The sequence below is a fragment of the Callorhinchus milii genome, unplaced genomic scaffold, assembly GCF_018977255.1.
Source record: "Callorhinchus milii isolate IMCB2004 unplaced genomic scaffold, IMCB_Cmil_1.0 Scaffold8, whole genome shotgun sequence".
NCBI classification, from domain to species: Eukaryota; Metazoa; Chordata; class Chondrichthyes; order Chimaeriformes; family Callorhinchidae; genus Callorhinchus; species Callorhinchus milii.
Genome location: NW_024704749.1, coordinates 8,303,334 through 8,372,290, shown reverse-complemented (window position 1 = coordinate 8,372,290; position 68,957 = coordinate 8,303,334). Strand labels below are relative to the sequence as shown.

The 68,957-nt window shown below is 51.9% G+C and overlaps 6 protein-coding genes and 2 non-coding genes across 9 annotated transcripts in view; 4 read left to right on the top strand and 4 right to left on the bottom strand.

Moving 5' to 3' along the window:
* The window catches only part of scarb1 (scavenger receptor class B, member 1), a 15,891-nt gene extending 12,220 nt beyond the window's left edge, over nt 1–3,671 (bottom strand). Inside the window, exon 1 of the mRNA XM_042337301.1 lies at nt 3,412–3,671. Coding sequence (XP_042193235.1) covers nt 3,412–3,531 — 120 coding nt within the window. The 5' untranslated portion in view covers nt 3,532–3,671. The remainder of the gene's footprint in view (nt 1–3,411) is intronic.
* A 5,011-nt stretch (nt 3,672–8,682) lies between these two features.
* ubc (ubiquitin C) lies at nt 8,683–11,561 on the bottom strand. The gene is made up of 2 exons (XM_007902187.2): nt 11,261–11,561; nt 8,683–10,186 (listed from the first exon to the last, which is right to left on the bottom strand). Exon 2 carries the CDS (start codon nt 10,175–10,177, stop codon nt 8,801–8,803), a length of 1,377 nt encoding a protein of 458 aa, XP_007900378.1. The 5' UTR covers nt 10,178–10,186; nt 11,261–11,561; the 3' UTR covers nt 8,683–8,800.
* Nucleotides 11,562–18,066: 6,505 nt separating this feature from the next.
* trnaa-ugc lies at nt 18,067–18,138 on the bottom strand. The gene has a single exon. It is a non-coding gene; the product is annotated as a tRNA-Ala (tRNA).
* A 180-nt stretch (nt 18,139–18,318) lies between these two features.
* Nucleotides 18,319–18,390, top strand: trnaa-ugc. The gene has a single exon. It is a non-coding gene; the product is annotated as a tRNA-Ala (tRNA).
* A 913-nt stretch (nt 18,391–19,303) lies between these two features.
* Nucleotides 19,304–32,459, bottom strand: dhx37 (DEAH (Asp-Glu-Ala-His) box polypeptide 37). Its single transcript, XM_042337371.1, has 27 exons — nt 32,336–32,459; nt 31,676–31,845; nt 31,100–31,212; nt 30,302–30,647; nt 30,047–30,195; nt 29,559–29,651; nt 29,021–29,117; nt 28,592–28,705; nt 27,795–27,896; nt 27,095–27,209; nt 26,476–26,574; nt 26,235–26,302; nt 25,956–26,103; nt 25,671–25,747; nt 25,066–25,298; nt 24,336–24,447; nt 24,104–24,210; nt 23,808–23,996; nt 23,330–23,454; nt 23,059–23,175; nt 22,402–22,574; nt 22,189–22,303; nt 21,919–22,056; nt 21,196–21,290; nt 20,659–20,732; nt 19,966–20,063; nt 19,304–19,841 (listed from the first exon to the last, which is right to left on the bottom strand). Exons 1-27 carry the CDS (start codon nt 32,457–32,459, stop codon nt 19,759–19,761), a joined length of 3,474 nt encoding a protein of 1,157 aa, XP_042193305.1. The 3' UTR covers nt 19,304–19,758.
* Nucleotides 32,460–34,601: 2,142 nt separating this feature from the next.
* On the top strand, nt 34,602–39,258 carry LOC103184275 (bri3 binding protein). The gene is made up of 3 exons (XM_007902189.2): nt 34,602–34,997; nt 35,903–36,005; nt 36,666–39,258. Exons 1-3 carry the CDS (start codon nt 34,785–34,787, stop codon nt 37,085–37,087), a joined length of 738 nt encoding a protein of 245 aa, XP_007900380.1. The 5' UTR covers nt 34,602–34,784; the 3' UTR covers nt 37,088–39,258.
* A 2,356-nt stretch (nt 39,259–41,614) lies between these two features.
* On the top strand, nt 41,615–55,262 carry aacs (acetoacetyl-CoA synthetase). Of its 2 annotated transcripts, XM_042337639.1 has the most exons (19): nt 41,615–41,632; nt 42,001–42,139; nt 43,749–43,852; nt 44,668–44,788; nt 45,334–45,447; nt 46,438–46,535; nt 47,102–47,216; nt 47,474–47,555; nt 47,926–48,073; nt 49,027–49,107; nt 49,636–49,760; nt 49,957–50,021; nt 50,450–50,572; nt 52,519–52,632; nt 53,232–53,357; nt 53,609–53,678; nt 54,115–54,173; nt 54,340–54,542; nt 54,897–55,262. In XM_042337639.1, the coding sequence occupies exons 2-19, from the start codon at nt 42,010–42,012 to the stop codon at nt 55,032–55,034; spliced, it is 2,016 nt and encodes a 671-aa protein (XP_042193573.1). In that variant the 5' UTR covers nt 41,615–41,632; nt 42,001–42,009; the 3' UTR covers nt 55,035–55,262. The 2 variants fall into 2 exon arrangements, with proteins under 2 accessions (XP_042193573.1, XP_042193574.1); XM_042337640.1 differs by lacking the exons at nt 41,615–41,632; nt 42,001–42,139 and adding an exon at nt 42,956–43,188.
* A 12,613-nt stretch (nt 55,263–67,875) lies between these two features.
* The window catches only part of si:dkeyp-14d3.1 (transmembrane protein 132C), a 76,529-nt gene continuing 75,447 nt past the window's right edge, over nt 67,876–68,957 (top strand). Inside the window, exon 1 of the mRNA XM_042337370.1 lies at nt 67,876–67,924. Within this exon, the coding sequence (XP_042193304.1) occupies nt 67,876–67,924 (49 nt within the window). The remainder of the gene's footprint in view (nt 67,925–68,957) is intronic.

Genomic DNA, 68,957 nt, shown 5'->3' with positions numbered 1-68,957 from the left:
CATATTTAACGACATAACTTCCAACACGATTGTTATAACAACAACAACAAGATTACACTTGTATAGTGCCTTTCACGTTGGTGTATGTTATTATAATAACTTGGTTTCATAACCACAAATCTTCACTCTCAGTTGGATCCCTTTTATATCTCCCCTGGATAATCTGACTCGTTCCACAATGGAATTTTATTGGCACATCAATGCTTTCTTTCAAAGCACAATGGAAGCATACAAACATGTCATTGGATTACAGTTGTCTAGCCAGTTTACCTGAAAGAATTCAGATCGTTGGTCCTTGAACCTTTGAGCACTGTGAAATTCTTATCTCATAACTCAAAAGAAAACTGCACGTATGTCACATCTTTCAATTAAAATCTATCAAGGCACTGGAAAACGAGCATGGAAATATGAGATTTAAAGGTGTCAAAGGTGTGTGTTTTTAGGATGGACAGAAGCTTCAAAGTTTCGCCCTCAAAATACACAGTCAATCCACTTTACAATATATTCGCTTTGAAGACTTATCAAATGCAAGGATTATTATTATTATTATTATAAAGTGGCTCCGAAATGTTTGAGGATGGGTTAACCAAGGCTGAAAGCTTGTCCCCCAATGGTGGTGCAAATGGAGCGAGGAGCAAGCAAAATCCAGAGCCAGAAGAGTAGAGAGGATGGGTGAAATATAGAGATTCCATAATAGGTTAGGGGCAAGACCATAGAGGGATGTAGTGATCAGAACAAAGATCTTAAACTCAATCCTCGTTCATACTGAGAATCAATGAAGATTAGAGCACATGGGGTGTGGGTGGGGGAATAGTAATTGTATGAAGCTTTATGCAGGGGAGAACTTCTATACAAGTTCCAGTTAAAGAGAAAAAAAGAACTTCTGTTTCTTTCATAAATCAGAACAAGTTTTCCTACTTGGCTTGGAGAGAATTCAGCGGAAGCCTAGATTTCATATCTCCTAGTTCATTGCCAAACCATCAACCCTCGTGAAACATTCTTTTCCCACTTCCTCAATCCATATCAAATGCCAACTAAGAGCAATGCTCTCCACAAGCTGCATAGATAGATACTCTCTAATCCCCAATATATTACAGCAAAACCTGGAGTCTATTCCTCCATTTGCCACTGCGACCAACTCTTCAATGCTAAACCCTGGTCTCCTTTCCTCCATACACCTCCACCCCCAATACTCCAACTTCACAGAAATGAGACTGTGAAGGGATTTAAAGATTTGAGGGGATTTAATTGAGGATCTTGGGAGTTGACCTGCTGGAATAGTGGAGCCAATGGATCCCAATGGTGAGGGCAGGGGAAACATCACCCCCAAAACAGTCACATGTTCTACAAGATAAATCATCCTATAAATCTTCTACATGTCAGAGTGCTCCACAGAGCCAAATACCCATGGTGTGGGTATAATGATTAATAACAGCAATAGATACAGCATGATAGTGAACAAAGAAGCTCTGATCAAATCACTGATGACTGCACTACTGGCCCTGACATGAAACAGTCAGACCCTGGAGGAACGTCTCATGAAGAAAAAAACCTGCTCCTATTTAGCTGATGTTGTTGGTTGTCATTCAGCTGGCGGCAGTTTATGATGATGTTTCTGAGCAAGTACTTTAGTAGTGAGCTGGAGTCAAGAGGGTTGGTAGTATGGGAAAATTAAAGGCGTGACCGAAAAGGAAGGTGCTGACAGATACTTTAGGGCTTCAACCTAGAGAGGGGATCTTATAGTAATGCATGAAGTACTGACGAGGGTTGAAAAAATAAACCCAGTACAATACTCTCAAATACACCCAGGACATGAGGGCATGGGCTCAGGGGATGTGAAGGGCAAGTTTAGGACAGACATGGAGGGTGGTGGGGGGGGGGTGCATTTTTTTTGACACACACTTGACATGTAATCAACTGATGGGAACAGGTTACCAGAAATGGTGGGTTTGAGTCAGGACACTGGAACTCAACACAAAACAGCTCAATGCTGGAATAGGAAGCTAGTGGGGGGCGCGGGGGATTCTGTACGAACGAGACATTTACCCCTTCCTTTGGATTCAATCGCAGGACAGCGACACACCCAAAGGATTACTGGCACATCCCTAAGCTAATGAAGGGCGTACTTACGTAGGCTTATGGGCAGAGAGAATGAGATGTCTCAGCTCTGGTTAGAAACTTCCCCGCTTGATAATAATAATAATAATAATCCTTCCACTTGATACAGCGCTTTTCACGTCTTCCAGACGTCTCAAAGCGCTTCACAGAATATACCGTAAAGTGAATTGACCGTATACTTGCGGGCGAAACGCGGCAGCCAATTGCGCACAGAGGGTCCGCAGCTTAATCTTGTTCTAAAAGCGAAGCTAAGGTGTGTGTGTGTGTGTGGGGAGGGGTGTTATTTACAGGCTACAATTACACATTAACATTTAATCAAACAATTCAAATGAAATGAAAATTGGGCCAAACAGCGACAACAACAACAACAAACAAACAAACAAACAAACAAACAAGTGTTTCAAATAAAGTCTGCTCATCAGGAAGTGAGCCTTTTGCTGAGCTCACTCAGCAGTTTTACGAGACGCAAAACGAAGGAGAGATTCTAATCCACAGGAAAACTCGCAGCAGCTTCCACACAGGAAACTTCACTGGGATTCAGATGTCCACTCACCTGCGGCCCAAAGCGGATTGTACAGCACCAGCACCAGATCAGCGGAGCAGCACCACCCCCCCCCACCCCCTCTACACACACACACAGGACCCCCACCCCACCCCTCTACACACATACAGGACCCCCCCACCCCCTCTACACACACACACAGGACCCCCCCCACCCCTCTACACACACACAGGACCCCCCAACCCTCTCCACACACACACAGGACCCCCACCCCCACCCCCTCTACACACACACACAGGACCCCCCCCCACCCCCTCTACACACACACACAGGACCCCCACCTCCACCCCCTCTACACACACACACAGGACCCCCACCCCACCCCCTCTACACACACACACAGGACCCCCCACCCCCTCTACACACACACACAGGAACCCCACCCCCACCCCCTCTACACACACACACAGGAACCCCCACCCCCACCCCCTCTACACACACACACAGGACCCCCTCTACACACACACACAGGACCCCCCACCTCCACCCCCTCTACACACACAAAGACCCCCTCTACACACACACACAGGACCCCCCCACCCCCTCTACACACACACACAAGACCCCCCCTCTACAAACACACACACAGGACCCCCCTCTACACACACACACAGACCCCCCCCCCCCCCACACACAGCACAGCGCAACGTTTTCAGACCCCTTCCGATGGGGGGGGGGTCGATGATGCCCCCCAACCCCCAAACCCCCCCCCAAAACCCGTTGCAACTCACCTGCGCAACTTGCTGCTGGATCCTACCGGGGGTGACACACGCCAGAAGGATGCCGGAGGCCGCCAGCAAGGCCCCCCCCACCCCCAGGACCACCGGGGCTTTGCTTCGCGGGACCTTCATTGAAGCAGAGAGGGAGGGAGAGAGGGAGAGAGAGAGGGAGAGAGAGAGAGAGTGTGAGAGAGAGAGAGAGTGACCAAACCAAACCCAACGCGATGATTTGGATTGCAGAGCAGAGTGGTGCTACACCCCCCCACCCCCCCCCACCAAAGGCTGGGTGCAGAGTGACCTGAGGCAGCATTGCCAGCCCTGACATTGCCCCCCCCCCCCCCCCCAGCAGCTGGCCCGGCGGCCCCGCCCCGCCCCGCCCTCTGGGGCCTGTAGTTCTCCTCGACCGCCTCCCCCACGCCACCCCTCCAGCCCACCGCAGCCACCTGCCTACAACTCCCATGCTGCCCCGCGCTCGCCCCGACCAGCCTGGAAGGGGCGGGTCAAGTCAACAACAACCACAACCACCACCACAACAACGACGACGACAACAACAAGATGACTTGTGCAGCAGCGCCTTGCGGGTCGATGGGGGGGCGTCCCAAGGCGCTGGGCAGAGTGCAGCATTTCAGACCCGACGCTGGGGTGGTCGGTCAGCGGGATTGGCAAAATTGCTGCTTGCGTCCAAACCCATCCACCATCCCAAGGCAGCAGGCGGATTGACGGCGCTCTCCGCCTCACCCCGTTGAAACGGTCCCCAATTGCAAACGTTCCGGCTAATTGCAACCGCCTGAACATCCCTTGCGAAGGACGCTTCGGGCAACTGTCATGATACGCAACCATCAGTCTGTCACAAAGCGGTTCAAGGCGTTGAAGAGAATAGGTCAATTGAATTGGGTGTCTCACTCTGTATGTATGTGTGTGTGTGTGTGTGTGTGTGTGTGTGTGTGTGTGGGGCGGTGGGATAGAGAGAGTGTAGGGGCTCCTCCATACCGGACGTACAAACATTTCTGTACACATGGGATGTGGAACTCTCCCACAAATATTCGCCCACAAATATACAGTCAATTCACTTTACAGTGTGTTCTGTGAAGCGCTTTGGGACGTCCTCCCGACGTGAAAAGCGCTATATCAAATGCAAGGATTATTAAGGATTATTATTATTAACTCTCAGTAGTTTAGTTCGGATACTCTTAAGCTTGGCAAGAAGCTTCCATGGGTGTCTGACACCCAGTTGATCAAAACAAAGATTTGCCTATGGCGGTGTGCAGCAGCGGCATTGCTTTGCATTTCTACCGTGCCTTTCAGGTAGGGGAAAATATTGAAATGGTTCAGAGACAGCGGTGGATCAAGGTGGAAAGGTGACCAAAGGCATAGTTGAAGAGGTTTAGTTGGATTTTTGAAGACAGGGAGAGAAGACGGTGTGAGGGTGGAGGGAATTCCAGAATGCAGCAACTGAAAACTGGGACGTAAATGGGGGCAATGGACGTGTAAGCAAGCACATTAATACACTCAGACATAGACAAGAAAGTGTAAATAAGAATTTAAATTCAGTTTGGAAAGTCTCCAATCTCCAACAGATGTATTATAATAATAAATAATAATAACCTTTGCATTTGATAAAGCACTTTTCACGTTGTCCAGATGTCTCGAAGCCCGTCTTTCTCTTTGGCACTGGTCAATCAAAAATGTGCACCCGAGGGATTACGAGGGATGGAGGGTAGGGAGGGTGGGTTACCTCTTCAAGAGCATCAATGCAGTTGTACAACCCTTTCTAATGCAGAACGTAGCAAAGGAGAGAATGTAGCAAGAAAGTATAAAAGTCCACTTTTATGTGTAGCAAAGTTACTGAAGTTTAAATACATTCTTTGAATAGTGAACAGACAAATTCACGTGCTCTCAAATCGTAATTTGACCACCTTTCAAGGTTCATATTTAGTTTAAACCTACAATAAGCTGGAAATTGCTTCACAAAGCACTGTTTAAATGATCGGAAATTTACCATTCAAGATGACGTACTAATGTAACACAATCTATTTATTCTCTTGGGAATGACACTGCCTTAGGGCACCTACATAAAAAAACAGTTGTCCTCTTAAAATGCATGAAAATAGCAAATGCGTTTCACGCCATAAACATTCATCTGACATCTGGCAGTAAATCTAATTTCTAGTTACAGTATATACTAGTTTGTGTGTATAGTTTCCCAGGACTTAGATGGGGTGGTGAGGGTGAGTAGGCAATATGTCCTTGTTCTAAAGTGACAAACACTATCTGTGTGTGCTCAGGGACTAAAAATACTTTTACAAGGTAATTTTAGTGGGAATAAGGTTACCTTATTTTGACTACTTTTATTGCAATGTTTGTAAGTCTCTGGCAGAATGCTACAACACAACAGAATGGTTTTCTCTACAATAGTATACTGTACACTATCTTCAATGTTCATGTACAAATAATTTTGCATCAGGTGACAGTACAAGAATTTGAATTTATATGGCACCTTTCACGCAGGGTAGCGTCCCGGAGTGCTTGACAGTATGGGAGTCTGACCCCGGGAGAGGGGGAGATGACCTTAATCACGATCAAAAATAAAGGTCTTTAGGTGAGATTTAAAAGAGAGATTGAGGGAGAGAGAGTTCCAGAGTTTTGGAGCGTAGTAGCTGAAGGGCACAGCTACTGATGGTAGAGTGGAAGGGATGAGGGACAAACAGGAGGCTGGAGCCAGCCGAGCGGAGGCAGTGGGTGGTTCGAGTCGGGGTGAAACAAATTGAATAGGTAGGGAGGTGCGAAATGACGAAGGAGTGGATGAGGATTTCGCCTGCTTTGGTTGTGAGGTACCAGCTTGACCGAGTGTCCCAATTATGTCTGGCTGCTTAAATGCTCTTACAAATCTGCCCACTTATGATCTGCAATTAAGTCCACAGCTGACAATACCTCTCTTCTGCCTCATGATGGTACTCCTCTTTCAATCATCTGTTGCTTCGCCGTTTCCAACTCACGCACTTTGGTATCAGCGCTTTGGGTCGTCCTCCCGATGTGAAAGACGCTATACAAACGTAATTTGTTGTTGTTCCACTTACTGCCGACTCCGCTCTTATTCTGCAGTTAACTCTTTGTCTGCCATTGTACTCATAGTACTGCCTCTTTGGGCTCTAATAATCCAATTTAAAGAATATTCCAATATTCAAGTCAACCTTAAATAAAAGGGAGCAGTTGCGTTTGCAGCACAGATTAGCAGATCTCTGAAAAGAATGGGTTCTGATTATGGATCTGAAATGCTTTGCTTTAAGTGTATAAATGCTAAATCAGAATAGAGTCCACCCTCTGTGGCTGTCTTGGCAGTCCAATTCCTGAGCAAGGTGGGTACACAATACTCCAGGGCACCGCTGATGACAGCCTAGCCAGCCTGGATCATCAGCAGGACTTGGAAGACCAGACCAGTCAATGGGACTAGGGACACTTCCTTCAAAAGGGTAGGGTCATCCTAGCTGGACAAGCAGCAGGAAAGCTTACTTCAATGGCAAGCTATGTGGTTTTAACTGGTTAGACTCCAGCAGTTACTCCAAAGAACACTACAGGGACCCCAAGGCTCATCTCTCGCCCACCTGCACTTTCTCATATGAAATTAGGTAAGCAGGATGCGTCCCTCCAGGGAGAAGTCATTCCATTCGATGTATAGGTGGGATGCATGAAACTATTTGGTTTGGATTCTCTTAAGCATTGTGATGGGTTTCCACACGTGTCAAGACACCCAGCTGACCCAATAAACACCATTGAAGTTGCTTCAGCCTCCACTGGCTGGAGCCACAAGGTTACCATTCACAGGCCTGCAGAGCATACCTGGCTCAATCTGTTCCAGAGCAACTCTTACATTGAATCATTTGTGAATTTAAGACTGGATTCACAAACATGACACCCATTTTGGACACAAGCCAGGAAAACCCAATGCCCACCATTCAGATTTAGTATCCACTGCTGTCCTGACAGAATATCTGTCAGACATCAAGTCCGGGATGAGAGCTAACTTGCTTCAGTTGAACGTGAAGAAGACCGAGGCTCTCCTGATTGTCTCCTGTCAGCACCTCCACGCAGCATCACCATCCAAGGATGCACATTCCACCTCACTGAGCCATTTTGAAACCTTGGTGTCTTGTTTGACCCTCAATTATCCTTTCTACCCCATATCTGTGCCATGACCCGCTCTGCCTTCCCCCACCTCCGCAACATTGCCCGGCTTCGCCACTGTCTCACACTACAGGCCGCCAAAACCCTCATACATGGCATTCATAACATCCAGGCTCGGCTACACACACTCCCTCCTTGTCAGCCTCAACTCTTCCCTTCATAGGCTGCAGATCATCCAGAACTCTGCCCGACTGCACTGCTTTCCCATCACAGAGGATACATAATTCAAAATCCTGGTCCTCACCTTCAAAGTCTTCCATCCATGGCCTTCAGCCCTGGTACCCGTGCAACCTCATACAACCCCTACCAACCTGGCCGCTCCCTCCACTCAGCAGGGTCCAGCCTGTTTCATGTCCTCCACCTTGCCCCACCACTGGCAGACAGGCCTTCAGCCACTCTGCCCCTATCCTTTGGAACTCCCATCATGGACTCCCTCTGCCTCACCCCTTCCCTCCTTAGACTCCCCTCTTCCACGATGCCTTTGATCACCCCCTTCCCCATCTTAGGTCCAAATCACTGATCCTTGAGATAGGCTCCTGACATGAGAAGTGTTATACAACTGTAATTTTATTGTTGTGAAAGGGGCTCATGTTAATGCTGATTTATATTTTACCAGATTATTGTGGTCAAGAGTTGGAATAGAAACTGCATTTCCAATATTGAGGAATACTCCCTCCACCAATACTGCATCACCATTTACAATAAAGGAGACTCTTCCAGCAACTCTCATCAATCTATACCATAGTATTGTGAAATCTCAGTACTAGTTGACTGGCACTCATTTATTTTAGTGGAATTATGCAGTAGGAACCCAGTTAGTCGATTAGATCACTTTCCAGCAGTAATAATCCCTCCCAGAATAGTAAATAATAATTTGGGAGACAGTTTGGGGAACATTGCCATGCACAATTGGCTGGCACATTTTATCCACAATATATAGTCAATTTACTTTACAGTACATTCTGTGAAGTGCTTTTAAGACATCAAAGACATGATAAGGCACTGTATCAAATGCAAGGATTATTATTAACCTCCTGCATCAACTCAGAATCATCTCAAATTGCAATCCCCCACCATAAAGACCAAACAGACAATATTTAATAAGCTTGCAACAAACAATTTTATTTTGAATGACAAAAGGGAACACACTTTAATGAATTTTTGCTTAAGAGTGCAGAACACAGCCCATCACATGGTGTAAAGTGCCACAATAGCCAGTTTAACAATTGCCCCCTCTCAGACGCAGCACCAAGTGCAGTGTGGACTCTTTCTGAATGTTGTAGTCAGACAGTGTGCGACCATCCTCCAGCTGCTTGCCAGCAAAGATCAGACGCTGCTGGTCGGGGGGAATGCCTTCTTTGTCCTGGATTTTGGCCTTCACGTTCTCAATGGTGTCACTGGGCTCTACCTCAAGTGTGATGGTCTTGCCGGTCAGGGTCTTCACAAAGATCTGCATACCCCCTCTGAGACGCAGGACCAGATGCAGAGTGGATTCTTTCTGGATGTTATAGTCTGATAGGGTACGGCCATCTTCCAGCTGCTTGCCGGCAAAGATCAGACGCTGTTGATCGGGCGGGATACCCTCTTTGTCCTGGATCTTAGCCTTGACATTTTCAATGGTGTCACTGGGTTCCACTTCCAGTGTGATGGTCTTGCCAGTCAGGGTTTTGACAAAGATCTGCATGCCGCCTCTCAGACGCAACACCAAGTGCAGTGTGGATTCCTTCTGGATGTTGTAGTCAGACAGTGTGCGACCATCTTCAAGCTGCTTGCCAGCAAAAATCAGACGCTGCTGATCTGGGGGAATGCCTTCCTTGTCCTGGATTTTGGCCTTCACGTTTTCAATGGTGTCACTGGGTTCAACCTCCAATGTGATGGTCTTGCCAGTCAAGGTCTTGACAAAAATCTGCATGCCTCCTCTCAGACGCAGCACCAGATGGAGAGTAGATTCTTTCTGGATGTTGTAGTCTGACAGTGTGCGGCCATCCTCTAGCTGTTTACCAGCAAAGATCAGACGCTGCTGGTCGGGTGGAATGCCTTCTTTGTCCTGGATCTTAGCCTTGACATTCTCAATGGTGTCACTGGGTTCCACTTCCAGTGTGATGGTCTTGCCGGTCAAGGTCTTGACAAAGATCTGCATGCCTCCTCTGAGACGCAGCACCAAATGGAGAGTGGACTCTTTCTGGATGTTGTAGTCTGAAAGTGTGCGGCCATCTTCTAGCTGCTTGCCAGCGAAGATCAGGCGCTGTTGATCTGGTGGGATACCCTCCTTGTCCTGGATTTTGGCCTTCACATTCTCAATGGTGTCACTGGGTTCTACCTCAAGTGTGATGGTTTTGCCAGTCAGGGTCTTCACAAAGATCTGCATACCCCCTCTCAGACGCAGCACCAGATGAAGAGTGGACTCTTTCTGGATATTGTAGTCTGACAGTGTGCGGCCTTCTTCCAGCTGTTTGCCAGCGAAGATCAGACGCTGTTGGTCGGGTGGAATGCCTTCTTTGTCCTGGATCTTAGCCTTGACATTTTCAATGGTGTCACTGGGTTCCACCTCCAGTGTAATAGTCTTGCCAGTCAGGGTTTTCACAAAAATCTGCATTTTGTTTTTCTGAAAGGCAATTTTTTAAGAAAAAATGCTGTTTGTAGTAATACAACCACACACACACACAATGAGAAAACACCTCAAAGAGCATTCCACAAGGACTCATGAATAACAATGGCTTGGAGTGTTCCGGTCACCAAAACATGAGCCATCATGGAAAAAAAAAACGAGAGTAAGGTTTAGGGGCTCAACCCAACAACCCTGGTAATAAGTAACCTGTTTGGTGCAGGATTAAAGCTGATCCAGAGCAAGCCTTTAAACCTAGACTTCCTGCTTGACGCCCTCTGCCCCACCTTATGAACGCGACTGTATGTAGCGAAGATGCTGTCTTTCTTAATAAAAAAACGGCGACTCACCGACTCTACCTAGAGATGAAAGCGCGTTGAGCCGGGCTCCCCCGCCGCCGCAAACAGGAAGCGGCCAACATGCGCGGCGGGTCAACAAAGCGGCGGCCTCTATGCGCTCACTCGCCCTCGTCACGTGGCGGGGGCGTGTAAGCTCACGTGACGCCCCCCCCCCTGACGACACCGCCGCCCAGGGTCAGGGGTCACGGCAGCTTCCGCCCGCTCGTCCGCCCCGAAGCAGCTGCGCCACCGCCGCCATTTTGAGTCCTCTCCCGATTCCCGGTTTAAAATCGGGTCTTACACCGACTGCCAACCGCCGCTCCGCGTTACCCACTCGACTCCTTGATCGGTTTTACATACAACAAAACGCGTATTTATTCACGCTCTTAGGGGGAAAAAAAAGCCGCGGCCGTCCGTCAAACCCGGTTACGGTCACTCTCGCTTATTTATTTTTGACGCTCTCTTACGGCATAAGGAACTAAAAGTTTTTTCAAAAAAAGTATTAAAAGTAAGCTCTACGCCCACCGTCCGCAGTAAACAGAAAACTGGCGGCATTGTAAATTCGCTTCTGAGGCCCGACCAACGTCAGTTTTTTTTACCTCAGTTTTCTTTTTTTGCCGCCCCCCCCCGAGAGAGGAAAAAAAAGCCGCTCGCCCGCCTCCCCGATGGCAGATAATGATTAAAGGGCGCGTTTTCCTTTCTCTTAAAGCGCTTTCGGGTATCACCGCGACCGTACCTTCAGGAGGACGTTTGCCGCAATGTAGTAATATTGTTGCCGATACTCGTACCGTTCACACTCCGCTTCGGCTCCAATCCCACGAATGGGCGCGACGGCGCTCGCCGCTTCTTTTATAGTCCGTCGACAGCCCGTGCGCTCACACTCCGCGCCCAGCACTACTTGCAGCGCGCACTACAACCCGCAGTTTGGCGGCGGGTGGGGTAACAAAACCACCCCACCCCTCAAAAAAAAAATCACTTGGGTGGTGAGGAGAATGGCACGAATCGTCCTCCTTCACCCCGTTCCCCCCACCCCCCTCAAGTCAGCGGTTTTTTTGTTGTTGTTGTTATTTTTGTTTTGCTGCGCGTTGACACAAAGGCGCAGACGCGCAGCGGCGCGCCGGTGGTGGGGGGGGTGTGATGAGGCGGTATGTTCTAGAAGGGCGGAGACGGCGGGCGGGCGGGACGCGGTGAGTCAGTGAAGCTCGTGCACCAGCCACGTCCTCGCGGGGCCCAGCGAGCGCCTGAGGCACTTTCTATCCCGCAACCCCGGGATTATTTCAATTAATTATTCAACTGAGCGGGGTTTACAGGCTCTGTGCCGAGGAGTTTGGGGGGGGGACGGGGGACAGAGACGGGCGTATGGGGAAGAGGTGGTGGTGGTGGGGGGGGAACCAGGATGGGAGAGGAGGGCCGCATTATCTGAGACTGCCTCCCATCTGATGAGACGTTAATAAAACATCACAATGTTTTGGTCTCTCAATCCCCGGCTGTTTGTGAGCCGCTGCCGTGCGCCATTGGCTCCTGGGTTTCTCCCACAAGAAAAGATAATAATCCCTCCAAAAACCCCAAAACAATAAAAAAAATTGGTCATTTTCAATCCACGACTGTCTGCGGGACATTGCTGTGCGCAATTGGCCGCCGCGTTCGCCCACAGATATGCAGTCAATTCACTTTGCAGTGTGTTCTGTGAAGCGCTTTGGGACGACCTCCCGACGTGAAAAGCGCTATATCAAATGCGAGGATTATTATTATTATTATTAAGATACGCAGTCAATCCACTCTACAGTATAGCCCGGGAAGCGCTTTGCGAGACGTCTCGACGCCCTGATAAGGCACTGTTGGCAAAATGGCAAAGTGGCAAGGATTATTTATTGTTATAAGAAATGATCTTCGAAGGGGTGGGGTGGGTGGGGGGGGAAACACGGGTTTAAAAATTAAACATTTAAAAAAAAAGAAACGCCTGCCCAAACCTGTTTCTTCGCGCACACTACCGTAAAAACATTTCCAATCCGGCAACGTTGTCCATCCCACCACTGTAGGGTACATCTCTGGACCACAGTCTTAAGATCCCTTTCCCCGCTCTCGTACCAAATCCCAGAATCATTCCCGAGGTGAAGGAGAACCCCCAAATATCTTCACCAAGTTTGTCTACTTTGAGGGAATTAAAATGGATATTTCCTGTAAAGCAACCCAATACAACAATAACAACAGGATTCCATTTATAGAGCGCCTTTCACGTCGGGAGGACGCTGGACAAGGCGCTGGACAGTTGGGTCAGGACCCGAGCATTGGGGGAAATGGTCAGGGTGAGGGAAGGGAGAGAGCGAGGAGGGGGTAGAGAGTCGAGAGGGGAGCTGAAGGCTCGGTCAAAGAGAAAGGTCTTCAGACCGGCCTTGAAGGAGGAAAGGGAGGAAGCGGCGAAGGCACTGGGGGATGGAGTTCCAGAGCCGAGGGGCTGAGAGGCTGAAGGCCCGGCCACCGATGGTAGGGCGGTTGGGGCGGGGGATGTGGAGCAGACCGGAGCCAGAGGAACGGAGAACTCTTGTACTGAGAACTCTTAAATTAGTAACTTCACACTGGGTAAGGCAATATGAACCTTTTGCTTTCACCCTCTTGTATCTGAGATAGAGGCTGATTTCTCCAGAATTAATGTCATCATTGCCGACTAGAATTTTTAAAAAAAAACATGTGATATTTGAACAGACTGATTGTGTAACCATCAAATCAGTTTATGTGTACAGGATGCAGCACTTTGGAGCCAAGTTGCAAGAATAGCAGCTCTGCTTTTTATTGCCTTTTTAAACAAAATAATTATCTATAGGTAGAATACATATTTACACCCTGCATCAAAAAGTGCCTGTTCACAGAAAGGAGAAACCGCAACACATTAATATTCCATTACAGTACGCAACAGACCCAATTGAGAGACTAAAAGTGTCCCGCATCGGGGTTCTGCTGCCCTAGTTTACAAGACGATGTCGTGTGAGTTTCAAGTGGTCTGGGTGGATCTCCAGATTTCAGTGTAATAAGGAACTGATTGGTATGCAGATGCAGATAAGAGGCGTCATGTTTAGGCATGTTTTCCCTTGACAATATCCTCATTCTTTGCTGTTACTAAACCCAAGCTGTTGCCAGGAAAAACACAGAACCACTGACTGTTTGTTTCTCTCTTTGCACCCCCACCCCCCGGCCCTGGAACAATGAGATCTGTTATTAATGAAGGTTCTCAATGCAAACCTCAGCAACAGCACTTGGATTGGATAGGGGAGCCAACCAATTGCCATTTTCTGTTCACAGTGCATGTCCTGACACAGATAGGTTGTGCCCTGGGCTGCTGTGACAAAACTTGGAGCAGCGTCATTAAAAAGGAAAAAGCTACATTTTTTTCCCCATCTGCCATTTTAGTTAATCTGCAAGAACCTTCCCGGCAGTGGGCTATTCTCACAACCACTTTTTAGCAGCTTAACACGTGTGTGCGAAATAAAATTGTTTTCCAGTGGTTTAACCTTCAAAATATTGTATGCCTCTGAATTATAATTGAAAGCTGCTGCTAAAACATATGAACCTAATCCACCATTTTAGGTTTCTCAAGCCAGTTTTAAATCCGCTGATCCTTTTGTCTTTTGTAATCGTGTTGAAACTCAGATGGCGGAGGCAGATTATTAATTTTAGTGTTGGTCCCCAGATGATGAATTAACTACAGCTTCTTCTCTGACTGCTGTTTCTGGGCTTTCCGGTGCAATCATTTTTGCATCTGATTTCTGGTTTGTTTATTGCTGCGTCTAGAGTTGTGGTTTTGATTTAGTTTGTAAGGTTAATGACAAAGTCTGACCGTCTGATTTTTTTTAAGTCACAACAGTTTGCCATCTAGAGCACTTATGAATATCTCAAAATACATTGTGGAGATAATCGGGAGCAGACAAGAGAGGAAGGAGAATTCAAAGATGTTGAAAGCACAGAGAAAAGGTGGCGCAGGGATTTTACAGTGCCAGAATGACTGAACTATGTCTGTCTAATAGTTGTTATTGAGAACATTGATGTAAAAGTGAAAGGAATGGCTGCTCAGCTAGTTTATCCGTTCATAGCTGGGCCGAACGGAATGTATCATGAGCGATCTCCACTTTCTGCTGAGTCACCTGACGGGCGGAGGGAGCAACCATTTCTGATCCTTCGCACCAACAGGCACAGAAGGCACGCAGACACACAGTGGGGGGTAAAAACATACCATTCATACTCGAGGCCAGCATTTTGCTTTTCAGATTTCTTGCCCAGAAGATTGTGGGTTCAAGCCCCACGTTCAACCCTTGAGTCTCGCAGTCTAGGCTGACACTCCGATGTAGCTGGAGGGCTGGAGGTGCCGTGCTTCGGATGCAAGCGCCATGGTCCCGTCTGCTTGTTCAGGTGGATGCTAAGAATCCAATAATATAATTCAAAAAGAGATGGGAGTTTCTCCCCATTTTCTGGCCAACAATCCCCCAGGTGAAATTGGTCAATCATTTCATGGCTGTTTGTGGGTTAATGCTGTCATTAAATACACAATCACTACACTTTGTGGAATGAATAACACAGTTTTCTCAAACGCCCGGGGAATATATGGGGAACCCCTATCGTATCACTGCAGTTTCATATACATCAGGGGAATAAGGGGGTGATTTCTGCTTTGATGGAGGAATTACTGTAAAAGAATTACCTAAACTAAAGTAGGCCAGTGAACATTTACAGTTTGATGCTCACAAAAAAATGTTCTCTGGTCAATTATTGATCATTTGTTGGGATACAAAAGCCTTTTAGCTAAAGGCAGCCATGGCAACGGCTTTTTGGATTGGAAGGTAAATATTTGGCTGCCGGGCTATTAGTCAGAAATGCAGTGGAGTCATACTGATGTAATCTGAACCTTTTAACTCTTAAACAACAATAAGCAGAGGAATTAAAACTTTAGACCAGGTTTAATAAAAATGCCACCAAGAAGGACTCGGTGGTCTGTCTATACTCTAGTTATACTGGAATATACTGTGTTTGTGACCAGACTATTTCACGGCTGGGCAGTTTGGTTCAAGTCCTGCCTAGGTAAAAAAAGTGTTAATCAGTAGGCCAAGATACTGTCCGATGTTCAGGGTGAGTTGGCAGTTTCTTATAGGGCATATGAAATCCGAGCTTTAAACCCTTCAACCCTTTAATCTAGATGTCCTGGTGAAAGAAAGTCAGAGCAATTAAATAATTTGACCTTTGTCATGCCATTGCCAACAGGAAGAATTTAATATTTCCTGTAAACTAGTCACGTTGGAAGCTTGTGATTATGATCAGGCTCTAACTCGGGGCTGTAGAATTTGGCTCAGCTATGCCTGGGTAAAGTTGTTATGAGTCACTGAATGTTGCAGCCCAGAAACCGGCCACGTAACCCAAATGCTAATGTTTTTCTCAACACGAGCCACCTAGTTTAGTAATACTCTCTTGCATACTCTCCTCCCACATCCTCCTCTTCAGCAATCTATTTCACTCTATTTTAAAATGATTGATGGACTGCCTCATCCATGATTTGTGGCAGAAAATTCCAGTCCTCTGTATACAGGTTTATTTTTTAATCTCTTTAAATTTAAGCCCTCTTGTACTAGAACAATTTGGAAATCATGTAACAAGTCAGCAATGACGTGGAAGGGTGGCCATATATCACTGGAAATTTCCCCCTGAGATACTGATACAAGCCAACACGCTAACCAGTTATATGCAGGTCACTTACTACAACAACAAACGTACATTTGTATAGTGCCTTTCACGTTGGGAGGACATCCCAAGGCGCTGGACAGACAGAGTTTCGGATCCGAGCTGGGCGTCGGGGAGGATGGAGGGGGGAAGCAGGAGATCTAAAGCACGGTCAAAGAGAAGGGTCTTGAAGGTGGGAAGAGAGGGGGCGAGGCGGAGGGACTGCGGGATGGACTTCCAGAGGGTAGGGCAGAGTGGCAGAAGGCCTGCCTGCCAATAGTGGGGAGAGCAAGGAGGGGGACGTGAAGCAGGCTGGAGTCTGCTAAGGAGGGGGAGCGAGCAGGATGGTAGGGGCTTCGGAGGTCGCAGAGTTAGAGGGGAGCAAGACCATGGAGGGCTTTGAAGGTGAGGACCAGGATCTTGAATGTATCCTCTGTGGGATGGGAAGCCAGTGGAGTTGGGCAAGGATGGGAGTGATAAAGTCGTGGAGCCTAGTGTAGGAGTGGACACTGGCTGCAGAGTTCTGGATGATCTGCAGCCTATGGAAGGAGGAACTGGGCAGGCCGACAAGCCTTGATGTAATGAAAGCGTGTATGAGGGTTTCGCCAGCTTGTGGTTTTAGCAATAAGGGTGGAGGCAGAGAGGTAGAGTTGGGTGTCATCCGCTTACATGTGGAGGTTGACCCCATGTCTGCGGATGATGTCACCAAGAGGGAGCGTATAGATATTGAAGAGGAGGGGACCAAGGACAGAGCCCTGAAGAACGCCACAAGAGATGGACAGAACATGTTGTACCCTATAAAGTAACTGGATGGCTATTGATTGCAACTCTCTCTGCACTTTTGTTTTGTTTGTCAATCTCATTTTCCCGCCTGTTTCCTTAACCCTTTAGTTCTTAAATATCTGTATCTCCGTCAATTCTGCTCCTACAGGCGTTTGGAGCCACATTCTCACAGCCCTCCGTGCGAGGGAACACAGCCATCCACTTTACAGTATATTTTTGTGAAGCACTTTGAGACGCCTCAATGACGTGATAAAGCACTAAATAAAAATGCAAGAATCATTATTATCATACAATCGTAGAACGTTTTGTTTGGCGTAAACCCCCTTTACGGCCAGTTGAACCTGCGGCTCATCAACCTTATTCCCTAAGCTACGTGCATTTGAGGAAATTGTCCACCATGTACCTGCTCTATGTTTCCCACTCGTCTTTTTCCTCTATTCCCTCATCTTGTGCTCTGATCTCCCTTTGAACCATCTTCTGGTGAAAGGATCTTTCGCCAGAGAGAAAAGCGGTGCATACTCCAGTTGGCTTGTACATCCCCCTTTCATTACGTTGAACGCCCCAGTGAGATCATTCCTAATCGAGGGAGCGTGACCCAAATTCACTCAGACTCTCCTCATCCCGGGGGGGTGGGGTTAGTCTGTCGGTGTGTCCATTTCGCCCACAAATATACAGTCAATTCACTTTACAGTGTGTTCTGTGAAGCGCTTTGAGACTCGAGAAGACGTGAAAAGCGCTATATCAAATGCAAGGATTATTATTATTATTATTATTATTACAACATCGGTTCCTGCTGTCCTTCCTGTACAGCATCCCTTACTCATAAACCTGCCAGCGTGCGCGCGTGCGCTCGCGCGCTCGATTGTTTCGCAAATAAATAGCTCGACGTGACTCCAAAAAAAAAATCATCCCCTCATCCCCCCCCTCCTCCTCCCAAATAAAGCGCCCCCCCCCAAAAAAAAATGCAATTTCATTCGTTGCTTTTTTTAAATAATAAAAAAAATTATTAATAAGGACACACACACACACACACACACCCACAAAAAAACACTCCCGCAGTGGAGATGCCGGGGATTGAACCCGGGGCCTCATACATGCAAAGCATGCGCTCTACCACTGAGCTACATCCCCAATGACGCTATGCAGAAGGCAATTAACTGTATATAAAAAAAAACTATACTCACAAACTCCCGCCTGGACTGGACGTAGCGCCCCCCCGCGGGCCGTGGGGGGGGTGACTGACGTTCAAGTACATTAGGAATCCTGTCGTTGAAAAAGAGGTCACTTTTTCCCACACCTCGACTTGTCATCGGGGATGTAGCTCAGTGGTAGAGCGCATGCTTTGCATGTATGAGGCCCCGGGTTCAATCCCCGGCATCTCCACTTTTTTTTTAAAAAAAGAAAAACCCTTTTAATTAATTAGATTGATGGATTGATTGATTGATTAATTAATTAGAGCTGCTGATAAAAGCAGCCAAACCCCCCCCCCCCCCCGCCACCTCCAACACACACCGGATTGAATCTCGTTGGCGTATTATTATAATAATAATAATAATAATAATAATAATTCTGGCAGGGACGCGAATGGCTTTTCTACGGCTTTGGTCGGTAAAGAAAAAGGGCGGCTCTGCGCGAAGGGAATAAACGGGCGAAGATCCTGCCCTCCTGCAAAGGGATGCAGACCAGGAGATTTATTATTCGTTGCTATTTTTTTTTTTAAAAATCGATAACAATCCCCGCAGTTGATACAGCGCCTCGTCGTGTCGTTGGGAGACGCCTCAAAGCGCCTTCACAGAATATATTGTAAAATGAATGGACTTGTGCATTTTGAGGGCAAAATTAGAATTTAACCGGTTACAGGAGTGGGATTCTCAGCATACTGTGGCCTGCAATGCCCCGCAGAGTCAGTGAGATAGATTGATAACCTGGAATTAAGAAGCACGGAGAGAAGGATCAAATAATAATCCTGGCCGTTGGCACGGCACCTTTATCACATCGTTAAGACATCTGTTTCAAAGCGCTCCACAGGATAATAATAATAATAATAATCCTTGCATTTGATATAGCGCTTTTCACGTCAGGAGGACGTCCCAAAGCGCTTCACAGAACACACTGTAAAGTGAATTGACTGTATATTTGTGGGCGAACGCGGCGGCCAATTGCGCCAGCGTTTTCAAAGCCTATCTTTGAATTGGCATAACAAGCTGAACCAGCCGATCCTCGCAACACCGGCAGCGCAGTTGTTAGTGAGGTTTCAGCGACGTGCGCAAACAAAATGATCCACACAGGTTTTGAATTGTGTTTTAAACAGAACAGTATTTTATAAAGGTTTTGCCTCCTTGTTCAGGACAGTTCTTTAACCGGTCTTATAAAGACCACCCGTCTTAACAAAGATACAGATTTTTAAAAAAAACACAACTTTCCCGATGTATTGAGATTACAATTTCAGTGAAATGCGGCGAAGCATCACTGCCTTATCAAACAGCACAGCTCTCTGCTGCAGGTTAATGAGGTATTGTTAATAATCCAATGCAACTCTCTGGGAAAAGTGTTCTCTTGCACTTCCACCTTCTCCTCCGGTCCCAATCGTCAAATGGGCTTTTCCTGTTTATCTGTGTTTCCTTTTCCGGTTTATCCTTGCACGAAGCATCACTGGGTGGTCTCCACACTGCATCGATTCACCACACAGAGAGCAAGCAACAAGTCCACACTGCAGAGCCAACGGTACAATTCCTCTGCACATAGTCCACACTAAATGTCCGTGGGAGGCCAATTCTTTGCGATATCGGCGTGCATTGCTTCAGGCAGCCACTGGCAGTAGGCGGACAACAGGTCTGTCCAAAAAGGTAGAGAGCAGGAAGAGAAAGCTTCAGACTACAGATACACTCAGTGAACTAACAGCAACTCAAACACATTTGACGTGAAGAACATCCAGATCCAGCCGCCTGTTATACTCACATTGGTTACTTTTCTTCCAGGTGGTGAGCAGGGCTTCCCGGCAGTCCACGCCCTCCGAGGCCAAAGCTTGTAGCAATATGTCCGTCCTGGGCTGAAGCCTGAGAAAGGTCAGAGCTCTAGGTCATTGGAGTCAGTGTCAACCCAAATCACAAGAACTGGATTCAGCAGATACATCACCAGCACCAACAACGAACTGCATTGATACAGCGCCTTTCATGTCGGGAGGATGTCCCAAGTAGGATGTCAGTTGTTACACCCAAATCCATGTTGTTGTAAGTAGGGTGACCACATTTTGCAAACCAGATCCAGGAACATACACCCACACAAAAATGTAACTCACCACAACATCTGATGCAGAAGCTTGTTGGATTAATGGCTGTGTTTCACTGATGAGTGTCTCTGTTTTAGAGTTTTATTGTTCTTACTCAGTTTGTCGCTAAACTCAAGACAGGGCAAATTTGGCACAATACCTTATCCAGAGACTGTCCCCGGGAATCAGGGATGTATGGTCACTCTAGTTCCAAGAAACCAGACACAGACACACACACACACTTGAATAAAGCTATTAAAATGCTGCTTCTCTCAGAAGAGAGCAAAACTGTGTTTTTATAATTAACTTTACAATATATTCAGTGACGTTACAGCGAATGCCTCCGTTACACCGACCGCAGAAGCTTCAAACCCCAAACCTACTTGGCCCAGGTCTTCAACAGGACTGCCGGGCTGGAGAGCAGACAGCTGGTGTACGAAGCAAACTTCTTAATGACCTTAATGAAAAGAGGAAAAGATACAGTCATTGATAGACATCAGCCGAGTGAGTAATCACCAAGTCCAGGAGGGAGAGATCAGGCGGGCGATGCATTGAGTTAAGTGCCTGGTCCTTTGGCACCTGAGCTCATACTGAACACAACCCACAGGGAGGGAAGCGAGGAAGAGAATGTTTGGATTCTGCCTTAGCTGGAACTATAGTGGTGAATATAACAGGCGTGTGCGACAACAACAACTTTTGTACTGTGCCTTTCAAACGTTGGGAGGATATCCCAAGGTATGCAGCATTAACACCCCCCCCCACCCCATAGCTCACCAGACCCCTCATCATACACAAGTCTGCATCTATCACTGGACAGGAGTGAGGGCCTGGCTCGTTCCTCTCCCACTGCCTCCGAGGCAATGTCCTCCCTCCGCCGCCCACCAGAGATCAGCTGCTTCTCCAGGGCACTGACTCCTCACCTTTCCTTCCAGTAAAAACTTGGCAAAGTGTTTGAATCTGTCCAGCCCTTCTGGATAGTCCATTTCCACCGCCGGCAGCTGCCAGCCCACTCGGTCTAGAGAGAGAGAGAGAGAAGAGGGCAGATAGTTTGTCAACATTTCACCAAACATCAGTCTCTAATCCACCGAAAAAAACGTTAACCTTCTTTCCCCCTTTCTTGTATAAACTACCCTGTGGAATAACCCTCAGGTAATGCAGAGCATTAGCTCGGACAGTGAACTCATCTTTTGGATGAGACATTAAACCCAGGTCCCACCTGCCTGACGTTAAAGATCCCACGGCACTGTTCAAAAAGAAGGGAGTTTCTCTTTCTCTTCCCCGGTGTCCTGGCCAACAATCCCCCAGATAAAATTTGGTCGCTCACTCCACGACCGTTTGTGGGACACTGCTGTGTGCAAACTGGCTTCCGCTTTAATGCACAGAACCTACACTTTACGGTATATTCTGTGAAGCGCTTTGAGACGTCTCAACGACGTGATAAGTCACTGCATCAAATGCAAGGATTATTATTATTATTATTGAGTCAAAGTCCTCGACGTGAGGGGGCTTGAGCCCACAACCTTCTGAGTCGGAGGCGCGAGAGCGACCAATTAAGCAACAGGCTGAAAACTGCAGTAAATGACATACATAAGCCACAAATAAATAAATCACCGTACACCCATGGAGGCAGGGGTTATACTTACAGAAGGTGCTGGCTCGGTGACACCTGACCCGGCCAGTGTCAGGGCAGTAACTTGGGGGGGGCGTCTCCAGCGGCTTCTCAAAGTGAGTGTACCGGGGCAGCAGGAGGGGAATCCACTCTGCCTCGATCTCCGTCAGTCCTGGTGGTGGGGGGGGGGGAGGGGGGAGAGGGGGAAGCACATTAGGACAATGATCTGATTCCGAAGCTCAGAGCCTCCTGAGCGAGGGGGAAACGTGCGGGTGGCGCCCCCCCCACCCGTGACCAGCCATACCTTTCATGTACATCTTGGAGGTCTCCACGATCTCCTGGTAAACCACAAACTCCGGCAGCTGCTTGAACAGCACGGAGCTGGGGTGGATAAACACCGGATCATCCAGAAGCGGAGTCTGCGGAGAACGAGAGGAAACGGGGTCAAAATCAAAGACTAACACGTACATATTCACCCCCCACCCCACCCACCTCCCCGCACCAACATTGACCTCACCTTGTAAGCGTTTCTCCACTTGTCCTCCAGCACCTCCCCCGGGGGCAGCCTCCTGGCGACCTGATCTCCCAGCCCCGCCAACACCATCTGTCTCAGCATCGTCACCTGCGACTCCAGGGGGGGCTTCATTTTGGGGTCGACAAACAGCCCCGCCTCCGGGTAAATGGCATTGGCTGGAGAGCAGCAACATGGACACAGATTACAGAGATACAACAACCAACTAACTAACTAAAGCAACAAGGAAGGTGCTGTCAATGGTATTTGTAGGCAAACAGGGTAGCGATGTGCACACCGTGACGTCACACACAAACTCACACACGTGGACACTCTCTCCCCACCCGCCCCCACAAACACACACACACACACACACACTCTCGCATAGCCTGTGCGGTGAACATCCGATTAATCCAGAGGTCTGGAGGCCAAGAGAAAACCAGGAGAAACTCCAGTCTCATTCCCTCTTTGACATCAGCCCGAGTGCCCTCCCACTCTGAGCACCACCAGCGCAGTGAGTGCTGGTGGCTGGGGAGGTGTGTGTATGTGTGCGTGTGTGTATATATATATATATATATATATATATATAAACACCGGCTCCTGGTTGATGTTCCCCAATTTACTGGCCCCCGGCACATTCTCCCTCCCTCGGCACACACTCACTGGCGTTGGTCAGCTGTGCTCGCAGCCGGCGGATCTCCAGCATGGCTTTGTATCGGAGGCCGTTCTGGGTGCAGAAGTGGAGGGTGCAGCCCGCGAACTCACAGGCTCCCACGGCCCCTGCAAGCAAGAGAAACACGTCAGAGAGGGGCTCCCCCTCCACCACCACCCCCCGCTCCGACGGCGGACACACTGCGGGTTCCCTCAGCGACCGGTGAATGTGGCTAAGGTCTGGCACGGTATACAGCCAAGTGTCAGTGTAACACATCCGTACCCAGCACAACCATGAGGTCTCCCAGCTTCAGCGACACACCCTGCCCCGCCCAAATCCGCTGCATTTGTGCCACGCGAGCTCTCTTCCCCTTAAGCTTCTGTGTCTCCTCCTCGTTGACCGCTGGCCTGTGGGGAGCAAGAGGAGCACATCACACGGGTGCACACCCACACACACACATCCGTGTTGTCACTTTGCAGCAAAGTACAGCTCATTGCACCAGGCAGCTAGCATGCGCTGTTTCTTAACAAGAAATATGGTAGCCTCTCCAGCAGCGGGTCTCCGGCAATTTTGGTACGATTCCTTAATAAGTCAAACTGTTAGGAAATACCACAAATTAGACACCGTTGAGCAACCGTACAATGCTGTGATTGACTGTGTAGGTGTGTGATTGCACATGTGTGTGACTGTGTGTGTGAGACCGTTGTCTGTAATGATACCGTGATGGTGGCGCTGTAATGTGATAGCCCGAGGGCCTGACCTGTTAAACTCCTCGAACAGCTCTCGCACGGTGAGTGCAGACACCAGTGTGATGGCGTACTGCATGCAATCGTGCTGACGGCTCAGTGCCAGCATCTTGGCGTATCGTGGTGCCACCGGGAAGGAGGCCATGGCTCTGCCGAGCGGGGAAATGGGGCAGCTCAGCTTCGCCCTCTCCAACTCTTTGTACCTGAAACAAACCGCAGGGTCCGGGTTAAACAGCAGGCGGGCGATCGAGCGGGACGAGGTGCCCGAGACACACACACACAGACACACAGACACACGGCCTGCTCCTACCTCCCGGTTTGCAGCGGCTCCACCAGCGCTCCCAGGGAAATGAGCAGCTCCTCCGCGGACACCAGCGACTCCCGGGACGGGGGGGTCGGGAATGGGAAGTTTACCACCTGCCAAACACACACCAAATTCAGCCAGGACGCACACACGCCAGCCTCCCACACCACACACATAGATCACCCTCCTTCCCCCCCCCCCCCCCCCCCCCCCCCCCCCCCCCCCCCCCCACTCACACCTTTTCAATGTTCAGGTCTTTCATCTGCAGAACCAGGTCGTCCACGGGCCTCCGGGTGATCTCCGCTGGAGAGAATTCCTCGAAGTCGGCAAAGACAGCAGAAGAGTAGAGCCTGGGAACGAGCGCAGTGTTTAGTCCCGGACCCGTCACACAGACACCCGGAGAGCAGAGCACACCCACCCGCCCCACCACCACCCCCGCCCTGAAAAAACATGTACATGTAGCGTGATGACGACACGGGGTCACGGTCTAACACGGGGGGGGCCGCGCCTGCCCCCTGGTGCCTCAAGTCTGTTACTGCAACACCAGGACTGACAAAAGCCCCCGTTCCCCTTTCTCCTCTCCGTCCCACGGCTGCTGGGATGTGCAGGTGGGCGGCTGGGAGTGGGGGAGAGGGCAGGGCTCTCTCTCTCTCTCTCTCTCTCTCTCTGTCCACTCAACACCTCCTGGCTGTTCTTACAGCAATCTACTGACTGCAAAATATGGGGCAATTCCTCAGCAAAGGAACCACGGAGTCCTGCAGCTTAGTGGTTAGAGCGCTCGCCTGAGTTCGAATCCCGGGCACAGGGCGAAACCTTAGGCAAGTTTCCTTACTCCACACGCCTCTGTTTAGCTGGCAGTGAGCAGGAACCCGAATCGCTTTTGGTGGATACTAATCCCCACCGCCCCCCCACCCCACCAAAATAATAATTTGATCACTTCAATCCACGACTGTGTGTGGGACACTGACCTGTAACAGTGGCCTGGCTCTGTGCGTCCTGCGCGCCCCGCTCTCTGGTTAGCCGAGGCCTGTGAGATCCAGGTGACCCGGAATGTCGAGACTCCTGTGAGCTGATCGTAGAAGCGTCTCTTGGATTTCCCGCAGTCCACCACGTACTTGATGCCGGGGATGGTCAGCGAGGTCTCCGCCACGTTGGTGGCCACCACACACAGCCGGGTGCCGCCCGGCGCCGGCCGGAAAACCTGACGACAGAGAGAGAGAGAGAGAGAGAGAGTGGCCAGTGCCGGTCAGCACAAAGTCAGGACTCAAATCCAACCCCCCCCCTCCAAATCATCGTCTTTTAATCTCTGCCGAGGCGGGACGTGGGGGAGGAAGGTGCCCAGGAACCAGCCTCAACTCCCCCACCCCACCCCTCCACTCCAGCCCTGAAAGGAACACTTCCTGGTTTCTGTACCAAACATGCCACTCACCCTCCTCCCGCCTGCCCCATGGCCCCCGTGTCGCTGCACCACCCTGTTTGTAAGTGTTAATCTGGTTCACATTTTGCTACCATGTACTTCTTCTATCGCCCCAAATCGAGGGAGGAATGGGCGAGAGAAAGAATGCTTGCTCACCTTTGCTTGATTCTCTGCAGACAGCATTGAATATAGAGGAAGAACGTAGAGGGGAATAGACGGATCAGGCGTCTCTGCTGTCGACGGAAAATGTAAAGTCAGAAGAAGCTTGCATATCTCTGCGGCACCCCCACCACCCCCCTCGGTCACAGCCTTTACATTCCATCGGGAACCCGGCAACGCTTGCGTTTGGGTAAAATATTCTGGATTTGTCTGTGTCGCCGCAGGGAGGGAATCGGCAGGTGCAGCGCGATGCCGGGCTCACACCGGGCGGTAGACACTCACCAGCCTCAGCACCGTCACCATCTCCCAGGTCCAGGTCAGCGTCAGAGCCGGCCTCCCCATCACCATCGCTCCCTGCCTCCCGATCTTCAGCCTCTTCCTCCTCCAGCGGCACCGAAGAATAATTGGCGAGGTCGATCCTCGGCAAAGTCTACAGCGGGGAAACAACGGCAGATTAACACCAAGTTTGGCTTTTTCTCCCTTCCCCCTCCCCAGGGTCAGGAACTTGCAACACACAGGAGTCCGTCGAGCAGCAGCGTACACACAGGGCTGCAAACGTACCACAGCTTTGGCTTTTGCTTTTTTAAATCTTTTCATTTCTTTCGTCTCATCTTCAGCCTGGTCCTTTTCTACCATTATTGGGGAGAGAAGAGAGACTGTTAACAAGTGTGTGTGTGTGCGTGCGCGCGTGAGCAAGTGAGTGTTTGTGTGAGCGTGAGTGTGAATGTGCTCTATGAATGTGTGTGTATGACTCTCGGCAACGCTGCGGCATCTCGCACGTACTCACGCACGGAAACTGTACCTTTGCCGCTGTGGCCAGGACGGTGTGGGAAGGATCTCCGCAGCCTCCTACACAGGGAGTGCACCTCAGCCTGTCCTGTCAGGAACACTAGGATCCCACCTGCAGGCAGACAGACACAAGAGAGAATGAGAGAGAGAGAGAGAGGGTGAGCCTCCAGAGAGCCTGGCAACGAACGGTCAAACAGAAAATGTTAACTCTTCTCAATCTTAACCCGGGAACCTGGAAAGACAAGACGCAGACTGAGCAAACTTACGAAAGAGAGAAACACAGAAGAATGAATCGAGAGAGGGAGACACACACACACACACACACAGTGATTGAATGAGAGACAGAATGATCAAACCACACAGAGATACACACACACATATTGATTGAATGAAAGATATACACAGAATGATTAACAGCAACAACAACTGGCATTTATATTGCGCCCCTCGTGCAGGGTAGAGTCCCAGAGCGAATAAACTCAAGACACGTGCACACAGTGGCTGTAAGAGAGATACACACACACGCAGAATGATTAAGAGACATGTACACGCACAGTGAATGAATGAGAGAGAGACCGACAGTAAGGAATGAAGGAAGCAGTGATGGGTGCGAGAGGGAAGTTTGCTCTTACCCGGAGGTAACATGCGATGGATTTTGCAAATTTTCCTGAAAGCCTCGCCCGCGTAGTCGTCGAGTGGCGTGCGTTTGTTGAAGTGAACGGTGACGGCAAACTGCCTGGTGCCCACCTGAGAACCGGGGCCAGAAAACAGGTCACACACCACGCGGGTCTCATTGGCACACACACAGGGACTCGGGCAAACACAGCGAGTACTCAACTAGACCTCAGCTATAACCCTTTGCTGCCAGGTTTAACTCCCAACTAGACTACACGCTAAACCCTCACACACATTTAGAAATGACGGTGCGGTACGAGCCCACAATATGTGTGCTTTGCAGGCGAACAGGGCAACCAAGGTGCGCACAGCAATATCTCACAAACGGCCACCCTGTGAAGGAACAACTTTAACAGGAGAGGGAGGGCCGCAAGAAAAAAATTCCTTCTCTTTTAAGGAGTGCCATAGAATCTTTAATGTCCATCCAAACAGGCACAGAACACGACCTTTAACAGTTTAATGTCTTTTCCGCATTGTTTAATGTCATCCCATTGTAATGCTGCGTTCTTGAATGAGAGAGAGAGACGACCACAGCTCCAGCAATGGGATGTCAAAGTCCCCACTCACCAACTACAAGCTACTGACTGATCCGCAGACTGACTGACTGACTACACAGCAAATGATGGAGAGCGATGTGATGTGAAGTGAAGACCGTACCTCGATGACGGGGGGACGAGCAGGAAACAGGCTCTCGTTGGCTGTGAAGTCTTCCACTCGCAGCGTGGCGGACATGATAATCAGCTTGAGCGGCCGGCCTCTCTGAGGAAAACACACGCTACAAGGGTCAGAAACACTCAGCAAGTACACATTGGCCAAACACACACCCGGATGCTACCATTTATTCAGTGACGTCCTTCCAGCCTTGTATTCTTTCGGCTCTGAATGATGCGGAAACAATTCAAAGCGCTTCACTGTCGAGCGATATGGTTGTAACTAAATGTGGCAGTCAATTTGCATGCAGCAGGTTCCCACAATTTGGTGGGGGAAGGGGGGGGGGCATCCGGGTGTCTGACACATACGGAAACACATCACCATGCTTAAGAGTCTCCAAACCAAACTGTGGGAATGGAACGCGCACTCTCTCTCTCTCTCTCCCTGGAGGAACGCATCCTGCTTATCTAATTCCGGAAAGTATTAGGCGCAGGTTGGCAGGAGCCAAGGCTTGGGGACCCCAGAGTGTGTGTTGGGGTAACTGCTTGAGTTAGCTAAAACCGCACAGCTTGCCAGTGAGAACACTGTATGGCAAGCAAGTTCCCACAAACAGTCCCACTCAGTGAGTGACCAATTTACCCATTGAATTGGGAGCCAGGGCACTGGGAGCAGGGGTAGGACACACCTTTCCCTTTTGTGCCGTGGGATTGTTAACATCTACTTGAACAGGCAAAGACGGGAACTGGGTTTAACATCTCCTCCCGACAGTACAGCGCTCCTCAGGCTTACAGCCCTTCCACTACCTTTGCCCGTAGAGGAACGATGCGAGACAGCAGCCCAATCAGGATGTCCGTGTACACACTCCTCTCGTGAGCCTCGTCGATGATGATCACTTTGTACTTTGTAAGCAGGAAGTCCTGGAACATTGCAAACAGTACTCACAGTCACCAGCTAGGACTGAGGTCTACATACTCTGTGTCTCTCCCTCTCTCTCTCACACACACACCAACAAAATCAACTTGCACTTACATAGTGCCCTTCATGCAGGGTAGCTTCCCGGAGCTCTTGACAGTGACGGAGTCTGACTACCAACTCACTGTCACACACACCCACACACAGAGAGCCCTCTGTATTCCCACCCACACATGGAGGAGTGCACAGACTGGGGAGAGGTAAGAGACTGCAAGGGTAGAGAGCAGTAAGACAGACACCGGGTGACGAGCGTCACTCACCCTCTGGATTTCCTTCAGCAGCACGCCGTCCGTCATGAACTTTATTTTCGTGTTTTCGGTCGTGTTGCCTTCGTATCGAATCTGGTACGAGACCACCCTTAAAAGCACAAGTCGGGTCAAACAGGAGAGCAGACAAAAACCCCACCATTCCCAACAACAACAACAAATTACATTTACACAGTGCCTCGGTAGGACGTCCCAAGGCGTAGGACAGTGAAGGGTTTCCACCCGAGCCGGGGTTCGGGATCAAGAGATGCGATTCTCCCCCTTGAATGAACAGCTGGACCGAGCCAGGATCCACTCCGTCAGCAAAGAGCACATGGAGCTCTCATCCCCAGCTGTTTCCCAAGCACCTCTGGCAATGCCCCCCCCAGCACTGCACCAACACTTGTGAGCTACAAGGTAATGCCACTTTACCAGATTTACAGGCTCACAATTCAGTAACGAGGCTGGATAAACAGTTAGTGAGTTCCGCTTGATGACTTCACACATGCTCCACGTGACATTAATGAAGAGAGAGAGAGAGAGCGCTCCGCACCTGTCTGAGAGGTTCATTTCCTTGGCCACGCGCTGGGACATGCTGACGGCGGCCACTCTCCTGGGCTCCGTCACCCCGATGATCCCGTCACCGCTGCGGACAAGGTTTTACACACAGCTGCTTAGCAACATGTCAGCCACATCCCCACAGGCTGTGCACAATTCAATAAAGAATACAGAACACTCAGCAGCTCCTCTCCCCCAGGGCAGAGTGAGCAGAGCAGCGGCTTATGGAGTGGGAGCTCGCTGGTTTGATTCACGGTCCAAGTTGAGTTTGCTAGACTTGTGTGCGAGCGGAGAACGAGCGCTATGCGTGTGAGTGGCGGGTGTGCAGTGTGTGGTGTGAGCAGTGGGTGTGCAGTGTGTGGTTATGAGCGGGCTGTGGGTGTGCGAGCGGATTGTGTGTGTCGTGCGTGGGAGAGCGAGCTGTGCTGTGTGCGCTGCGCTGTGAGTGAATGGGGCATGTGTCGCGTGAGAAGCCCGCTGTACCTGGCGTAACCAGCCTCGTACAGGAACTGCGGCACCTGGGTGGTTTTGCCGCTGCCGGTCTCGCCGCTGATCACCACCACGCGGTTGTGCGTCACGGCCTCCATCACCACCTGCTCCTCCGCTAGGATCGGCAGCAGCAGCCGAGCTTCCTGCGGCGAGAAGGAAAGGAAAAAAATAACGAGTTAAAGATTCCCGGCGTTTCTCCCCGGCGACCTGGTTCTGAACCGTTACTGATGGCGAACGCTACAGACAGACCTGGATTTCCGGGCTCCTGTCCACGGGGATGAAAATGGCCGGCTGCGAGGGTGGCTTTGGCTCCGGGATTTTCCCAGGGGCGGCGGGGGCCTCGGCTGCCGCTGTGTTCGACGCGCTCTGTGCCTGGTTACCGGTTTCGACCGGTGGCTCAGATCCTGCCGTTGTATCACCCGTCTCTGTCACTGTTTCCGTTTCGTCCACTCGCTCTTCCTCCTCCTCACTCGAGCTCTCGGAAGATTCGCTCGTCTCGGACTCTAGCTCCTCCCCCGCCTCTGACCCCCCGCTCCGCCTGTTGGCTCCACTGATACTGCTGATCTTACAGGGGCCGTCAGGCTCGGCTTCACACCTACAGAGGACGAGAGTAGAGGAGGGAAGGTCATATCATTTCTCATATATATCCCCCCAGCTGGTACAGTACAGAGCTTGGTGTCAGACTCACAAAGTGCCTCAGCCCCAGGGCTACGCACTATGAGCTCAGGGCAGGATGTAGAGAAGCTGTCGTAACAAGATGAAGATGAAACAACAACAAATTACATTCACACAGTGCCTTACACATCGGAAGGTCGTCCCAAAGTGCTGAACAGTTAGGGATTTGCACCCAAGCTGGGGGGTTGGGTTCAAGAGGGACGGGAGGGCAGGGGTTAGGAGGGTCGGTCGAGGAGGAGGGTCTTGAGCCGGGTCTTGAAGGAGGCAAGGGTGGGAGGGGAGCGAGGCGGAGGGACTGGGATGGAGTTCCAGAATGTGGGGCAGAGAAGCCGAGGGCCCGATTAGCCGATGGAAACAAACGATCTTACTCACAGCTTAGTCTGGTACAGCCGCTGCCCTGTGCCCAGCTTGGAGGTGGTGAACAGAAGCTTCATTTCCGACTCGGTGGCCTGGCATTCCGTGAGTTTACTCAGAATATCGGCTCTCTGTAGGGAGGGGCCAGGGAGAGAGGTTAAAGCACCAAAGGCAACCGCAAACCTCCCCAAACACCACGGCCCCCAGTGGCCCCCCTCGAGCCCCCCCCCCCCCAGGGCTGTGCTTGTCCAGCTCGGTCCACCCGGGTCAACAACGAATGACCTCTATATAGCGCCTTTCAAATTCAGAAGCAGAAAGGCTGAAGGTCCGTCCGCCGATGGTGAAGCGGGCAGGACGAGGCCAGTGCCCACCAAGCAGAGAGGGCAGACAGGTTGGTAAGGTGTTGAAGAGGAACAACGTGCATTTACGCAGCACCCTTTTCGCTGGGGAGAGTCCCAGGGACCCAGACAGCCCGGCTCACCCGTCGACTGAGCCTCGGACGTGCCGATGCGCTGTTTCCTCAGAGCCAATCCAACCCGCCCCGTCCCCAACCCGTCTCACAGCACTCCTCATCGAGGCGAGAGGAAAATTAACCTGGGTTTTCTTTTCTTTCAGCTCCAGTACTTTCTGCAACTGTTTCCTGCGCTTCTTGCTGAGCGGTGGCCTTTGCACCGCCGCCTCCTCCCTCGCTCGCTTTCCCTTGGTCCTCTTCCCCGGCAGGACCAGGGCGTTGCTCTCATCGACACCTTTCAACTTGGCTCCATCTTCACGAGGTTATTTGGGTGGGGAGGGGGGAGCGGGGGAGGGGGGGAGAGGAGGGGGGAGCGGGGGAGGGGGGAGCGGGGAGAGGGGGAGGGGGGGATCGTGGAGGCGGAAAGAGAGATTATATAAACGTGGAGACATCTCGAATCGCTCCGCAACGTACGTATCGCCGTTTGTCGCAAACAGTAGCGCTGCCCAGGACTTACTGTGAAGTGTAGTGACTGTGTGTAGCTGTGGGTAAACAAACTAACTAACTGTTCTGTCAGCCAGGTGTAGTGACTGGCTGGCTGGCTGACTGACTGACTGTAGTGACTGACTGGGTGGCTGTAATGACTGACCGACGGGGTGTAGTGACTGTGGTAATCCCAGGGGCCGGTTGCCTAGGCAACAACCCGCAGCAACCGCACTCTTCCCCCACCCCGCGCAGAGGGCCGAGCCTGAGGCCCGCGAGCCCTGACCTGGCCCGCGGGCCGGAGCCCGTGAGTTACTGACCTGACAGCTCCACCCGCACCCGGAGCGGCGCGGGGGCGGCTCCCGGTCCCGGGGACGGTGCCGGAGGCCCGCGAGGCCGCCGCCGTCCCCCCGCGACCGCTCTCAGCTGCCGCGCGCGCCCCATCCTCCGTGAACACGTGCCGCTGCCCGGCCCGCCCTGCCCCGCGGCCAATCAGGGCCGAGCGCGAGCCTCGAGGCCCCAATCAGAGGGTGCCTTCGGGATCGGCCAATCAGAGCAAGGCAATGGGGGCGGAGCGGCCAATCAGAGCAAGGCAATGGGGGCGGAGCGGCCAATCAGAGCAAGGCAATGGGGGCGGAGCGGCCAATCAGAGCAGAGGACTGGAGGCGGCCAATCAGAGCAAGGCAATGGGGGAGCGGCCAATCAGAGCAGAGGACTGGAGGCGGCCAATCAGAGCAAGGCAATGGGGGAGCGGCCAATCAGAGCAAGGCAATGGGGGAGCGGCCAATCAGGACAGAGCCTGATAACGACAACAACAACAACAAGATGACATTTGCACAGCGCCTTTCACGTCGGGAGGACGTCCCAAAGGCTCTGGACGGTCAGTGTCGTGGGATGTCCTCCTGATGTGAAAGGCGCTATACAAATGTAATGTTGTTGTTGTTGTTACGGAGCTGAGCTGAGGGGTCGGGGGCCGGGGAAGAAGAGGGGAGATCCGAAAGCACGGTTGAAGAGGAGGGTCTTAAGGTGGGCCTTGAAGGCGGCGAAGGAGGGGGTGAGGCGGGATGGCGTTCCAGAGGGTGGTGGGTGCAGAGCGGCGGAAGGCCCGCCCGCCCGCCGATGTTGGGGTGAAAAGAGCGGGGGGAGGGGAGCAGGTCGGAGCCCGCTGAGCGGAGGGAGCGAACAGGATGGTAGGGGGTTAGAGGTCGGAGAGGTAGTGGGGAGAAGGACCGTGGAGGGCTTTGAAGGTGAGGACCCGGATCTTGAACTGTATCCTCTGTGTGATGGGAACACACAACCATATACAGTCCATTCACTCTATGGTATATTCTGTGAAGTGCTTTGAGACGTTTCGAAGATGTGATAAAGCGCTATATCAAATGTCAGGATTATTATTATCCATTATTATTATTATAAGGATGGAAGAGAGGAATTTCTGGTCTGACTTGTAACTCTGGTAGAAATTAGGCTTGTATGAAAATCTTAAAATCAATTTTTTTCTGGGATTAAAGCTGCTTATCCCTTTGGAGACAATGATAATAATAATAATAATAATGATCATGGATGAATTTAGTAAACTTCCTTGAAATTTCAATTACAAACCTTGCAGTCTTTAAGCAATTTATCAAAGCGCGACCAAGAAGGCAGTATATTAGATGTTATCATAGCCACTGTGTGAGATCAAACCCCAAAGCCAGATAGTGTCTTATTGATTTTAGCTATGTGCCAATTCAGTGTAAAATTGCTGGATACTTAGGTTAAAAGGTTCAGAGTTATTTATTTTGTGACTAGACTACAAAAGATGAAGCAAACAGTAAAGTCCATGAGGTGAGCGAAAAAGTGATAGCTTTGCACAAACGCCGTGCAGAACAGGTTGCATTGGCAGAGTTACCCAACCACAGCAAATTGCACCTTATGCATAGTAGAACAGCAACCTCGAGAGCAATTCTAACGCCGGGCCCCGAACGTTTCAGCTCGCGGTTTCCAGTTTATCTTTTTGCAGAAAAAGACAAGATTGGGAGAGAGTTGCCGGTGCAGAAGGCCCTCGAGCTCACTTGATCTCATCCTTCCAACATAACCCTCCTGCCATCTTCCGTCACAGCCTCAGCTGTTTCTTAAATGAACCGAGAGCCCTCTCCGACCCGCTTACTCCTTGACCCACTGCTTGTCGCCTCAGCTCGGGCCGGCTCCTGCTTGTCCGAGGCGTCGCGCTTTCAGCCACTGGACCCCAAAACGCCCTCTTATCCCTCCGCTTCGCCCTTCTCCTTCGTACCCGAAGACCTTCCGCTTGGACCGGTCACCTCCCGCCGCTCCCCCTCTCCCTCTGGCCTCGGCGTCGTGCTCCGAGGCTGTCAAGCGCTCTGGGACGCTACCCTGCATTGGGGGGTGGGGGGGGGCGCTGTGAATGCAAGTTGTCGTCGTCGTTGCTCGCCGGTTAATTCCAGTCAACGTCGAGGTGGAATTTGGAGTCTCCCTAAAGCGGACGGCATCACAGGAGGCCACGTCTAATATTATATGTGATATATAATAATAGTTATATGTGATATGCAATGCAATGATATAATATCGGGGCTGATGGAGTGGGGTAGACCCCTGGGGTTAGAAATGGGCGTGTGTTTAATTCCCGGCCCCTTTGGGCGCTGTGTGCAGTGTCAGAGCGGACGCTTTAGCAGTTGCACAGCGTGAGTGAGGAGGGGGGAAGACTTTCGCGGCCGTACAGCGCGCGCGGGAGGCGGTGAGAGCGGAGAGCCGGGGCTGCGGGTGGCCCTGATGGCGGGGCTGCGCTGCCGGGCGCTGGGCCTGGGTCTGGCCGTGTCCGTGGCCGCGGTGCTGCTCTTGGCCGCGGGCCCGGGGCTCGGGCTGAAGCAACGCTACGATTCCGGCTCCGACCACAAACAAAACACCCTGAGGCGGGCGGCGAGCGGCCTGTACCAGAGCCTGGCGGCCGCGGCCGGGGAGGCCAACCTGCGCGCGCTGCACAAGGTACCGGGTGACGAGGGGGGGGGTTCGGGGCCCCTGGGTTTGGGGGTTCGGGGCCCCTGGGTTTGGGGGTTCGGGGCCCCCTGGGTTTGGGGGTTCGGGGCCCCTGGGTTTGGGGGTTCGGGGGTGGGGGGTGGGGAGGCCATGGGTTTGGGGGTTCGGGCCCCTGAGTTTGGGGGTTCGGGGGGGGGGTGGGGGAGGCCATGGGTTTGGGGGTTCGGGGCCCCTGAGTTTGGGGGTTCGGGGCCCTGGGTTTGGGGGTTCGGGGCCCCTGGGTTTGGGGGTTCGGGGCCCCTGGGTTTGGGGGTTCGGGGCCCCTGGGTTTGGGGGTTCGGGGCCCCTGGGTTTGGGGGTTCGGGGGCCCCTGGGTTTGGGGGTTCGGGCCCCTGGGTTTGGGGGTTGGGGCCCCTGGTTTGGGGGTTCGGGGGCCCCTGGGTTTGGGGGTTCGGGGGCCCCTGGGTTTGGGGGTTCGGGGCCCCTGGGTTTGGGGGTTCGGGGCCCCTGGGTTTGGGGGTTCGGGGCCCCTGGGTTTGGGGGTTCGGGGCCGCTGGGGTCAAGTTTATTTTTTGCAATGTTTTAAATACAGACATTGCTCCAAACTGCAATGGCTCAAACGCCAAATCGGTGCATCAGGTTTGCAATCGTTTTTTTTAACAAAAGAAAGTGTCTGTGTAGGAATTTCTGTATCAATTTCGCAAGATGCACAGTCACTACACTTTGCAGCATATCCCGTGAAGCACTTTGAGACATCCGGACGACAAGATTGTCGTTCACAAAGATTGCTAATGTTGGTAACTGCAGTGTTTTAAATACATATATATATATATATTTTAAAAAGTGCACCCAACGTTTTAAATGATTAAAATGTATTTAAGTAACCGGTCTTCTAATGTATCTGTGTGTCTCAGTTTTTCTCGAGAATCACGGAGCAGTTTGTGCAGGGGGTGGATACGCTGGTGGACACAGTGTGGAAGATCTGGGCCGACCTTCTGGATGTGCTGGGGATTGATGGTAAACTGTCTTATCCCATGTATACACTTACACCTGTCTTTAACAACGTCTCAGGGCACTGGACCACAGTATATAAGGGTGGCCTTGGAGTAAGAGGATTTGTTGGTGTGTGAACCCAGACTGTAAACAGGTTTGCTGAATGGAGGTTTGACTGTATTGTCATTAAGAATGGTTGCATTGTCCACTGTGCCTTTCACGTCAGGAGCAAGCAAAGCGCTTCACAGGGTTTATTATAAAGTGCAGTCACTGTGTAGTGTGTAGGGGAACGCGACAGCCAATTATATGCGAGCAGCACCTCTCCATGCCCAATAAATTGCTGTGAAGCATTGAGTCAAGTCGTGGGGTAGAAACTATAGTATGGGGGAGGAGGCTTTTTGTCCCCATTGAACCTGAATTGGTGTCATCTCCGTGCGCTGGACTGTCAATAAAGTGAAACCGTTTGAGATGTTCAAAAGGCTGTGATGCTAGATCCATTAAAATTTTCACAATTGAGGCGCATAGATTTTTGTTAGGTCAGGATATCAAGGCATATGGGGCAAAGAAATTTGGCATTGAGGTACATGATCTAATAGAATGACGGAACTGAATAGAATGAAGGGCTGAATGGCCACCTCCTGTTCCTATGTTTGGATACTATAATCCCGTCTCGTTTCCTTGCAGCAACGAACCTGACCCAGTATCTGACCCCGACCACAGTGGCCAACCACCCGGCCCGAGTACTGCTGCTGGTAGTGGCAGTGCTCATCGGGTACTGGTTCCTCTCCATGTTCCTGGGACTGTTCTTTTATGCCCTACATGCGCTACTCGGGCGCTTTTTCTGGCTGGCTCGTGTAGCCCTCTTCGCCCTCTCCTGCCTCTACATCCTGCAGAAGTTTGAGGGAGACCCCGAGAGAGCAGTGCTCCCCCTCTGCTTCGTGGTGTTGGTTTATTTCATGACCGGCCCCGTGGGCTTTTACTGGCGACGCGGTGGTGGAGGAGGCCACCTGGAGGAGAAGATCGATCACCTCGAGGGGCAAGTCCGGGTCATGAACCTGCGTCTGAACCGAGTGCTGGAGAGGCTGGACCGAAACAACAGCCAGTGATCAACTAGATCAAGTGGTTCGGTAACAGTGGTTTAACAAGCATTGAATCTAACACGTTCAACCCAGCAGCAAACGGAATTAATAATCTGCATTTTGGGGGCCGCGCTTTAACAATCAGTCAATCACTATTTTTTAAAAAAAATCTTCTATGAGATTGTTTTTAATTTAAAATGCATTATTAAGTGATTAGTGCTTGTCTCTTGGTAGTGATGATTATTGGGTGGTGGGGGGTGAGAAATTGTCTTTCAAAGTGCTTTTTTATTATTGTTCTGTTTAACCTATGTCTTAAACTTATACCAGGGGGCCAAAATGTGTTATTTTCTGTATGTGATCCGATTGTGAAGAGACGTTAGCGATGGAGAAACGCGAGCAAACATTTGCTCAGTCTCTGGGTAAGAGAAAGAACAAGGTCGGACTATATTTTTGCTCAGCATTTTTTATGCACTCTTTGTGGACGTGATGTTTCCTCATCGAATTTAGAAGGTTGGTTGTGGTGACATTATCTCTTGGCTGTGGTGTAGTATACTTATACTGTTGCTATAATCATGGGTTAATTAATTCCAAAATAAGTGTCATTTGTATTGGGTTTTCTCGGCTGCTCTCTCCCTGTGCCTCTCAGTGAGAGGGGGAGACTGGTACATCTAGACCTGTCTGCGACTTGCTATGAGGGCCTGTGCTATGTGGTTCATTCGCTACAAAACACAGTGTGAGTGGTGGGATAACTGGTGACCTGTGTGTGTGTCTGTGGGAGACCAGAGTTGTTCTAATTATGTATCTCAAGTCTCGGGTCCACAAGAACATTATGCATATCTTCAGAAACCAATCAGTGAAGCGGCAAGCAGCGCCTCGGCACCAATGACTGGCCGTGTCACTCGGGCTTCTTAAATTTGAGAGAGGGTCTGCGGAAGGAATCGTAACCGGTGAATCCTGAGACACAGGATAAGATCCGCTGGTTGCAAATCCCTTTTTACACAGTGGCAAAGCAGGCCCCTTTTTCTATCAGCTGAACTCAGTTGCAGTGATATTTTAACCTTTAACGGCAATTCAGTCATATGACCATAGAATATTACAAGCACAGAAGGAGGCCATTTGGCCCATCGTGCTTGTGCCAGCTCTTTGGAAGAGCTACCCAATCGGTCCCAGTCCCCCGCTCTTTCCCCATACCTCTGCAAATTTTTCCTCTTCAAGTACCTGTCTAATTCCCTTTTAAAAGTTGTGATTGAACCATGCCAATAATTTTCAAGCTGATTTATTTTTGCCCCAAATTATGATGATGGGAGGCAGAGACAATAAGCCGATAAACTTGAAGACAAAGTCCCTTTGACTTGCAAAGTGAAGCGTTCGTACAGAGTATTCCGTCCTTTGGATAACATATCTGGCTGCTCTAAAGTATGGAATTGATTTTGTTAATTAAATGCCTGATATAATTTAATTACAAATACACTGTTTAACAGTTGAAGATTTTCACACTTCACCTGTGTGTGCGTGTGCGCATGTCTGTTTTTAATCTCACTTCCCATTCACCTATGACGTTATGTTCTCTTGTGTCATTTGGACAGTACCTCACATCGTACAGTAACTGTTACACTTATGTATGTGCCGTGGTAGGGATTTTGTGAGAATATCGAGGTGGCAATTTTGTTATAAATGAGAATTATATCTAATAATGACAATGTGTAAAAGCACAATGTTGCTGTACGTCTTAATTCAGAAGTAAAAATGATGGCAATACCATTTTCCAATTGAATGCTGGTTTATATCGAGATTTTATCGAGGTTTAATATTATTATGTTATTGGATAGTTTACTATTTATTAAATATGATTAACTGGTACGATTGTGTTTGCGTGTGTGTATATACAGTAAACTCCTGATAACTCAACCCTGGCTTAATTTGTCACTACCACTTAAGTCATCATGCTGTTGATATCCTGGCCACACTTATTTATGTATTTATATAGACGCCTAACTCATCACTGAGCTTTTTTCCTTCAGAGTGACGAGTTGTCAAGAGTTTACTGTATGCGTATACTATATGTATTTCACTTATTATTAACTGAAATGTCAGCATGTATCCAAAGTCACAGGGGATTCGGATGAAAGTGGCTGTTTGATCTCATTCTCCACACAACAGTCTTCCCATTAAAACATTAATATGTTGCTTAAATTAAACCCACTGTCCTGGCCTCTGACAGCCTTCCAAAAAGCCTACCTTGTCCTCTTCTAACCTCTCAGCCGCCCTTCCCACTTCGCTCAGTTATCTTCACTGTCCCACTATCCAATGCTATGTATGCTACGCTGTGTAAGTTGCTGTTCTCTGAACACGTGTTTGGAGTAAATTGACCTGAAGGGGGAAGTGCCCTGTTATCTGCTGCTGTGTCACAATTTGTACATGAGATTGTGCTTGTCTACTGTACTCGGAACTCAGCCCCAACCTCGTTTAACCCCACCTCAGCAAGACTGAGTCATTGGCTGGTGTGAGTTACTTCCTCAGCCATGATGTCAGCACACCATCTGGCCATCTGGCCTGACCCTATTAATGAGCAGCCAGCACACAAGGTTAATGACATGAGATCGGGCAGGGAGCCTGAAATCGCGATCGGGAATAGATTGGACATTTGTTTGAGACACAATGTTCGATGACCTGATATCCCCTGCGAATTGTGTGAACGGTGAAATGAATGCTGCTGGAAGAGACATGTGGTTCTGCAGTGACTATGGCGTTGTCACACAGTGGCTGAGCTCAGCTCCTCTGGTGGTGACAGCCACCGGGTGGAAACCCGGTTCCATGATACACCTGAGGGTCATCTAAGCAGCGAAGGTTTTTGAAGATTGCATCCCTCGCTTGCGTTAGACCTTGTCACCAACAGTTCTTGCCTCAACTCCACTGCCCGGACTTACATGATGGAGGAAGATCTGTCCCAGCGCTGGGCAAATGTGCACGGAGCGTTGTTTTAAGGCTCAACGTGCCAGAGTTTTAAGATAAAACTCATTTACTTTCAAAGCCAATATTGTAATCATTTTAAAAACGTATGTTTTTTTTGGGGCCACATCTTTGGGTCGATGCATTCAAACTCCCCTTCCTGCTCAAGTGATTCCCATCAGTTTCTCCCATCAGTTTCGCTCACAAAAAAAACACAAGACAATTCACTTTACACTATATTCCGTGAACCGGTTGAGACGTCTCAACGTCTCTCGCACCCTTCCAGTGATTCCTTCCGAAATAGGTGTTTAATTCCCTCTTGGCCATAATGATAAAATCTGCCTCTGGTTGAACATGAGTTATTTTTGTAATGTCTGACTTTGAATTCCCACTTAATCGGGAGGGGGTTGAAGTGAGCCGAAACCCTTCACTTAATATTGCTGTACGCAAAGGTGGTTCCTTTGTTCAGTGAAACACGCCTCCGGGTCGGAATAAAACTAGGACGACGGGCGCACATTTGTAGGCAAGGTCCTGGGCTGAAATATTTGTGGAGTCCTGCAGCTCAGTGGTTAGAGCACTCGCTTTGCAAGCGAGAGACCTGAGTTCAATTCCAGGCAGAGGGCGAAACCTTGGGCAAGTTTCCTTACTCCACACAGAGCCTAATAATAATCCCTCCAAAACCAACAACAATAATAAATTCATCATTTTCAATCTACGACTGTTTGTGGGACATCGCTGTGCGCAATCGGCCGCCGCGTTCGCCCACAAATATACAGTCGATTCACTTTACAGTGTGTTCTGTGAAGCGCTTTGGGACGTCCTCCTGACGTGAAAAAGCGCTATATCAAATGCAAGGATTATTATTATTATTATTATTATCATCTCTTCGCCTCGCGGGGAGGACCCGCTGGTTGGTTGCTCCCACGGTGTGAAGCTACGCGTACAAGCGGCCGTCCCGACAGGGCTCGGCTCGCCAGGGGCCGGCCACAGCGCTGAGCGTCCGACCCATTGGGGCTTCTTCTTCTCTTGACAAGGCGCTGAGGTCGTACGGTGGTGACTCCCCGTCACCCTAAGCCGATCGCCCGCCCGCCTCACGGCTGTCCCGTGGGGAAGTCGCCGGGCGCGCACTGGCCGCCGCGTTCGCCCACGAGAGACACAGTCACTACACTTCACGCCGGCGGACCCTGTCGACCTGATGAAGGCGCCCTATCAAAAGGGCGAGGGCTGGTGAGAGAGGGGGTAGTGTGACACCTCTCCATCGCTGCCGTGTGTTTGTGGTTGTTTTTTTTTTGCTACGCCTCTCGTGATTGGCCGCAATCCGGGTCGAACGCCGGGCTCTTGCCAGCCCTCTCCCGATTGGCCGCCGCTGCCTGAGCGCGGCCCTGCGATTGGTTGGTTGGTTGGCGGCGGAGGAGGAAGGCGGAGCTGCGAGCGCGCGCGCGCGCGCGGCCGGCGATTGGCCGACTCCTCGGCTGACGCGCATGGGTCGACGGCTCAGCCAATGGGGAGCGGCGGCCGCTCCGTGGCGCGGGCGGGCGGAGCAAAAAGAAGAGCCCCGGTATCCCTGCGCCAGGTGAGGCGGCGGGAGCGGACGAGCTGAGACGCCTCTCGACTGATTTTAAAGTCGGTTACCGGCGCGGTTGACGGTATTTTATTCCGCGGGGGGGGCGGGATGGGAAAAAATAGCCGCCCCACACCCCCCTCAACCGCGTCTGGAGCCGCGCGCTCTTTCGTACCCGCGGATGGAGATCACGGCGAGAGGGTGTAAAGCGGCGGAGGGAGAGAGAGGGAGAGAGAGAGGGGGCGGAGTCCGGCGGTCAGTCCACAGTCTGGCGGCGGGGAGTCAGGTCGTCAGCGGAGCTGCTCCCTGAGGCCGCGGATACGTTTGTCACAGCCTCGGGGTGGGGTGGGGAGAGCGGGCACTGTGGGAGTGTGGGAGGGGGCACAGTGTCAGAGTGTCACAGTGACTCCCTGCCCTTCCCTCCCAGCAGCCGGGCGGCATGTCAGAGCCCCATCATGTCAGCCAACCCATCATGGAGTCCAAGGTGCTGTGGTACCCGGACTCCAAGAGGGACACTCACATGGACCGCTTCAGGGAGTTGGTCAACCACAAGTTGGCCACCAGTCTGAGTGAGTGTGTTCGCCCGGGGTCGGGTTTCTTCTCCCCCACTCCGCGCCCCCCACTCCGACACCCCCACTCCGCGCCCCCCACTCCGCGCGCGCCCCCACTCCGCGCCCCCCCACTCCGCGCGCGCCCCCACTCCGCGCGCCCCCCCACTCCGCGCCCCCCCCACTCCGCGCGCCCCCCCACTCCGCGCCCGCTCCCACTCCGCGCGCGCCCCCTCTCCGCGCCCCCCACTCCGCGCCCGCCCCCACTCCGCGCCCGCCCTCCCAACCCAACTGCGCTTTCGGCCGCTCTGCCCCGAAACTCTGGAACTCTCTTACCTCCATCCCTCCGCCTTGGCCCCTTCCTTTCCCCCCACTCCCCCACCACTCCCGCCCACTCCCCACCAATCTCCAGGTCGTGTCTCTTTGACCGGTCACCTTGGCATCATGTTCCGCCACCGTCAAGCACTCTGGGACTCCCACCTTGCATGAGGGGCGCTATATAAATGCAAGTTGTTGTTGTTGTTGTTGTTGAGCGTAAGGGGCCCAGCCCTGAAAAGCACTTCCAGGGGAGTCGATGAGCAACGTTTGTTTGAGACAGTGTTATAAACATCGTAAATAACTCTTGTCTGTCTGTCTGTCTGTCTGTGGGGGTGGGGTGGGGGGTAATAGTCAGTTAATCCTTTAAACTAAATGTGGAATTTGATGGATATTCCTTTATGTTTATCTCAAAGGGATGGGAGCCCTGCTCTATTCTGCACCAAAATGCCAGCCCTGTTTCTGCAGAAGATGCCCTAGGGAGGGAGAGAGAGAGAGAGAGAGAGAGAGGGGGCGGGAGGGGGTTGGTGAATGCATCGAGTCTCTCTCTCTCCCCAATCCACTCGCTTTGCCAAATTCCTGAGGCTTTACAGACTGCAAAAAGGGGCTCTTTGTACATGTGCAATCTGAGATCCCACAGGGGACACGGAGAGGATGGTGGAGGCAGCGTAATAGTAAAACCAGGGGCAATGCCTGTCAGTTCACCAGCTGGCTGTCACCTCCCAGGCAAATGTTGGTCTGCAGAGGATGTGATCGTGAGTTTCGGCACTGTTTACACGAGTTTTTGTGAATGGTCTAAGATGAGCGATCTTATTAGCAACAACAAATTGCATTTTCGTGGGGACCTGTAGCGTAGTGGTTAGAGAACTTGCCTCACGAGCGAGAGGACACGGGTTTTGATTCCCGGGCGGGATGAAACCTCAGGCAAGTTTCCTTACTCCACATGTGCCTCTGTTTACCTACCATTATGTGGGAACCTGGTTGTTAGTCGATTGGTGGATTGCTTTCCAGGGGTAATAATCACTCCCCCCAAAAAATGGTCACTCAGTCCACAATTGTTTGTGGGACACTGCTGTGCGCTATTAGCTACCACACTTCACGCACAAAATACAGTTAATTCACTTGACAATATATTCCCTGAAGCGCTTTGAGATGTCTCAACACAGTCACTAGACCTCACTGTCATTCCCTGCAAAGCGTTTGCGGAGATGTCTCAACGCTGTATCAAATGCAAGGATTATTATTATTATCATTAACTCTGGTCAGCACAGAAGGTGGAGTGTGAAGAAACTTAAGTGGCCTTCCTGTTTTCTAGCCAATTACAGCGAGCTGTATCACTGGTCAGTGGACAACTACGCAGAGTTCTGGGCAGAGTTCTGGAAGTTCAGTGGATTCGTTTACTCTCGCAATTATAACGAGGTAAGGCTACGTTCTCATACCCACTCCCCCCCACCCCCCCAACAACAAATTACATTTACGCAGTGCCTTTCATGTCAGGAGGATGTCCCAAATAGAGTTCAGTTTGGTCAGAAAGCAAAGAGACTGGATCCATCTCACAGTTGGATGGAATGAGGGGCGAGGCGGATACTGGGAGATCGCCAGGACCTGATAGCAATATAACAACCTATACATTTGACGATGTGCCTTATCCCTTCGTCGAGATGTCGCCACAAGCGCTTTCCAGGAAGTGGCAATGTGTCATTTGAAGGCGAATGTGGCAGTTCATTTTGCACACAGCAACGTCACTGAACAAACACAGCCACAGACGGGGGGGGTGGGGGTAAGTGGTGGGGGACACCTTAGTCTGAAGGATGGCACCTCTGACAACCCAGCACTGCGCCGCAGTGTCAGCCTGGGCTGTGACAGCTCAAAAGTCCCCCAACCCTCTGATTCTGAGGCGGGGGTGGGCTGGGGGGGGGGGGTTGGTGGTGCTGTTATTCCCCCACAAAATTCACAGTCACTTCACTTTACAGTACCATGCCGTGATGCGCCTTGAGACGTCTCAACGGCGTGATCAGGTGCTGTATCGAACGCAAGATTTGTCGTTATTATTTATAATGTCTCAGTGACGACTTACTGGGAGCGGCGAGATAGCCATAAATAAATGGTGGCCGAGATATTGACAGCTGCGGTGAGTAGTTAAGCCGGGGTTGAGGCAGCAGGAATTGACTGTGTCAGTTATTCTGTGATTGCTGGGGCCGGGGTGTGAGCTGTGATGTGGGTCTTGCCCTCAGGTGATCGACAGGATGAAGACGGTGGCGGATTTGCCCGAGTGGTTCAGCGGGAGCCGGTTAAACTACGCCGAGAACCTCCTTCGCCACAAGGAGGAGGACAAGGTAGCTCTGTACGCGGCAGGTAAGCCTCACCCCCCCCCCCCAACAACCACACTCACTCCCTCCCTCCCTCTCCATACCGGGTCTCAAGTCAGTGTCATTGCTCAACCGCCCACTGCCAAAGGCTCAGAGGGAGGTAACTGGGAAGTTAGGGGGTATCAATCCCACCCAGTTACTCTCCCCCGCTCTCCCCAGTTACTAAGCTCAGCTGTGTGGGCGGGTGGTGGGGGGGGGCAGTAGCCAGTATTCCCTTTCCAGAGTAATAATCCCTTCAAGATAAATAAATAATAAATTGGTCACTCAATCCACGACTGCTGCGGGCAATTCGTTGCCGTGTTTCTCCCGCAAAGTACACCGTCACTCCACTTTACAGTATATTAATCTGCAAAGCGCTTTGAGACGTCTTGAAGACATGAGGCGCAATATCAAAGGCAAGGATTATTATTACTATCATTATTATTAATTCTGCACCAACCGACCTCACAGCAGAGATTCTACAAACCCGGGTGCGCTGGGACGTTTGACCGGTGGCCGTGAGGCGGGGCTAACAGGCTGATTGCTTTCCAGGGGAAGGGACCGAGGAGGTGGTGAAAGTCACCTTTAAGGAGCTGAAGAGACGAGTGGCTTTGTACGCAGTCGCTCTGCGGAGGGCAGGAGTGAACGTCGGGGACCGAGTTTTGGGTACGTGACACCGTTATCTGACGTAGGGAGGGATGTGCGGCGATAGGATTAAGTGGGTGGGTTTGGTGTGGGGGTGGGATGGTTATAGACTTTGCTGCCCTTCCTGTGTGGTTGTCATGCGATGTGGGATATATAACAGAACTGGAAACGTCTCTGCTCGGGTCGACACCAGGCGAGCTCACGGCCCCTGCGCAAAAAAAAAAAACTGTCTCTGCTCAGCCTGTTCCCAAACCCCAGCCCGCAGCATTCCGAGCACGGCATTCCCGCTCCGTATTGGGCTGATCCAAGCGGTCCCTCAACATGCAGGGAATCTCTCTCTCTCTCTCTCCCTCTCTCAGTCCATCTCCCTCTCCCTTACTCTCTCTCTCTCTCTCTCATTTTGTCACACATCCTTACTCTCTCTGTGTGTCTCTCTCACACTCTTTCCCTTTCTGCCTTTTACTCTCTCTCTCTCTCTCTCTCATATACTGTTTCTCTCTCTCTCTCTCTGTCAGGAGTTGGCATGCTGCCAAACAGGTACACGAAGCAGGATTCCGGGCCCTGCCCTAAGCAATGGGCCTTCCTTCACACACGCACACGCACACACATACACGATCCCGACGTGGCAGTGAGCTCATACTGTCACTGAGGCCCATATATTGCGTGTGTGTGTGTGTAGGAGGTGGGTGGGGGGGAAAGCTAAAGGATTTCGCCCTCTCCATCCTCAGATCCTGGCTCTGCATTAAATCATTAAACTCTCTGAGACACTGCCCTGATTAAAGGTGCCATAATATACATATACGTGTGCAAGTTATTGTTGTAACCAAACCCTTCACCTCTGCCTACCCTGCTGTGGTGTTGCCGCGCTGGTAATACCACGGTGTAGCCTGGCGACGGCTGTGTCTGGCCACGAGCTGGGATCTGCCAGCTCGGGGTTCCCGAGGGGGAGGGGGGGAAGGCGAATGTCCTGTCCCACCGCTCCCCCTCTGACCCTCGCTGCCTTCCTCGCAGGTTATCTGCCGAACAGCGTCCATGCAGTCGAAGCCATGTTGGCCACCGCCAGCATTGGTGCCATCTGGAGCGCAACCTCCCCCGACTTCGGCGTGAACGTGAGTGGGGCAAAGAGAGCGGCTGCCAGCCAGAGGCTGGATGGGGGTCACGGGAGGATGGGGTCGGCGGGGTGCGGGGGTTCTGGATGGTTGAGGGGTTTCTTCAGTCGACACCCTCCACCCCCACAGAAATTTAAATCTACCAGGGCCTTGGGACGTCCTCCTGACGTGGAAGGCGTTGGACAGTCTAATTTGATGTTGTCTTCAGCCGGTCAGACTGGCTCTGGTGTTTGGTTCATGTTTGCTCTCCTGGCGGCAGAGGGTGTGACCAGAACGTCGCACTCACACGCACTCACTCACTCACGCAAACACTCACTCACTCACTCACTCACTCACTCACTCACTCACTCACTCACTCACTCACTCACTCACTCACTCACTCACTCACTCACGTACATCAGATATGTTTTTTTTTAATAAACCCTTAAATCTGCCAATGTCTGGGGTTTCCATGTAAATGCGATGTCTCGAAGGGCTTTACGGCTGATTAGAACTGAGTATTGCGCAGTCCCCGAGGCTGTGTTAGTAACTCGCTGGTAACCGCTGTCTGCTCGCTCTCCCCATAGGGGGTCCTGGACAGGGTCTCCCAGATCCAGCCCAAAGTTATGTTCTCCGTCGACGCTGTGGTTTACAACGGCAAAGAGCACAACCACATGGAGAAGCTGCTCAGCGTGGTCAAAGGTAACGTGTGGCCCAGGTCTAACCGTGAGCCCCACTCCCTCCCAGGTTTCTGTCCCGGTGTCCTGGCTGACGCAACCCCCAGATTGATTACTCGCTCGCTCCCCACGAGGCTGTTTGTGGGACACTGCGTTTGTCAACTGACCATCGCGTTTGCTGGCTGCTGCGCTGGTTTGGTGTTGGCGCTGAACGGACGCTGATCGCACATTTGGGTGACGGTCCCCGGCCCCCAGTTACGTGGTGTTGTGTTGGGGTTTCAGGGCTGCCGGACCTGAAGAAGGTGGTGTTGATTCCGTACGTGCGGCCGAGGGCGTCTGTGGACCTGTCCAGGATCCCGCACGGGTAAGGAGCCCCAGAGCGGCTGTAACATCCCGTAGCTCAGTGGTTAGAGCGCTCACCTCGCAACCTTAAGATGACTTTCCTTAATCCACATGCCTAGTTAAGCGGTAACTAGCAGTAAGCAGGAGCCCGGTCGTTAGTCAATTGGCAGATCACTTTCTGGGGGGGAATTAATCCCTTCAAATAAATAAATAATTAGGCCACTCAATCCCCGACTGCTTGCGGGCCGCTGCTGTGTGCAATTGGCTGCTGGATTTTCTCCCACAAAATACATAGTCACTCCAGCTTTGAGACGTCTCAATGAGGTGATAAGGCGCCGGATCAAATGCAGGGCCTATTATTATGATTACAATTGTACGTCTTGTTGTGGTAGCATTTTCCTGGATGACTTCCTGTTGATGGGGAAAGGCTGCCCGGCCCCACAGCTGGAGTTTGAGCAGCTGCCGTTCAACCACCCGCTCTTCATCATGTACTCGTCAGGGACCACCGGAGCCCCCAAGTGTATGGTGCACTCGGCTGGGGTAGGTTCTCTCTGCGGGGGGGTGTGGGTGGGGGGGGGAACGCGTGTCACAAGACACGCTCTAATTGCGGAAACGCTTTATTCCCCGCACGCGTGTCTAATTGGCCGTGTGTATTGGAAGGATGGGGTGATTCTACGCTGTCTGTGGGATGAGTTGAAGCAGGGTGAGCCCTGCGGAGTGGGTGGGGGGCTGGCGGGGCAGGGGGTGGGGCGGGGGGGGGGGGGGGGAGAATGCACGATCCATTCCAATACACGGGAACAGGAATGCGTCTGACGCTCAGCACCGACCAGAGACATCAGCGGCTGAGAGGGAGAAAGAGCGAGAGCGCGGGGGGGGTGGGGGGGGAGAGTGGGGGCTGACTCCCGGGGGTGTTGGGGTGAGAGACTGGGGCGGCTTGAGGACCAGTCATCGATTGATCAACGCCGCACTCCCCACTGGCCCGGAACTCAGGGCGGCCGAGGCTCGCAGTCACAGGAACGCGCCACCGGAGGGCAGCCTCGTCACGTCTACGCACAGTCGGTGAACGCGGCTTCGAACCCCGGCCGGTGACGTTGACGTCGATTATAAAAAGAAAATCTGCTGCTGTTAAGAGAAGGGAGTTTGTTTCTCTCCCGGTGTTGCGGCTGACGTGTGTCCGGATTAAAAACCCATCCCTCTTTTTTTTCTTTTTTTTTTTTTTTTCGGGCCGGCCCCCGAGGCGTCTGTGACACCCATCCGCGCGGAAAGGATTCAAACCAAACTGAGAGAGAATTCCGTGCATCCCAAATCCCAACCACTGATCGCTCAGTTGTGCATGGGACGCGGCTGGGAGCAAATCGGCCGCTGCGTTCACCTGCACAGTACAGTATCCAGTACGACATGCTGTTGGTGGTTGCTCGGGCGGGCGGGCGGGCGGGTTGTTGAGGAAGTGATGGGAGACGGGAGCGAGTGACTAACAGTGGGCTGTGTTTCAGGGCACCCTCATCCAGCACATGAAGGAGCACATTCTCCACGGCAACATGAAGAGCAGCGATGTCATCCTGTACTACACCACCGTACGTCCCAGCCCTGCGCACACACACACACACACACACACACACAGACAGACCCCGGCCTCTCCTCTCTTGTCAATCCTCTCCATTGCCGGAGCCACACGCATCCTTGCGACTGTCAGAGAACACCCCGTCGTTTAACCAGCCAGCCGGTCGCCTCGCTCGCCCGCTCGCTCGCTCGGCCCTGTGACCCACCACCGCGCCCTGATTTGTTTGTCCCTCGGCGTAAATTCACGCGAAATTGTCCGCGTGATTGAACGGGAGGAAAAGGTCTATTTGAATCCGAGACAACAACAACAAGATTCCATTTATTGAGCGCCTTTCACGTCGGGAGGGACGTCCGTTTGAGACGACTCAAACACTGCCCTTAGTGTTCAGTTTGCGCTATTTCCCCCCTTTCGCTGATGTGTGGGTAGGGGGTGGAAGTGGGGGAGTGGGCGGGTGATTGGTCACACAGTCCCACACCTTCCCCCCCCCCCCCCCCCCCCCCCCACCACACCGAGCTACTAACCCTCTCCTTGTGCGTTGCAGACGGGCTGGATGATGTGGAACTGGCTGATCTCCGCGCTCTGTACAGGAGCCTCGGTGGTGCTGTACGACGGCTCCCCCCTTGTGCCATCCGCTAACGTGCTCTGGGACCTGATAGACCGGCTGGGGTGAGGCTCTCGCTCTGTTCCGTTCCCTGTCACTCGGGCTGGGCCGAGTTCGTCTAATATGGTCAACAGTGAATGGTTAAATGTTAGCGGGTGTCGGTGGGGGTGTGTGTGTGTGTGTGAGGAGACAGCGCAGAGTGAAACAACTGGAGCAAAGTCTTGACGTTCACTATTTTTTCTCTCTCTCTTTCTTTCCCAGGATTACAATCCTCGGCACTGGTGCCAAGTGGCTGTCAGTTCTGGAAGAGAAAAAGCTGAAGCCAGGTAATGAGAGTTGAGCTGCCGGAGGACTGTCCTTCCTGCCTCCCACCCAAATCCATCAAACCGAGCATTCCCGTGGCGCTGTTGGGAATCAGAACGGAGTCTCTCTCCCGCCCGGTGGCTCGACTCGCGGCTGTTTGCAGGGGGGTGTCGCTGTGCACAGATTGGCTGCCGCGTTTCGCCCACAGAATGCACAGTTTGCTGCACGATACAGTAATGTCCTGTAAAGCGCTTGGAGACGACTCATCAACATGGCAAAGTGCTATAGCAAATACAACTGTCATATCATTTTATTAGGGCAGAACTTTTTGCGCTTGTTGGCGGAGGAGGGTGAGGGGATGAGTCCTGAGCTTGTGGTGTCTGATGCTGGTCAGTAACCCCCGTTTCTCCCCCCTCCCCACTCACACTCTCCCTCCGTGTGTGTTTTGCAGCTGAGACTCACAGCCTCCAGACGCTTCACACCATCCTCTCCACCGGTTCCCCCCTGAAACCACAGAGCTACGACTACGTTTACCAACACATCAAGAGCAGCGTCCTGCTGGGCTCCATCTCAGGTGAGGGGTCACGCGGGACGAGCTCTCCCTCCCTTCCTCTGTCCCTGCCTCTCTTTCTTTCTCTCCTTCCCTCACGTCTCTCTCCCCCTCTCTCTCTCTCTCTCTCCCAAATCTCAAAGCAGACATTTTGGAGCTTTGGAAACATAAGCCTTCGGTCCCACAGTTACAGGAGAGGCCATTCAGCCCCTCCAGCTTATTCTGAACGCTGGCCCTCTGGGTTGGTGCTGGCATTTTCGCTCGCGTGGAGAGATGGGCTCAGGGGCGGATGGGTGGAGGTGCGGGCGGGGGGTGAAGTTGTGAAATCCACTGACTTTTATTTCATCGCTTGGCGCGATGCCTGCGTTCTTGCCTGGCTCTCTCTCGCTCTTTCTCTCTCTCTCCCTCTTTCCCTCTCGCTCTCTCGCACTTAATCAGACTGCTATCACAAATTTTACAGGAGTGGGGGGGGGGGAGAGAAAAACAACCTTGGTAACTTTGCCAGAGCATCAGAGTTCAGCCAAGCTTGAAAACTGATCACTGTAGCCCAGGCGCTGGGAACCCAAATATAACCGTGACGACCATAATAATTACTGGCTCCGAGTTATTGCTGAGACTCGCAAAAAAAAAACAACAAATACTGATCCCTCCGTTTGTACAGTCGGCAAATCCTGCTTAATACAGGTGATAAATAAAAGCTCGTCGTGCGTTACTGCTTTCAAGAGATTTTTGGCTGAGCTGTGAGAAAGATGGTGAGGTTGGGGCGGGGGGAAGGTGTGGGGACGTGTTCGGGGGGCGGGGACACGTGTGGGGTGTGGTACGTGAGTGTGGTGGGCTTTTGTGTGCGTTTATGAGTGTGTGTGGGAGGGACGTGTGTGTAGGGGGAGGCGTGCGTGCGCGCATGGGGGGTGAGGGGGGGGCGCGGGAATGGTGGTGGGGCACTTGTGTGTGCACGCGGGGGCGGGCGGCGCAAGCGCCTTCCAGCGATCTCGCAGGCGCCTGGACTGGTGGACGGATATTAGTGGAGGTCGTTGACCGTTTATTACAGCTTCTGGGTTTCTTTGGCCGACTTGCTGAGTTGTAGGAGACGCTGCAATCCTTTCTCCTTCTTTTCCACCCTCTCTCTCCCCTTTCTCCCCCCCCGCACCCCCCCCCCCCCCCCCCACCACCTGCGTCACTGAGAATCGAGCTGGATGTTGCCTGGTGATTAGTTACACAATGTGGTGGGCCACATTTATTGCCTACACTTGCTTGCTTCACATCCAGCCGTCGCCTCTGTCTCTCTCCAATTCTCAGCTCGCTAACATGGTTCGTTCCTTTGACTGTTAATGACAGACACGCTGGCTCCCTGGATTGATTGCGTGTGCGTGTGAGTGTGTGTGTGTGTGGTGGGGGGGGTTGGGGCGGTTGCGGGGGGAGGGGGGGGAGCCAGCAAAGATGAGTTTACTGTCAAAAGATGTTACCGTGATAACTGCCATCTCATTGTCTCTGGGCAAGTCAGAGCTGGTCCTCTGTGATTGAGGGATGGTGAGCCGTGAGCGTCGGCTTTAGCGACGCCTTAACTAACGACTGCAACAACAAACTACGTCGGGAGGACGTCCCAAGGCGCTGGACTGGACGGTCAGGGATTTTTGGACCCGAACTGGAGTTCGGGGTCAGGAGGGTCTGGGTGGGAGGGTGACTGAAGGCGCGGACAAAGAGGAAGGTCTTGTGACGTGGCTTGAAGGTGGGAAGGGGAGGGGGCGAGGCAGGTTGGAGTTCCAAAGGATGGGGGCAAAGAGGCTGAAGGCCGACCGCTGCAGGTGGGGTGGGGGAGTGGGGGGGTGGGGGGAATCAAGGATGTGCAAATAGCGGGCGATTTCATGTGGGATTGAGCCTGAGAGAGAGTGGTGCCAGAGAAGAGGAGGGGGAGGGGGGAGAGAGGGAGTGGGGGCTGAGGGACACACATGACACTTGCTGTTTCCCTGCAGGCGGCACAGACATCATCTCCTGCTTCATGGGCCACAACTTCACGGTGCCGGTGCACAGAGGAGAAATCCAGGCCCGAAACCTCGGCATGGCTGTGGAGGCCTGGAGTGACGAAGGTCAGTCAGCGAGCCTACTCCTCCTCCTCCTCCTCCTGTCTCATTCCCATTCTCCGGTCCCTCTCTCCTCTCTCTCTCTCCCCCTCCCTCCCTCCCCCTCTTGCTCCCTCGCCTCGCTGGGACTTTTCTGGGGTAATAAATCCTCCGAAAAAAAATTATAATAATTATAAAATAATAATAATTGGGACACTGCTGCACGCAGTTGGCTGCCACGTTTTGCCCACAATAGACACAGTCGATTAGTTTTACAGGATATTCTATGAAGCCTTTTGAGACGTCTTAACCACCGGATAAGGCACTGTATCAAATGTAAGGATTATTATTATTACCTGTCTGCGTATCTGGAGGTTCAACTGTGGGGGATTATTGTGTAGCTGTAATGTCAGCGCTGTACCAGCCACGTCAAGGCGGGCGCTTCCTGGGAATAATATTAGAGAATGAGTATCCGCAGGGGATGGAACGTGACATTGACTCTGTGTGTCTCTCTGTGTGTGTGTGTCTCTGTTTTCTGTGGTGGCTGTGTGTGTATGTTGTGCGCGTGTGGTGGCTGTGTGTACGTGTACTCGTGCGCGCCTGTGTCTGTGTGTGTGTGTGTGTAGGGAAGCCGCTGTGGGGAGAGAGCGGGGAGCTGGTGTGTACCAAGCCCATGCCTTGCCAGCCCACACACTTCTGGAACGATGAGAGCGGCAGCAAGTATCACAAGGCATACTTCTCCCGCTTCCCAGGTACGGCGAGGGGGTGGATGGTCGGGGTCGGTCACACACATACGGGGTGGGGGTGTGGGGGGCTTTCCAAAATTGCGGTTGAAAAGACGGGCATAAAGAATAAAGACCAGTGGCCACGGTCTCAGCTGCATCACGTGGCGGTGGGAGGTGCGAGGGGAAAGGGGTCAGTCACATACACGGGTGGTGGGTGGGTGGGGGGGGGGTCAGTCACACGAGAATAATGACTGATCTCGACTGACCTTGACCTGCAGGTGTTTGGGCTCACGGCGACTACTGTAAAATCAACCCCAAGACGGGGGGCATCATGATGCTGGGCAGGAGGTACGTCGCTGAGCTCTGCCAGGGTGGGGGGGAGGGGAGGGGTGGGGGTGGGAGATATACGCTTCGCTCTCACCGCCGTTTCCCTGTCATTCCGTCTGAGCACTCCTATCTCGGATAAGACGTTAAGGTGGACGTTAAAGATCTCCTGCGACCCTATTTGAAACAAAAAGAAAGAACTCCCTCCCTCCCTCCCCAATGCTCTGGTCGAATATCCTCCAATACGCAGTCGCTGCTGCGAGACGTCTAGAAGACGTGAAAAGCGCTACATCAAATGCAAGGATTATTATTATTATTATTTATGGTGCATTCCCGTGAAGCGCTTTGAGCTGTCTCAACGACGCGATAATGCGCCGTACGTATCAAATTGCAAGGATTATAATTATCTTCTTCTTCTGCCCCCTCTCTCTCACCCCCTCGCCCCCGCGACCCCACACAGCGATGGAACGCTGAATCCAAACGGAGTGCGGTTCGGCAGCTCTGAAATCTACCACATCGGTAAGTGTTAAGCAACGTGGTGTGGGGTGGGGGGGAGGGGATAGGACTCCTGGATTGCCGGGGGGGTGCGAGAACGCTGTGTGTGTGTGTGTGTGTGTGTGAGTGAGGGGGTGGGCTGCCCAGCCTCACTCCCTGTGCTGACGGAGCCCGGGTGCCTGTGCTGCAGTGGAGGCGTTCGAGGAGGTGGCGGACAGCCTGTGTGTGCCGCAGTACAACCAGCACGGGGAGGAGAGGGTCATTCTCTTCCTGAAGATGGCCAGCGAGCAGCCCTTCAGCCCCGAGCTGGTGGGCAGGATACAGAGGGCCATCCGTGCCGGCCTCTCCGCCAGGCACATGCCCGCCCTGGTGCTGGAGACCAAAGACATCCCGGTGAGTGTCCTTGTTGTTCTTGTTGTGGTTGGGCTGAGGTGGGGCGGGGGGGGAATGTGGCGTGTGTGTGGGGGGGGGGGGGGGGGAAGTGATATGACGGTGGTTGGGTGTGTGGGGGAGGTGTATGTGTGTGTGGGGGGGGTTGGTGGGAGAGTGTGTTTGTGTGGGGGGAGCGTTTGGTGTGTGTGGTGGGGCGGGGGGTGTCTGGGGGGCTGCGGTGTGTATGCGCAGGGAGTTGGTGCACTGGGGGTGGGGTGTGAGGAGGGGTGGGTGGGGGCTCGTGTCTGTGCCGGACGCCCTGTGATCGCCCCCTCTCTGATGCCCCCCCACCCCCTTCTCCCCGTCGCTCCCCAGTACACCATCAGCGGGAAGAAGGTGGAGGTGGCCGTGAAGCAGATCATCGCGGGGGTAGAGTTGTTGCCGCGGAATTCCTTCTCCAACCCACAATCCCTGGACCTGTACCGCAACATTCCTGAGCTCCAGAACTTCTGACCGTCCTTCCATAAGGAAAGCCAGCCCGGAGAGCGCTGTCTGGGTTTAACAGGCCAGCGTTCCCGCACCGGGCAGCATTTATTCCCTCGCTAACCACCCGCTCAACTCATCCGGCCGATCACAACCTTGTCCTCAGAAAGCCAGCCTAGCAGTAGTGAGGTCTCCCTACAGGAACTCGTCCTGGCAATCGTTCCCCTTTGTAGAGAGAGAGAGAGAGAGAGAGAGAGAGCGTGAGAGAGACACACAGAGAGAGAGAGAGAGAGAGCGTGAGAGAGACAGAGAGAGAATAAGAGATACTGATATATATTAAATCGAGGAGTACCGTTGTATAATTTTCATTTGACTTTGTATTGTTAAATTAATTCTCGGCACGTTTCAACCGTTCTGTGTGTTTTTAAGTGACGGGGAGAAGGGAGAGAAAGAGGGGCAAGAGAGAGTAGGGGGTGGGGGAGAGAGAGAGAGAGAGAGGGGGGGAGGGAGTTGGCTTATTACGATGTCTCTATAAGCTGTGCCCTAGTTTTCACCGTGTGTGGTTCCTGTAACAGGAATCTTTCTCCGTGTTAAGCTCAGTGGAACTACATAGTAACTCCCTGCATGTGGCTTGTGCTTGTTTTGCTGGGTGTATCTTACTCGGGTCGGTCGGGGGTGGGGGGGGGGGGTGTGGGTGGTGGGGGTGGGCGCTGGGGTTAAATTGAGAGATTATTTAATGATCGGTGTTATTTATTGTGTCGTGGGCTCCAGCTTTCTATCCGCTTGATCTATTTAATTGACGGCTATCATTGTGTGCATCCTAACCTTCCCCCCCACCGCCCCCACCCACCCGACTTTTAGCTGCTGTGACTCTATTGAAAGGGGATATGTCTTAAAGCTATCCGAGGCCACCAAATTCTCCTGCCACTCAGCCTGAGGACCGCTGCCTTCACGTCTCGCCTCCCAAAACATACGGGAGTCCCCGTAGCGTAGTGGTTAGCGCTTTAGCCTCACAGGCGAGAGGACCCGGGTTCGATTCCCAGGGCGAAACCTCTCGGCAAGTTTCCTTATTCCACACACACACACACACACACAGACACACGCCTCTGTTTACCGAGCAGTAAGAAGGAACCTGGTTGTCAGACGATTGGTGGATCGCTTCCCGGGGGTAATAATCACCCCCCGCGCCCCCCCCCCCCACCCCAAACAAAAAGGTTCACTCAATCAGCAGCTGTTTGTGTGCAATTGGCTGCCGAGTTTCGCCCACAAAACATACATTCAAATGAACTTGACCATGGTTAAGGCAGTGGGGCTAAGGCTAAGGCCGTGAGTAATTTCTGGCCTGTTGTCTCGCACTTTTTTGTCCTATAATGCACTACGCCCCCGACTCAGCTCAGCGTAGCATAGCTTCACACTGGGCTTCTCCAAAGCACCCCACCCTACCCCCCCCCCCACCCTCACTCTGAGTGACGTTGCCCAGTGCGTTTCCGTGTGCCCCCGCTTCGCGCCCGCCCCGCCCAGTGCCGGCTCAGCTGTAACAAGGCATCGAGAGTTTCCAGCATTTTAAATGTGAATCTGTTCTGTGCTGTACGTGTTCCTTTGGAGAGAAAAAAATAAAATTTTATATTGCGGGTGCGCTCTCTCTCTCTCTCTCTCTCTCTCTCGTGTTTTCTCTCTTGTATTCCCTCTTCTGTGTTTTTGCTCCACACTCCTCTGTTTCCCCCCCCCCATCTCTCTCTCTCTCTCTCTCTCTGTGTCCTGGCCTGATTTCTCTCCCCCGGTTCAGTTGTAACCTGTGTCAGTGCCCTCTGAGCCCCTTGTTGTGGCCAGAGGGCCGATGGGCAACACAGCCATTGCTGAGTTGGCGGAGATGTCAGCAGACTGGCACAGCTCCCGGGCTGCGGGGAGTGTTATGTGTGGCCGGGCCGGGAACACTGGGGTGAATACCCCGATTCTTCACCCTCGGGAAGGGAATTTTCGATTGGAAAGTGGAATTCTCTTCTCCACAGATTCCGTTGCACCTCCGGTGTTGTTCTGCCCCCTCGAGCGCTCGCTGCGAGCTGTATTGACGTGCAAAATCAGTTGAAAGGGAGCCCCTTACTGCCGAGCGTAGTGACTGTGGATTTTGTGGGTCTGGCCGCCGGTCCTCACGGGTAAGCACTCGTCTGCACGGTGACTGTTTGTGGGACCTTCCTGGGCTCAAACACAGCCGTCGCGTTTTTGATAGCAACGACAGTCACTACATGTGCCAGGGGCGTTACCGTGGAGCTTGTTGCGATGATTGATGGGAGCTGTAGAGGTGGGTGGGTACAGGGGGAGGGGGGGGCGATGGGGGTGAGGGGGTAACTGGACTGTCAGCCTGTGCCGTCGGTCAATCAATGCTCCGCTCCCAGCCTAACACCTCAAGTCAATTACCCCGCGTCTCTGTCCAGTAAAGGAAGCTGAGCTTCTTGAGGCGGATGATCTCAGCGTTAATTACACACGGACACACTGTCCGGTCACAGTCAGAGCCTCACTTGGTGGGGTGGGGGGGGAACAAAATCAATTAGACAGAAAGGAGGAGGAGACTGGTGATGTGAGAGCGCGAGAGAGATGTCTGTGTGTAAAAGTGAGCAGGAGCGATGGAGCAACCTGATTGATTGATTGATTGATTGATTGATTGATTGATCAGTTGATCAGTTGTCACCTAACGTCACATCAGTGTTTAAACACGTTCCTAGATTATTACCGTCGCCACGAGAGTCCTCTTTCGCCCACAAAACACCCGGTCACCCCACTTTACAATATATCCTGTGAAGCGCTTTGAAACGTCTCGGTGACGTGATAAGGAACTGTATCAAATGCAAGGATTATTATTATGATGATGTGCAAAGAGGGTCAGGTTTAGTGCAAGTTATCATTGTTAAAAAAAATTACGTTTAAAAACATTTGTCGATATTACCCGTGAAAAGTCATGTATGTAAAAAAAAAAAAAACAATTTATTACACCCCTCTCACGGTCCCAGGTGGAGCGTTTGAACTGAAATCCACATGAAATCCAAACCCCATTAACTGGCTCCCGGGATAACATTCAGCATCTGTTTAATTGCTTGTTTTTTTTTCCTTTAATAGACGTTCTTGTGGGATGTGAGACTCACTGCCTTTCCATTAGCCGCTTTGGCAAAGTGAGACCTTTCAACTCACCCGTCTAATAATAGCTCCTGTTCCTGGTAGTGAAATATTGATTCCTCTTCACCAGACCCATCTGTCCATGTCTCCAGCAGGAATATTTCAAACCGCTGATCCGACAGATTTCCCCCCACTACGATTAATATTTGCTCTGAGCTAAAGACCCTTCGCCCTATTAATAATAATAATAATAATCCTTGCATTTGATATAGCGCTTTTCACGTCGGGAGGACGTCCCAAAGCGCTTCACAGAATATACTGTAAAGTGAATTGACTGTATATTTGTGGGCGAACGCGGCAGCCAATTGCGCACAGCAATGTCCCACAAACAGTCGTGGATTGAAAATGACCAATTTATTATTGTTTTTGTTTTGGAGGGATTATTATTAGGCTCTGTGTGGAGTAAGGAAACTTGCCCAAGGTTTCGCCCTGACCTGCCTGGAAATTGCACGTCCTCACTTTTAAAGCCCTCCATGGCCTTGCTACTCCCTTACCTCTTAACACCGTCCCAACTTGCCCGCTCCCTCCGCTCAGCCGGTAACAGGTACAACCTTAGGCAAGTTTCCCTACTCCACGCGCACACGCCTCTGTTTACCGAGCAATAAGTCGGAGCCCGGTTGTCATTTGATTAGCGGATCGCTTTCGGTGAGGGGGGGGGGGAGGGGGGGTAATAATCCCTCCAAAACAATTTCTTTGCCGCTCTGCGCAACACGCCCGCCGTGTTTCACACCCAAAAATGCACAGTCACTACACTTTGCAGTATACTCTGTGAAGGGCTTTGAGACGTTTCAAAGCCGTGATAGGGCGCTGTATCGAATGCAAGGATTATTATTGTTATTAATATTATTATCGGTGTGGAATGTCCATGCGCTGACACCTGTCTCAGCTTGTGTTGGAGTGTTGGGGGGTGGGGGGGGAAGTGTGTTGGGTGTGGGGGGGGGGGGGGGAACTTTGACTGATCTCAAAGCTCCCAACAGCGGAAGACCAGGAGATTACAGTCAGGCTTCAAACAAAAAAAACTAATGATTTTTATTAACATCTCGCTCTGTGTGTGTGTGTGTGTGTGTGTGTGTGTGGGGAGGGAGTGGGGGTACGTTTAGATCACCACCTTCGGGCAGTGCTGTGCTGTTGACTCTTTCCGTACAAATGTTCCGCAGCACCAAGGCCCCCGTCGAGTGTGTGGCACAGCGCCAACCCACCCACTAATTCCCCCCCACCCACCCAGCGCAACCCCTTTCCCCCATCACCGCCCTTTCCCCCCGGGGTTCAGCCTCACAACCCGAGTGATGGAGATGCGAAACTTCCCCGCCCCCCCCCCCCCCCCCACACACACCCCTTGAAGGGTTAAATCCCCGACAAGCGCGTGCGACACCCACAGGCTCCTTCACATCACTCCCGTGTCGCTAGGCAACACCTCCTTCCCTACCGCTCCTATTGTACTCCCACTCACTCCCCACCACCCCACACACCTGACTGCACGCTCTCACACACACGCACACCTGACTGCACGCTCACACGCTCTCACACACCTGACTGCACGCTCACACGCTCTCACACACACACACCTGACTGCACGCTCACACGCTCTCACACACACACACACCTGTCTGCACGCTCACACGCTCTCACACACACACACCTGACTGCACGCTCACACGCTCTCACACACACACACACCTGACTGCACGCTCACACGCTCTCACACACGCACCTGACTGCACACTCTCACACACACACACACACCTGACTGCACGCTCACACGCTCTCACACACACACACACACCTGTCTGCACACTCACACGCTCTCTCCCTCACACACACACACCTGTCTGCACACTCACACACTCTCACACACACACACCTGTCTGCACACTCACACACTCTCTCTCACACACACACACCTGTCTGCACACTCACATGCTCTCACACACACACTTATCTGCACCCTCACACACTCTCTCACACACACACACCTGTCTGCACACTCACACTCTCCCTCCCTCCCTCACACACACACATACACCAACATCATGTTCCCCAACTCCCCCCCACTCCCTCCTCCCTCGGATATGATGTTAAACCGAGTTCCCCATCTGTGCCCTGGTCGGGTGGACATTAAAGATCCCTCGACATTGTTCACAAATCGAGGGGGGAATTTCTCTCTCCCCCTCTCTCTCTCTCCCGGTGACCTGCCTGGCAATCCTTCCCTCCCTCCTCAACCCCTTCTCGCTCCGACCCCTCTCCCCCACGGATAAAAATCACTCGTTCACTTCACAGCTGCTTGCAGGACTTGTCTGCGCTCGAAAAGTGCCCGACACCTCCCTTTCTCTCCCCCTTCCCTCCCCCACCCTCCACACAACAAAAAGGACAGAAAGCACAGTCACTACACTTGACAATAACAAGCTATGCCTACGCCCGTCTGCTGATTCCCGGTTGGTGTTTTCCGGGGATGATCTGGGCGGGAGAGGGTCGAGGATTAGCGGGAACACTGAGCTGTAACCACTGGCTAGAATTTATGCTCCGTGACCTTTTCAGCATTCACCAGACACCGCTGAGCGCTGTGCGAGCTGCTAATTGTGGAATATTAATCGGGTAAAAACGTGCCGGCTAGTCAGTCAGAGAGAGAGAGAGAGAGAGAGACAGACAGACAGACAGACAGACAGAGAGCAAGAGAGAGAGACAGACAGACAGACAGACAGAGAGCAAGAGACAGACAGACAGACAGACAGAGAGCAAGAGAGAGACAGACAGACAGAGAGAGACAGAGCAATACACATACACACAGAGAGAGTGTGTGCGCAAGTGTGTGTGGGTACGTGTGTGTGTGTGTGTGTGAGTGTCTATTATGAGTGAGTGCGTGTGGGCGTGTGAGTGTGTGTGTGAGTGCGTGAGTGCGTGTGAGAGTGTGTGAATGAGTGTGAGTGAGTGTGTTTGCGTGTGTGAATGCGTGTGAGTGCGTGTGAGAGTGTGCGACTGCGTGTGTGAATGACTGTGAGTGAGTGAGTGAGTGTACCCAATAATCCTCACAGTTGCTCAGTGCCTGTCACAGGGGGAGCTTGCGACCAGGGTTTTTATTTTAATTTCACGCAGGAGCGAGCCCCAGGGAGCGAGCGAGAGGCTGGTTCATGTCATTAATCTGCGGTGCCTCAAGCAGCGAGTGAAGGAAACACACCTTCCGTCCCTGGGAAGCTGTCTGACTGACCAGGGAATAGTCTGGTCCATTCCCATTCCCAGCGAGTCCGCAAGCTTCCTGTTTATTGATGTCTTTACATTCCCCGGAAACGCTGAAACTCCCCGTCCTCACCCACCACTCCCTCCCCGTCCTCCTCCTCCACCCACTCCCTCCCCCTCCACCCACTCCCTCCCCGTCCTCCTCCTCCACCCACTCCCTCCCCCTCCTCACCTCCACCCACTCCCTCCCCGTCCTCACCCACCACTCCTTCCCCGTCCTATCCCTCCCCGTCCTCCCCCACCACTCTCTCCCCGTCCTCCCCACCACTCTCTCCCCGTCCTCCCCCACCACTCCCTCCCATTACTCTCCCACCACTCTCTCCCCGTCCTACCCCCCACCACTCCCCCCCCGTCCTCCCCCACCACTCTCTCCCCGTCCTCCCCCACCAACCCCTCCCCGTCCTCCCCCACCACTCCCTCCCATTACTCTCCCACCACTCTCTCCCCGTCCTACCCCCACCACTCCCTCCCCGTCCTCCCCCACCACTCTCTCCCCGTCCTCCCCCACCACTCCCTCCCATTACTCTCCCACCACTCTCTCCCCGTCCTACCCCCCACCACTCCCTCCCCGTCCTCCCCCACCACTCTCTCCCCGTCCTCCCCCACCACTCTCTCCCCGTCCTCCCCACCACTCCCTCCCAGTCCTTCCCCTCCCACTCCCCGGGAGTGGGCAATGGAGACAGTGAGCGCAGACCAGCCGAGCCTTTGTGGGAAAACTGAGAGGAAAATCAATGGAGGATTTTGTAAGAACATTAATTGTAAATGCAGCCTGGCGAGCCGTACAGCGTAGCCGAGTCAGGGGCTCGCGGCTTAACACCCGCCGGCCTTCGATACGACGCCTTATCACCTCGTCGAGACGTCTCGAAGCGCTTCACGTGAAAGTGGCGCGACCCGTGTAATTGGTGGGCGAAAGGCGGCAGCCAATTGCTCACACGGCAGCGTCGCACAAACGGTGGTGGATTGATATACATCGTGTCTTGGAGCCTTTTAAAACACTTTACCCCCATCACACCCCCCCCCCCCCCCTCCCCACCCCACCCACCACAACGCTCTCCGGGAGAGGTGCCTGTCAGTCACTGTCAGCATCACAGACAGTCGGGCAGGTATTGTCACAGCACAGTGCGCTGGGAGACATTGCGCTCGATAGACTGACGGCCGATTATGGGAGAATTACCATCAGCGGGACTGTAAACCGGAATCCAGCCAATTAGCGAGGGCAGATCTAATTAACCTGCCTAACTCGAGGTGCTCTGATATCTTATGCAGTACACAAGCTGTTCCGTGAGGCCGTTCACTGTCAGACGCACAGAATGGGGGTGGGAGGGTCCTTCGGATAGAACAGACCCCCAGCCCCCGGCCCGTACCCCTGCACTAAGGCTGCGCTGACAAAAAAATTGTTGTGCGCAATTGGCTGCCACGTTTCGCCCACAAAATTTACAGTCAATTCACTTTACAGTGTATCCTGCAAAGAGCTTTGAGACGTCTCAAAGGCGTGATGAGGCGCTGTATCAAACGCAAAGATTATTATTATTATTATAACATCCTCCTGGAATCGGACAACAGACCGGTTTAAAGTCCCATCCGAACAACAGCGCCTCAGACAATGCCACCACACACACTCGCCCCTTTCCCCCGCTCCCCCCACCCCCCCAGCGCTGCGCATGGAGTGAGAGGGGAGGGAGAGACCTGACTATGTGAAGCCACAACCTGACTGACACCGTTTCATTGTTGAATTGAAGGCAGCGGCTTTTGCATTGAAAAGAACGTGGGTTTTGGTAGTTAACAGCCGCAGAGTTCGCAACAACACAAAAGGCTTTGGGTGAGGTGTAAGACGCACGATGCAGATCGTTCCTACACAATCACCCCCCTCGCACCACCCCCCCCTCACCCCCACCACCACCCACCGCTGTCTGAGTGTCAGACAGAATAAAATCTCAGTCACTTGCAGATATTTTCTTCCATTTTGATTATGAAATTGAATTTTTTTTCCAGCTTATTGCGATTTTGCTTGTTTTAAACTAAACAATAATTAAAGCATTAAACTCTACAGGCGTGAGTGAGTGAGTCAGTGAGTCAGTGAGTGACGGCCAGCCACTTCTGTGTTTATATTAATATATCGTAATAATAAGAATAATCCTCGCATTAAACAGCGTTGGGATTATCTGGGGGAAGGGGAGGGGAGCGGGGGGGTGGATTGTCGGCTGGCAATTCCCCCAACAGCCCCACGGGATCTTTAATGGGGTCTGCTCCAAACAGGGCCCAGATGGAGAGCGAGGTTTAACGTCCCAGTCGAAGGTCGATGCGTCTGATAATGCGACGCTCTGACCTCTTACCTCTATCTATGCTGGAGCATCAGCCTGGACTGTGAGCTCAGAGCCTGATCCACAGCACGAACACCAACACACACCATCCGCTGTATAATTGCGCTAACCGCAACAATAATAATCCTCGCGTTTGATACGTCGTCGAGACGTCTCAAAGCGCTTTGCAGGATGTACCGCAAAGTGGAGTGACTGCGTATTTCGCGAGCTGCGATGCAGTTGCGGTGGGGAGAGTGACAAGGCAGCGTGTTAGAAGCGGCTGGTGACAGTGCATGTGGTAGATCACTAATGCATTAGGTAAACAAATCATTAGGGCCGATGTCAGAAGCAGGTTCCCGACTGTGTATCATCTGCAATCTGCTGGCTCTTGCTCGCTCATTACAGCCTGTCCTGCTCTCAACTGACAGCATCTCACATCAGCACATTTTGCTTCAGATTGGCAGAGGAAAAAACACACACAGCCCTGTGACCACATTATTAATTATATATTTTTTTGGTGGTGGGGGGGTGGATTGTTAGCCCCCCGGAAAGCGATCCGCCAGTCGACTAACAACCGGGTTCCTATTTGCCTAAGGTTTCGTTCTGCCCGGGAATCGAACCCGGGTCCTCTGGCTTGTGAACCGCACACGCTAACCACTTCACTACGGGACTCCTCTTGGAGCGTTACAAGCAGCGCTTCCTCCCCGCTGCCAACCCCCAGCACTGCGCTGGAGCCTGGCCCAGCCTGGCCCATGAGCTCAAAGGGTTTACTCAAACCCACAAGCCTCCCCCCTCCCTACCCACCACCCCCAGTCCACCCGCCCCATCCCATCCCATCCCCCGGATCTGCAGCGTCGCTCAGCGCTGTGGATGGTGAGCGTCACTCGCTAGCTTTCAGCACCAGCTCCCGCTCTGTGCAAAGCATATAATTTCCTCGTCAGTCAAATGTGCCGAGCGTTAATTACGCTGCCACGTGAGCGCCTGAGCCGGTGTGCGCTTAATGTCATCTTACTGTCAGTGTCAGCGTCTGACACACAAATTACAGTGCTGACAACAGAGCAGGAACACGGCAACACAAGCTGTTTACTCCCAGCCCCAGCCAGCCTACCTGCAGCGTGGCCACGTGCAAGGGCATTGTTTTACTGGGTGGGGGGGGGGGGGGACGCGGGCGAGAGGGGCTGGGGGTGGGAGGGGAAGGTTAAGGATGGAGGAAGGGGGAGGGGGGTGGCAGAGTGAGATTATTAGCTCGCGACACGGGTTCTGTTCTTAAAGTGTGAAACGCTCACAGTGAGAACCCACCATGGAGCTCCGAGCGAAGGGCACTGTTGTTGTTGTTGTTGTTGTCCGTCATTCCCTCCGTCACTCCCTCCCTCCCTCCCCCATGAGGCTGAACTCAGCTCACAGTCACGTCTGTGAGCAGACCCCGAGCGCACAGTACTGATTAGCTCCGAGCTCCCTCGGAGTGAAGCTCCCTCTCCTGCCCTCTGCCAGGCTGCCCGCCCCCCCCCCCACCCCCCACCCCACCCCTCCGTGCGAGACCTGTCAGTGTACATGTGAAAGTTGCCACATCAAGACGGGGAATAAATATTCAGCCTCCGAGAAGTGACAGGGAGAGACTGCCATCAGAGCCTTTGTTCCAAATGAGGCTCCCGGCTGATTTGCAAACCTCCACCTCTCCCTGACTCTTATCTCTCTCTCTCTCTCTCTCTCTCTCTCCTCCAGAATTACGAGCCTTGTCTCTGACCTTAAAGGTTTACTCAGACTGAGGGAGGGGAGGCTGAGAGGCTACGTTACAGCACTGACCGCGTGCAGAGCCACGCACTGAGGGGCATTTCCCGTAGCTCAGTGGTTAGCGCCTTGCAAGCGAGAGGGCCCGGGTTCGATTCCCGGGCAGGGCAAAACCTTAGGCAAGTTTCCTTACTCCACACGCACGCCTCTGGTTACCCAGCAGTAAAGTAGGAACCTGGTTGTTAGTCGATTGGAGGATCGCTTTTCCGGGGGTAATAATCCCTTCAAAAAAAAATGTGGGTCACTCAATCCACGACTGTTTGTCGCGATCGGCTGCTGCACTTCACAGCGTATTCTGTGGAAGGGCTTTGAGACGTCTCGATGATGTGATAATGCGCTGTATCAAATGCAAGGATTATTATTATTATTGTTAATTGTTCAGTGCGTGGGCCCCGGGGACTAGAATCAGCTGTGATTTTCTAGGGGTGAACGTGCGCCCGTTGGTCTCCGCGCTGCCAAAACATCAGTGAATGAGTTTATTCAGGCCCTGGGTTAGCGGGCAGTAAATCACCGGCTTCCACCCACCCGCCAGCGACAGTCCTGTGTTCTGCTGCCTTCAGCCCCCAGATTTACAGCGGAATATCAAGGGCCGCTTGTTCAGCTGAACACAGACGAGACCCCTGTTTCTTTTGGGGGGTGGGTGGGAGGTTGTGAGTGGAACTCGAACCCAGTTTAAAATCTGTGCTCTTGACGCTGAGGGTTTCATTCTCAGGAGAAGGAAGGAAGAGAGAGAGAGAGAGAAAGGGAGAAAGAGAGAAACATTACGTGTAAACAGTCTCATCATTGTCAGGTGTAGTAGTAGTAATCATAGTAATAATAATCCTTGCATTTGATACAGCACTTTATCACGTCGTTGAGACGTCTCAAAGCGCTTCGTAGAATATACTGTAAAGACTGTATATTTTTTGTGGGCGAAACGTGGCAGCCAACTGCGCACAGCAGTGTCCCACAAACAGTGGTGGATCGAAGTGGCCAATTTCTTATTAGCATTATCTTTTTTTTGGAAGGGATTATTACCCCAGGAAAGCGATCTGCCAATCGACCAACAACCGGGTTCCTAATCCCAATATCTTTCTGTCTAGAGAGAGCTAAATTGGTGGGAGGGTGGGTGGGTGAAAGGTGACTGAATACACTGAAGTCGCTTCCCCTGATGAGTCACTGGAACCGATGGGCAGATGCTGGAAGGTTAAAGACTCTGCCATTGTGCTCCACAGACCTCTGTACAGTGACGGGATTGTTCCAATGTCCACACACACACACGTGTGCTTTCATCAGTAAAGGCACTGCTTTCAACCACGCCGTAATTAACTGGCGGGCAGCCAAGGTCCCTGAGAGAGCAGAGCTGAAGGGAGGCTGAGAGATCTCGATACTCACCCTCTCTAGCCCCCGGCGACCCTACTCCCCCAACCCTCAGCCATTTCCAGGGTAACCCCCACCCCCGCTCACACGGTCCCATTGCCCGCTGTGATGGTGCTCACTCCCCCACTGGAGTTCTCTATTCTGCTCCCGTTCCCTGCTCTCTCCCCATCGTGTTTGTGCTGTTGCTCACTCTCCAACTGGAGCTTTCTATCTTATCCCATTCCCTACTTTCTCTCTCTCTCTTCTTTCTCTCTCTTCCCATTGTCACTGTGCTGCTACTCGCTCTCCCATCGCAGCGCCCCACTCTAATCCCATTCTCTGCTCCCTCCCCAAACTCTTGGATACCTTCACTCCAATGATCTCCTCTCGTCAAGTCTTTCCCGAATTCGCTTGTAAGTGTCGCTTAGCTCCCACTCAGCTCCCGTTAACCCTGAAAGCCAAAGCCCAAGCAGGGGTAGGGTGGTCCTAGCTGAACAAGCAAAGGTTGAGTAAAGGGCAGACCGCTCCCCACGACCAGTTAGTGGAGGGTTCTAATGTATGATGTTTCTTTGGAGGGATTTCTTGATAAAATAATGCGATTGGTGCAAATGGCATTCTCTTTGCAGTAACGTAAAAAGGTGGACTATGTGGGAGGGAGGTTCCTGTAGGAATTTCTTATTTAGGAATCTGTTTAAGAAACATCTCAGACTGGAGTCCCATGTCTATTATTATTATTATTATTATTATTATTTTATTATTATTATCTCAGCTCTTTTTGTTCACTAGTGTGATATTTCTTCCCATACGCAGGAACACACACACACGCACCATGACAGGTTGCTGTTTTAATGGGCTGCTGTTGTCTGAGCCTCGCTATTTAAAAACCTCAATTAAATATTTACAGTGGCGTGCAGGAAGCCGGGTTCCGCAGACTTCCGAGCGCCTCGCTCTCTCTCTCTGACTCGCTCCCTCTCTCTCGATGATAGAAATTGGAAAAATACTTTGTGTGTGTAAAAAAAAAATCAATGTTACTTAAGAAAGTGCTGATGGCGTGCCGCCGATTTGCTGAGTCGTGCGAGAAGCTACTGCCTCAAGGTTAGGGAGGGAAGCAGCTGAACGCTGGCCCTGAGGTCGAGGTGAAGGAGCCCCCTCTTTGGGATCGCTGATCTCATCGTTCCTGAATCCCGGCCTCGTCTCCCATTGCAGAGCCAAAGCGTTCCTTGTAAGTGCTAAAAAAGTGCGTTTGATGCAGCTCCTGATCATGTCTTCGAGACGTCTCAAAGCGCTTCACAGAATATATTGCTAAAGTGAAGTGACTGTGTGTTTTGCGAGCGAAACCCGGCAGCCAATTGCACACAGCAGGGTCCCCACGATTGAGTGACCAAATTTCAATTTTTTTAAAGTGATTTATCACCCCTAGAAAGCGATACGCCGACCGACTAAGAGCCAGGTTCCTACTTTACTGCTGGATAAACAGAGGTGAAGTAAGGAAACTTGGCGAAGCTTTTGCCCCCGTCCAGGAACTGAACCCAGGTCCTCTTGCTTGCGAGGCAAGAGCTCTAACCAACACAGCTATGGGCCTCCAGGGTTATTCACAGTCACTTTGGCGGAAGATGGGGTTGGGGTGGGGAGAGGGACGAAGAGCCTAATGTGAGCCTGAGCAATATTCTATTTATTCCGCGCCAGCAATCGGCCCCTCTGGCGGTGTGTGGGGATTATCACTGAGCGGTTTATTGTGAAGCGCTACCGGATTGGGGCTATTAATTCCTCGTTCAATCGCTGCTCCGAATTGAGCGATAGGAATCAGCGAGTGACCTAAACCTTTCCCCCCACTCCCCCCACGCGGACCGCCCACGCAGAGGGTTGAGAGAAAAGACAAACCGAGGCTGGCCTTCAGCTCGGGCAGAACCTTTTGATTAATTTGGCAACAGGACGTGATGTTTCGCTAAAACTCAAATGGATTCAACACAGGACAATGCTGTCTTGACGGGTGGACACCCGTGAGGGCAGAAATAATGGGTTTGCTAGAGTTTCTGCCCTCTGGTCCGGCAGACATCCCATTACTAAGCTCGGGTCAAGCCTGAATATTTTCCCTGCTGTCTAAAAATGAGTTGTGTTCGAGTGAATT

Bases quoted from the DNA above. Each gene is read 5' to 3' on its own strand.
- ubc (XM_007902187.2), bottom strand. From the start codon at position 10,177: ATGCAGATTTTTGTGAAAACCCTGACTGGCAAGACTATTACACTGGAG.
- dhx37 (XM_042337371.1), bottom strand. From the start codon at position 32,459: ATGGGGCGCGCGCGGCAGCTGAGAGCGGTCGCGGGGGGACGGCGGCGG. The intron at 30,196-30,301 runs GTCTGTCTGTAG...TTCTCGCCGCAG, and splicing joins ACAGGAGCCCGGAAATCCAG to GAAGCTCGGCTGCTGCTGCC. The intron at 29,118-29,558 runs GTGCGGAGCGCT...TGTGCTTTTAAG, and splicing joins GAAATGAACCTCTCAGACAG to GGTGGTCTCGTACCAGATTC.
- LOC103184275 (XM_007902189.2), top strand. From the start codon at position 34,785: ATGGCGGGGCTGCGCTGCCGGGCGCTGGGCCTGGGTCTGGCCGTGTCC. The intron at 34,998-35,902 runs GTACCGGGTGAC...TGTGTGTCTCAG, and splicing joins ACCTGCGCGCGCTGCACAAG to TTTTTCTCGAGAATCACGGA. The intron at 36,006-36,665 runs GTAAACTGTCTT...GTTTCCTTGCAG, and splicing joins GGATGTGCTGGGGATTGATG to CAACGAACCTGACCCAGTAT.
- aacs (XM_042337639.1), top strand. From the start codon at position 42,010: ATGTCAGAGCCCCATCATGTCAGCCAACCCATCATGGAGTCCAAGGTG. The intron at 42,140-43,748 runs GTGAGTGTGTTC...CCTGTTTTCTAG, and splicing joins CAAGTTGGCCACCAGTCTGA to CCAATTACAGCGAGCTGTAT. The intron at 49,761-49,956 runs GTGAGGCTCTCG...TTTCTTTCCCAG, and splicing joins GACCTGATAGACCGGCTGGG to GATTACAATCCTCGGCACTG.